The following is a 72,089-nucleotide window of genomic DNA, read 5'->3' as shown; positions in this document are numbered from 1 at the left end:
CACATATTCGAATTTTTTAAGCAACCTATTTACTATGATAAAGTACATGATCAAATTTTCTTTGATGCACTTGTACTCTTTCGTCAATTGTTTAATCACCAATTCGGAGTCCCCTTTAATTTCGACTCTGGTTGCCCCCAATTCTAACAAAGCTTCAAGTCCGGCTATTAACGCCTCGTATTCAGCTTCATTATTTGAACATAAAGGGCCTTCGATTTTATACTTAAGCTTTGTTGGAATTCCTTCAGGAGAAATTAGCAATATTCCAACGCCAGTTCCTTCTTTGTGAGTTGAACCGTCAAAGTATAACTTCCAAGGTGGCAACTCCACATATTGTTGAGAACTTTCCACCACTGCATGATCAACAATGAAATCTGCCACAATTTGCCCCTTCATAGCCTTAAGGGATTGAAATGTTAACGAGTACTCAGTTAGGGCCAAAGCCCACTTGCCAATTCGACTGTGTAATATTGGTTTTGATAACATGTGTTTAATAACATCACAATGGGACGAAACCTAAACATCAACTGGCTTTATATAATATTTGAGTTTAATACATGAGAAATATAAACAAAGGCAGAGTTTTTCTATTGCACTATACCTAGTCTCTGCATCATTGAGTACTCTACTTAGATAATAGATGGCTCTTTCGATGCCATTCTCATCCTCCTAAGCTAACATGCTACCTATTGTTTTATCCGAAGCTGAAATATACAAGCGCGTGTGCTTCTTTCCATTCGGAGGAGCCAATATTGGAGGATGCATCAAGTATTGCTTAATCTTTTCGAAAGCTTCTTGATGTTCAGCTAACCATTCAAACTTTCCTTCTTTGAGACGAAGCAAAGGTGAAAAGGCTTGTGTGCGTCCACTTAAATTGGAGATGAACCTTCTCAAAAATTTTATTTTCCCCAATAAGGACTGCAGTTGCTTCTTCGTGGAGGGAGGTTTTGTTTCCATAATGGCTTTCGTCTTATTCTGGTTGATTTCTATCCCCTTCTTGTGGACCAGAAACCCTAGGAAGTCTCCTGCCTGCACAAAGAAAGCACATTTAAGGGGGTTCATCTTCAAGCCATGTTTTCGCATTCTCTCGAATGATTGGCTCAGATGATCTAGATGATTGGAATCTGATACAGATTTCACCACAATATCATCTATGTATACCTGCATAAATGTTTCTATAAAATCATGAAATATAGAATTCATTGCTCTCTGATATGTTGCCCCAGCATTTTTTAGGCCGAAAGGCATTACTACCCATTCGTATGTACCTATTGCCCCTGGGCAACGAAAAGCTATTTTGGACACATCCTCTTCCGCAATGAAAATCTGGTTGTATCCAGAGTATCCGTCTAACATACTCAGATACTCGTATCCTGCTGCTGAATCTATCAGCATTTCTGCCACAGGCATAGGATACTCATCCTTAGGTGTTGCTGCATTCAAATCTCTAAAATCTATGCATACTCTTAAAGAACCATTCTTTTTAATAACTGGCACAATATTAGCAATCCATTCAACATACCTCGTGGTCTGGATGAATTTACAGCGCAAGAGTCTTTCTACCTCTGCTTTAATCTTCGAATGGATTTCAGGTGCGAACCTTTTGGGTGTCTGCTTAATAGGCTTTTTCCCTTCTTTGATTGGTAATTTTAATTCGACTAGATCTCGTCCCAAACCAGGCATTTCATCGTAATCCCACGCAAAACAATCTTTGTTTTCTTTCAGCAACGTAATGACTTTAGATTTTAGAGTTGGTTCCAGCTTTGCACTGACATACGTTATCCTCTTCCGATCTCCTTCCCCAAGATTTACTTCTTCAAGTGGGTCTTGGGCTAATATTTTAATATTTGAAGCCATAGGATCTTTTTCGAATCCCAGAGGCTCTTCGTCATAAATTGCATCCAATTTTTGGGTAACTTCTTCCTCCGTGGTGTTTGCCATTCGAACTGGATCTTCAAAGGATTGGGAGGACGCATGTAACTTTGAATCTGATATCGCTTCGTTTTCTGAAACCGACTTCAGCGTTATGTTTGATAACTCGGCTTCGAGAGCCGTGTTTCTTTTATTCTCGGCTATATAAGCCGAAATCTTCTCGAAGAAAGAGGACTCAGACATTATCAACATCGTCGTCCCAGCCTGTTGGCCGTACCGCTGGATAATTCTCTGTTGATGTGCCCTCTTCTGGACCGTCCATTATCTCCCTGTTCCATTGGAAGCCATTTGGATGCAACGATAGATAATACAATGCGTTCTTGTTTGGGGTGTATATATCTTCTGCAGCATGACAAGGTCCTATATTTCCCAAGTTCCTATCGAAACTAGTCTTATTGACTTGATTAACTTCAGCCATATAATAACTCTGGTCTCCTTCGATGTTCTCCACTATGCCATCTTGTCTCCAAATGGTTAGTCTTTGGTGCATAGTTGAAGGCACCGCAGCGACTCCGTGGATCCACTCTCTTCCTAACAAGAGGTTATAGTTTGCTTTTGCTGGTATTACCATAAACATAGTTGGTCTGGTAACGGAACCCACTGTTATATTTACTTGAACAACTCCCAGAGTCTGCCCAATTTTACCTTCGTAGTTTGATAAAACCATGTTATGAGGCCTTATATCTGTGTCGAACATCCCAATTCTCTTCAACATGTATTGGGGCATTAGATTCACTGCTGCCCCTCCATCCACCAGGACTTTGTTAATGCCAACGTTCTCAATCTTAGCCCTTATATAGAGTGGTTTCAGATGATTTCGCATACCTTTGTCAGGCCTTTCGAAGAAAGCATTCTGCTCCTCAACTGCTCCGTTGTTTAACACATAGTAACACACAGGTCTGTGTTTTGCCATCTCTTCGACGTCAGATTCTTCACACTCCTCAACTTCAGTTTCTTGATTAAACTCGTGAGGGAGAATTGACACTACGTTGCATATCAAGTTGAGGGATGATACTCCATCCGAATCGAAATCATTTGTCATTCTATCTTCTTCCTTCCAGGAATTGGACCGCATCTTTTCTTCTTCTTCTAAAATGTTTTCAGCTTCGAAGAGTCTGCGTTCTACCGGAGGTTTGCTTATCTTTGTCCCCTGGTGTTGGACTTGGTTGCTTCTAGACTCTCCAATCTCCCTTGGCTTGTATTCTCTTTGGGCCTTCTTCATTCTCTGGTGCCTCCTCCATTGGGATCTGGACATAGGATTTCTGCCTTTGTAATTCTCGAGCCTATGCATCTCTCGATTTGAGGTCTGGAATTGCTTCCTATAAGCCATTGCAGTTCTTCCTCCTTGTTCCCAACTTCGCCATTTATTGGTTCTTGCGCCAGCTTGCACCCATCTGTCCCTAGGTGTATCTGCAGGGACTTTGAATGTGACCCTTCGTGCTTTAGGGTGAGGACTGTCAGGCCTCTTATACGTAGTTCAATTGTCGAACATATATAAATTAGGACGGAGACCTTGGGTTTCCCGATTCATGATAAAATAACTCCTCTCGAGGGAACGCGCTAGGAGTTCATCATATACAGCTCCACATTTGGGACATAACACCACTTCCGTATTTGCTTTATGGCATCTGACCAAGAAACTCACCAAACTTTCCGCAGTTCTTGGGTATATCCTTAGCAGTAAGTTTCCACCTCTCCAAGGCTGTTCCAATCTCTCTTCTAAGGTCCTCTCGAAGTCAGCTTGGTTTCTCTGATTCAGCATTATAGAACATCTTGGGCACATCAGCATTTTTCCTCCATTCTTCTCGTGGCAGTTCCAAAGGTAATCTTTCAAGGTTTCCCCCTTTGGCGAAATATCCACATTTCCCTGTTGCCTTGTCAACCATTCCTCCAACTCTTCGATTTCAGACAAAGGTCGTCTGGCATTTACCATGTTGACAACTGCTGGAGGGGCCTCAGAAATTTGAATCTGCTGGAGTTTCATCCTGAGGTCTTCAGTGGCCTCATTAGTTTTTTCTTCCGGATTGTCGATCATTTCTTGATTGAGGGACCTTTCAACTTCAGTATTGAAAGTCGCGTCATCATTTAGGCTATCAGTAGCCTGCTTTCCCTTTGACCTTGTTTCTGGTTCAGCAAATTCGACTTCAGATACTTCCACCATGTTGATGTCATATGGCTCACACAGGTTGGTATCAGCGATGTTCAAAGGGTTGGTATCGACCTTCATGTGGCTCTTAGCCTTGTCAGCGAACTTCAAACGACCATCCTTGAGAGCATTCTGAATTAGATCCCTGAAAAGAAAACATTGTGAGGTCTTATGGCCTAAAAAACCATGATATTTACAAAAACCTCGCTTCTTCCGTTGTTCTAACGGAGGAATTTTAGAGTTAGGAGGTACTATCATTTGGCCATCTTTTACTAACAAATCGAATATTTCGTCACACTTGGTGACATCAAATGTATAAGTTTTCTTAGGGAATCTATCGCTTTTATCATTTTCTATTGGATTCTTCCCGTTAGCAGGGGTAAGTAATTTGCAAGCATAAGGCGGCGCTTCTTTTAATTCAGCTAGGTCTATCTCGACCTCCTCTATGCCATATGGGTCACCAAAGTTTTCGCTATCAGTGTCTTCGACTTCAACGTAGGATATTCTTTCTTTTTTGTAACTTTTGTTCACTTTAGCCTTCTCTGCTTTCAGTCGTTCGACCTGTCGAACCCTATCTGCCAATTGGGCCATGTCTCTTAAATATTGGGTATCTAATTTCTTTCTAATCGAATAGTCTAAACCACCAGCGGCTATTTCGACTAATTCGTGTTCTGGGACGACTGTGAAACATCTCGATTTCAGCAAACGGAACCTGTTTAGGTAATCATCAATAGGCTCTGTAAACTTCCTTTTAATACTAGCCAATTCTTTCAAACTTATCTTTGTTTGGCCCATGTAAAATTGTTCGGGGAACAATCTTTCTAGTTGTGTCCATGTATCTATGGAATTTGGGGGTAAGGTAGTAAACCAGACGAAAGCGTTCTTGGTTAATGAACTAGGGAAATACTTGATCCTTAGATCCTCGTTTCCTGCTAACGTTCCTGCCTCCGTCAAATATCTGGCTATATGCTCCACCGTTGATTCATTAGTATCCCCTGCAAACTTGGTGAATTTGGGCACCTTAATGCCCCTTGACAACTCACTTTGCATGATGTATTCAGGTATGGGAGATGTATAATTTGGACGTCGAAACCCAGTATTTAAACCGTTATTAGCCATTATTCTTTCTATCATGGCAGTAAGATTATTTTCTGTTGCCAAATCATTTCTCCTGACTCTGTGGATAACTGCGTCAGGATGTTCGTCTCTCCCTACCATAACTACTCTAGGCTGTTGTCGAGGGATAGCCTGTTGGCCAGTCTCCGTTGTTTCGATTTGAGTTCCCATTTCGACCATTGGGTTCTGTCCCATTGGATTTGGCCTTGGTGGGGGTTCTATATTTCGAATTTGTCGGACAATTGGATCTTCTTCTTGGTGGGTTGATTGGTTATTCCTTCGTCTTTCTTGTGGGACTCCCAAAAAATCCGCCATTCGTCCCAATTGTGATGATAACCTTTGGTATGTTTCTGCGCTATCCTGGCTAGATCTAGTAATGCTCGTTACTATTGGATCGAAGATGGTTCCTAATTCTCTAGCAAGGAGTCCTACCATGTCCTGGTTACTTGCATCCATTTCTTGTCGGAATGCTGCTTGAGTACTCGTGGTCATAGGGGGAATCTAAGTCGACGCACCAATATTGTGTGCGCTTCGACCTACTGAACCCACGTTCGGTGAAAGCGCCGCTGGGTTGGTTGTAGTGTATGTAGGTCTTGCTCCTCGTAGTCCTGCCATATACGAATATGGCATCCCGTATTGCATATTTGGTCTCCAACCATCTACAGTGAATGAAGGCCCTGGGGTGGAAAAATGATTTGCAGCGTTCGTCGATACGGGTGGTATCTCGCTTGCACTTACAGACAGATGAGCGGTAGTCGATACTGAAATGGGGATAGTCCCAGTTGATGTGGAAGTATTTCCGACCATGGTTTGCGAACTACCCGCTGGCTCAGATCCTGTCGAAACCGGTATGGCCTGCGCTCCTTGAGTGGATGTCGAAACATTCGTCGCGTTTGACGCTGCTGTTCTTGATCCTTGTGGGGGATTTTCTTCGCCCCCTGCACTGGTCGTTACGACCATTTTCTTGTTGTACCTTCGTTTAGGAACTGGTTTTGCACTGTTGGTTAATTTACCGTTCCTAAGGTTCATACAAGGTCTTGACAATTTCTAGACAAAACAAAACAATCAATTAATAACACTTAGTTTGACACAGTCCCACTGGGCGTGCCAATTTGTTTACGGTGATTTCCGGTAAACAACCGCTAGTCTTCCAAACTATAATAAATGTGATTTGGTTACTCGCAGGATCGACTAGATTGGTCCTAGGACATAGTCAAACAAAAGGTTTATTGATGTGATTTGGTTCATACCTGTTTGTTTTGATTTCAAGAAACTTATGTTCAAATGGTTAATCGTTCGATACAACGCTAATTGCATAAGTTAGTGTAATTTCGAAACATCAATCGTAATAAGAGAAAACATGTAAATTGCGAAATTGTAAATTGCAAGAAAATTAAAGTACATGGAAATTAAATGACTTTGAAAGTAAAGGCATAAACAGGGAAAGAGAAGTAAAGAAATTAAAAGACATTTGATAAAAGTAAATACACATGTATTCAAATTGATGGTGTCATACGTACATTTCTCAGCGAACTCTTTCTCTTAACACTTGATACTTGAGCGATATGTGAGTAATTTGTACAAAATGAACACACGAAATCCTATCATTAAGACTCATATTTATACTAAATTCGACCCTAACGGTCGTACAATAATCTAATTCCACGTTATCCACGAGAACCCTGAGGACGCCATCTGTCGATGTGCAGTTGATGGAAACCGTTTCGCAATTCAAATATTCCCGCTCGAGTTCTTTTCGACGCGTGGCAGTATAGCTATATTCGAAATTGATGCGGAAATACACTAAGCTTCAGTACTTCATGCAATTTTCCGCGAATTGTCTAAGTCTCGGCAAAAAGTGCCTTTTGTGCTAGCATTAACACTCCTCTCTTTCGTTCCAACTTAGACATTTCTCTTAAAACATGGCCGTCAGTAGCCATTCTTAAATCTTCAAAGATGGTCTTCAGTAACCATCATTCTTTGAACTCAAGCTTTCGAAGGTTAATCTTCCCAAACGAAATCTCCAGCCAACAGGAAGTTGCAGAAAACTCCATCGCAGGGGTGTTTCGGAAGTTCATTTCCAAAAACACCTCCATCCCAGTTTTCGGAAATGAACTTCCGAATTGTATCAGAAGTTCAAATTTTTTAGTTTTTTATTTTGTCTCGCATATTAATCGATTTCAATTGTTTACAGGAACATGTCAGGCAACCAACCAGCATGCATCAGACAGGGTAGGGAGACCCAAACTGCGTCGGCTAGACGCGAGCGGGCGGCAGCGCAGCTGGCGTCGACCCAGGGACGGGGGCATGGTCGGGGACGCCGTGTGCGAGTTCCCGTGGGCGAGGGAGAGGGTACATCTGCTTCAGGATCTAGGAGTCGGCTGGCTCGGGCATCTTCTTCCCGCCAGCGAGAGGAGGAGGAGGAGGAGGAGGTGGCGGCAGTGACTTACCACGAGCCAGAGGGGGTACCGGAGGTTGACCCTCCAGCCGGGGAGGATGATGAGCAGGAGGACGGCTATCCGGGAGGGCCCTTTGACACCTCCGTGCTGATTAGCTACCACGATCACGTCGCTCGGTGTATCTGGGAGGGAGAGGTATTTTTTATAATTTAACCGTTTAATTGTCACCATTTTTTATAATTTAACCGTTTATTTGTCGCTTATTTAATATATGTTGCTTATTTGTTTTTTTTGTAACAGGAGCGAGAGCCGTTGAAAATGGTGAACCACGCCCGGAAGATTTTCAGTCTGTTTAAACCAGCAGCTGAGTGGTTTAACGACCATGTGCGAGGTTCAAGGCTTAGCGGGCTCTGCATGACGGGGTATACCACCATTAGCACCGGCATGCAGGGGGCATTTGTGGAGCGCTGGCACAAGGAGACGTCCTCTTTCCACTTGCTGGTTGAGGAGATGACGATCACCTTGCATGACGTGCAGTGTCTTCTCCACCTGCCGATTAGGGGGCCGCTGTTGACCCACTCCAAGATCCAGAGGGTCGAGGCCATTGAGTGGATGACGCTCTATTTGGGCATGGAGCACGAGGTTGCTCACTTTGAGTGCGCCACGACATCTGGGCCTCATGTCCGGTTCACCACACTGAGCTGCTATTTTGAGCACCACCTGGACGCGGCTGCTGAGGCTGAGGGTGAGGGTGACGAGTTATCCACACAGTATCACCGCGGCTTGTGAAGTCAAGTTTCTCCAACATTGTGTTTTGATGAAGACAACTTTAAATCTCTCAAGATCATGTACATGTATCAAAAAGATGGAAAAAGATGCATGACTTTGTTCAAGCTTTATGATCAAACTTTTAAGGTATATGAAAATTCTTGTCATATACAATCTTAGTGCTCAAAATAAATTAATCATGCATATTAAAACTTAGTAAAATATAATTTTTTTCAAAGTTTCACTTTTTGAAAATTATGTTGAAAAATAATTTCTTATTTCTTTAATAGATTATTTTGTGAGACAATTTATTATTTTAAGTCTATATAAGAAAAAGCATGTTAAACCAGTAGATTAGCATTGTGAAACAATAGACTGCATGGTTAAATCAATTTATTGACTTTTTGAAACAATTGGTTGGTTAGTACGTCTGCTGTTAGAAAGAAAGTTTTTTTTTAATTTTAAAAAGGGACATTAAATTGGCTTTGCTTCTCAATCAATTGATAATGTTTTTTTAAAAAATATTATATTCGTTGTAGCCAACCGATTGGCCTTTTGAAACAATTAATTGTTGCTCACCACGTTTGAAAATTCCTGAAGCAATGTATCTTTTTGAATAGAACTTTTTTTTATAATTTATTTTCATAAATATCTCTTGCTTGCATTTGTTCAAATTCAACGTATATCTTTTTTTTACAAAATTTATTCTAACCATTGCCATGCATTTTGAAGCGTTGCATGCATTCTATAAATTGACTTCAATTTTTTTTAAAACACCTTTTTTCAATCAATTAAATAAAAAACTCTCTGCATATTTTTACCAAATAGAAATTTCACCAAGTGATACTTTTGAGTCATATTTTTCATATCATATTCATAGAGTATCTTGAGCACTTAAGAGAGTATATTGTTCTTGAAATTCATATTTGAAAGAGAAGAAGTCCTTCATAGGATTTATATACTACAAATTTATTTATTCAAAAATTCTTGTTTGTATCACATCTTATTTTTCCAGGATTGTTGGAATTAAGATTGTGTGAAGTGTATTCCTTGTTTTCAGGATTGTTGGAAACAAGAAGTTGAAAGTGATAAGATTGTTCTTATTTCAACTTGATAAATCCAAGAGGATTGTTCTTGGTGGTTTGGGTGTTAGAAGATTGTAGGATAAGTCTTGGGATTAGGCTTGTACAAATATCTAACAATAGTGAAATCTCTTTCGTGTTGAAAGGGGACTGGAGTACTCTCGGATTGTGAGGGGAACCAGTATACATCATTGTGTTCTTTACTTTTCCGCATTTACCGCTTTCACAAATCATAACCAGAAAAGAAAGTAATATATTTCTAAACTCTTGCACCAAACCAGAAAAATAACAATAACTTGTTTCTAAAAACCGATAAACTTTCAAAGTCCTAATTCACCCCCCCTCTTAGGCGCACTCTTAAACTTACAATTGGCATCAGAGCAGGTTATAGGTAACCTGTTCCTAAAGATCCAGAATGGCTTCCGCAAATCAAAATCCAGTTTTTAGAGATGGTGGTAGTAACAACAAGCCTCCATTATTTTGTGGTGAATACTTTGACTTTTGGAAAATCCGAATGAAGGCTCACTTAGAAGCACAAGGAGAAGAAGTATGGGAAGCAGTCCAAAATGGTCCATTTGTTCCTACAACTGTTGTCGATGGTGTTGAATCAACAAAGCTTAAAGTTTCATGGAATGATGATGATAGAAAGAAGGTTCTTGCTGACAAAAAGGCTATCAATCTTCTTCAAGGTGCTCTTAGTATGGATGAATTTTTTCGAGTATCGGCATGTACAACAGCAAAGGAAATATGGGATACTCTTGTAGAAACTCATGAAGGTACCACCGAAGTTAAAAGATCAAGATTGAATACCTTAAGTCAAGAATACGAACTGTTTAGAATGAAGCCCAGAGAAACTATTCTCGAATTGCAAAAACGATTCGTTCATTTGACAAATCACTTGAAGGCACTTGGTAAGACCCTCACTACCGAAGAACTAAATCTAAAGGTGCTTAGATCTTTAACAAGAGAATGGCAACCGAAAGTAACGGCGATATCCAAGAAAAAGAATCTATCAAAGATGACTTCTGCAACCTTGTTCGGTAAACTTCAAGAATATGAAACAGAACTCGGAAGACTTGAAACGCATGAAATTCAAATAAAAGATTCAAAAGATATTGCCTTGAAGACAAGAGTCAAGCATCATGATAGCAATCAAGAGGATGAATCCACTAGTGAAGAAGATAATGAGTTTATCAAAAAGTTTGAAAATTTTCGAAGAAAAGAAAGGAAAAAGGAGATCATTAAAGATGAAGCACCAACAAGGAAGATTAAATGCTTTGAATGTGGAGAAAGAGGACATGTCAAAAGTGAATGCCCTAAACTTGAAAAGAAGAACAAATACTTCAAGAAAAATAAGGATAAAAAATCAAAGAAAGCATATGTAGCATGGGATGACAATGAAATAAGTTCATCTTCAGATAAAGAACATGCGAATCTTGCATTCGTAGCAACACACCATTCTGATGATGAAGACAATGAGGTTAGTAATGAATTTTCCCTTTTTGATAATGATGTTCAAGATGCTATAGATGAATTATTGAATGAATGCAAAATCTTGTATAAAACCGTATCAACTCAAAAGAAACAAATCAAAACTCTTGAAGAGAAAATGGATACCATGCAGAAAGATTTTGATGTTGAAAAGAAACAATATGTTGATAAAATAGAACAAAAATATACATGTAATAAATGTAAATCACTTTCTTTTCAAATTGTTCAATTAAAGAGAGTACTTGAAAGGTATGAAAAAGGACAAATTGGGTTGGAAGGTGTCCTTAGGCAACAAAGATTCTCTAATGATAAAAGTGGTCTTGGATATGCAAAGTCTAACAAACCAAGTACTAGTAAAACTATTTTTGTAAAGGCAAGTGAACAATTCAACAAATTGGATAAAGCACAAAAGGTTCATCATCATCCTAACAGGTTTCCTAAAAAGAAACCATATGTTCCTAGATATAAAAGTAATTTTGTTCCTACTTGTTTTTATTGTGGTATTGTTGGTCATACACCTAATGCTTGCTATGTAAGAAATTTCAGTGTGGCAAGTGGTCATTATGTGTGGGTTAAGAAAGGAACTAACTATGATGGACCCAAAGCACATTGGGTACCAAATCAAACTTAATTTGTTTTGTAGGATTGCTTGAGGACCACTTAAAATCTATGGTGTTTTTTGACAAGTGGTGGTTCTAAGCATTTGATGGAAGATTTAAACTAACTTTCAAATCTAGTTCTAAAAGTCCAAGGGTGATTTCACATATGGAAAATACCTTAAAGGAAGAATTCTTGGCATTGGTAAAGTTGGAGTACTAACTTTTACATGTATTTGAAGATGTACTTGATGTTGAAAGACTAAAGCAAAATCTTCTAAGCAAAAGTCAACTTTGTGACAAAGGCTTCGAAATCATATTCACCAAAGATGAATGTTTGATGAAGTCATTCATGAGGTAAAACTCATAGGTAAAGAAGTAATATTTTTCATGATTTATTTGGATAATTTATCTTTTTCCCATCCTTTTTGATAATGACAAAGGGGGAGAAGATATATATGTATATGTGTATGCTTGTCTCTAACTTTTGCAGCCACAGAGAAGTCAAATTCTCTATGAATCAAGGGAGAGCTTTGATCAAGGGGGAGTTATCAAAGTTAGGGGGAGCATTCACACAAGAACTTCTTATTTATTCTAAGAGATTCAAGCATTTCAAATTTCAATGGTTGTCATCATCAAAAAGGGGGAGATTGTGAAGTCAAGCTTCTCCAACATTGTGTTTTGATGAAGACAACTTTAAATCTCTCAAGATCATGTACATGTATCAAAAAGATGGAAAAAGATGCATGACTTTGTTCAAGCTTTATGATCAAACTTTTAAGGTATATGAAAATTCTTGTCATATACAATCTTAGTGCTCAAAATAAATTAATCATGCATATTAAAACTTAGTAAAATATAATTTTTTTCAAAGTTTCACTTTTTGAAAATTATGTTGAAAAATAATTTCTTATTTCTTTAATAGATTATTTTGTGATACAATTTATTATTTTAAGTCTATATAAGAAAAAGCATGTTAAACCAATAGATTAGCATTGTGAAACAATAGACTGCATGGTTAAATCAATTTATTGACTTTTTGAAACAATTGGTTGGTTAGTACGTCTGCTGTTAGAAAGAAAGTTTTTTTTATTTTAAAAAGGGACATTAAATTGGCTTTGCTTCTCAATCAATTGATAATGTTTTTTTAAAAAATATTATATTCGTTGTAGCCAACCGATTGGCCTTTTGAAACAATTAATTGTTGCTCACCACGTTTGAAAATTTCTGAAGCAATGTATCTTTTTGAATAGAACTTTTTTTTATAATTTATTTTCATAAATATCTCTTGCTTGCATTTGTTCAAATTCAACGTATATCTTTTTTTTACAAAATTTATTCTAACCATTTCCATGCATTTTGAAGCGTTGCATGCATTCTATAAATTGACTTCAATTTTTTTTAAAACACCTTTTTTCAATCAATTAAATAAAAAACGCTCTGCATATTTTTACCAAATAGAAATTTCACCAAGTGATACTTTTGAGTCATATTTTTCATATCATATTCATAGAGTATCTTGAGCACTTAAGAGAGTATATTGTTCTTGAGTTTCATATTTGAAAGAGAAGAAGTCCTTCATAGGATTTATATACTACAAACTTATTTATTCAAAAATTCTTGTTTGTATCACATCTTATTTTTCCAGGATTGTTGGAATTAAGATTGTGTGAAGTGTATTCCTTGTTTTCAGGATTGTTGGAAACAAGAAGTTGAAAGTGATAAGATTGTTCTTATTTCAACTTTATAAATCCAAGAGGATTGTTCTTGGTGGTTTGGGTGTTAGAAGATTGTAGGATAAGTCTTGGGATTAGGCTTGTACAAATATCTAACAATAGTGAAATCTCTTTCGTGTTGAAAGGGGACTGGAGTACTCTCGGATTGTGAGGGGAACCAGTATACATCATTGTGTTCTTTACTTTTCCGCATTTACCGCTTTCACAAATCATAACCAGAAAAGAAAGTAATACATTTCTAAACTCTTGCACCAAACCAGAAAAATAACAATAACTTGTTTCTAAAAACCGATAAACTTTCAAAGTCCTAATTCACCCCCCCTCTTAGGCGCACTCTTAAACTTACACGGCTGCACTCTCCGGTGCTGGTACATGTTTGTGGTAGGCGCTGCAGTCTTTGTGGACAAGAGTGCAAGGTACGTTGACGTGACCTACCTTCGCTACTTCATGGACCTGGATACCGTTCACCAGCGGAACTGGGGGGCAGCTACTCTGGCATACCTCTACCAGAAGCTGAATGAGGCCTCCAACTGGAGGACGAGGCAGTTAGTCTGATCCTGCACACTACTTACGGTACGTTTTATTTTAACACATTATCGTATTTATTTATTTATTTATGTTTCATATTTATTTTTAATACATTATCGTGTTTGTGTTTCAGAGCTGGATCATCTCCTACTTCTCCCGCATCCACGGCTTCCGCTACGATCCTGCATACGTGGACGCCATGCCCAAGGCCGCCAGATACGCTCTCCAGAGGGGGAACGATGCGGTGGGACCATACCGTTTGTACTTGGACCGCACGATGCACGACGACGTCACCTGGAGGCCGTTCGTCGACTACGCTCAGATTGTCCCCTTAGACGACATTGCTCTATATTCAGGCTGGTTGGCATGCGGGACCGCCATCATGGTCCGGTATCTCCCTGAGCGGTGCATGCGTCAGTTCGGATTCGTGCAGCGGATACCCAGGTCACCCTTTGAGCTGCTCCCGACACAGTGACCCGAGTGCAGCTCACTGCCATATGGGAGGACTGGCAGCATCATGTGGTACCGCAGGAGTACCGTCTCACTCGGGTCACACAGGACTGGCACAATGAGGAGGGGTACGTCACATGGTTCTACCGGGTGTCCCATCCTCTGCTGAAACCCGATGTTCCCGGCGCTCCTAGGTCAGCACATTAGGAGATCCTGGAGAACCAGCAGGCCGAGGATGACCACGCCATTGATCTCATGCCGATCTGCCAGCGGATAGAGATGCTTGGGCGGGATGCGTTGGATCGAGGTATCGTTGATCAGGGCGGTCCAGAGGCAGTCGCCGTGATGGAGATGATCGTCACTGATGCGGGCTGTGCGGCGGGGTATAGGCGGCAGAGGAGGGCCCAGGGTGAGAGGGTTAGGCACACCCAATAGTGGTTGGGTTTATTTATTTTTTTATTTCGGATTGTATCTTTCGCACAGTATTATTATTATTTTCGGTTTGTATATATTATTTGGATTGGATTTATCATATTAGTATTTTCAGTTTATCTGTTGCTTATTTTATTTGGCGTTTGCGTTTAATTAAAATGCGAGACTGTTTAAGAAAAAGCATAAAAAAAACACAGTTTCTGCATTATTCGGAAGTTCATTTCCGAATTCACCCCCATGAGGTGTTTTCGGAAGTTCATCTCCGAAGACACCCCCCATGAGGTGTTTTCGGAGATGCACTTCCGAATTGTGGAAATTTTTTTTAAAAAAAGCGCTTCGGAAGTTCATTTCCGAAGCAGGGGTATTTTGGGATTTTCGCTGGGGGTGACCCCCATAGGGAGGTGGCTAAAGAAATTTTCTTTTTTTAAGGCTAAATACCATTTTTGGTCCCATAAGTAGGGGTGTTCAAAACCAAACCGGACCAATAGAAAATGCAAAACCGAACCAAATCAAACCGAAACCACAAAAAACCGCATTTGGTTCGGATGTGTTTGGGTCATTTTTAAACAAACTGCACGGCTCAATTCGGTTTGCGGTTTGTATTTTACAAACCAAATCAAACCAAACTGAACCGCATTATGTTACAACCCCCCAAACTTCAATTAACTTATATCCAACCCAAACTCAAACCTATTATGCTTTAGCCTTACGATTACAATGATTTTCTCTTCCTCACACTTAAGGTTTCAATTTATGTCTTCTCAAATCTCTCCTAGTGGTATTGCATATTCTTCTCATCTTCTTTTCCAAATATATATCACATATTCTTTTTTAGTCTTTCATCTCTTACGTTCGTTCTTTTTCATCTTATTATTTTTATTCTACTGTTCTCTCTTTCAATTACGTTTTTAATGTTCCTCTTCTTATCTAATCGTATCTCTTATGTTCTTTCTTTTTCATCTTCTCTAATATTTCATCTTTTTTTTCTTTCTATTTCATTATAATGTTTTTGATATTATTTTATGCTGCTATTTTATGTTTTTTATTCCACTTTTATCTAATATTATTTGTGTAAATTAAATAAAAAGTTGTTATCCAAATATGATGAGTTTGTTGTTATTTGATAACTCGTAAATGACTAAATACAAAGTTATGTTGTCATCAATATGTGTATATTTGGCTCGATAAATTTTTGTAAAAAAAATAATCGAACCAACCGAATCAATCCAAATCGCATTGGTTTGGTTTGGTTCAGTTTTATTTCTAAAAGCAAACCGAACCGCACACTTTTTTCTCTTGCGGTTCGGATGATTTTTTATGTCAAAACCGCTCAAACCGCACCGCGAACACCCCTACCCATAAGTATACGTTTGGTTCCATTTTGGTCCCTCAATTTTAAAAAGTTCCAAAATGATCCTTTAATTGTTCAAAAAGGTACACGTTTGTCCTTTCCGTCCAAACCGTTAGTCAAAGTCAATGGTTTTATCCAGGTGGCATGCACTTGTTATTTTTGTTTAATTAAATTGTGATATGGAATATTGAATGTTGTCCACCAGGGATATAACTTCAAAACATATTTGAGATTGAAAATTAGTAACACAAAATTAGGAAAAGGGGATAGAAAGAATGTTCCAGCAACTTGACAAAACCCAACAGTTGGTAAAAATCTAATGGAAGAGGAAGTCATGAAAATAGCACAGGAAGCTAATGCATCTAATGTTGTTTGCAAGTTGTTGTATTTAGTTCACTCGAAATGCCTCCGGCTGATTGGCGGGTCATATTTGTTGTTCTTTCCACACTATGTAATGGTTATTATGAAAACTATCTACTTACAACTTTAAAACTAGATCTATTTTTACTAGGTATGAATCTAAATATATATCTCTAGCCATTGATTTATTTCGATAAAACTTTTGAGATATAATTAACTGTTTAATTTACCAGATACTCTTTGTATTCCACAAATGACCAAAAACATTATTTCTATTTCTCAACTTTAAAATTAAAATAATTATGCTATTGTTTTTTTACCCCATTATCTTCATGTTATGTGTCTCAAAACATGCAGGATTCTTCTTAATGGACCTTGCAGAGACGACTTGTACGTGTGGCCCTCCTTTCCTACAATTTTGTCTTCGTCCGGCAACTCCAGCCCACTATGGCACCACGCCTTAGGTCATCCATCTACTGCTACATTTAAAATAATTCAACAACAACTTCAGATGAGCTCCATAACTTTTGAGCAATCTGATTGCACCTCTTGTCAATTAAATAAGAGTCATAAGCTCCCATTTTACAATTCCAGTCTTTGTTCAAATTATTTTCTAGAAGTTATTTTCTCTGATGTATGGACCTCTCCAATATTTTCGTATGATGGGTTCAAATGTTATGTAGTTTTTGTTTATCACTTTACACTGTATTCTTGGATTTATCCCCTCAAACGCAAATTTGATGTCCAAAACACTTTTATTAAATTTCGATCACTTGTCAAGAATTACTTTAAAACAAAAATCAAAATCTTTTATTTTGATTATGGCAGCGAGTTTATTGCTCTCCAAAATTTCCTAAGTCAAAACGAAATAAGTCCATTTACTTCACCACCTCATACTCCCGAACACAACAATATATCCGAACGTAAACACCGTCACATAGTCGAAACTGGTCTGGCCCTACTAACAACTTTGGTATGCCACTTGAGTTTTGGCCTCATGCCCTTCTCACCGTGGTATATCTCATCAACCGTCTTCCCACCCCAACCCTTCAAAACCGATCACCTTTTTCTCTTATTTTTCAACAAGATGCAGATTATCTGATTATGCTAAGTTAAAAAATTTTGGTTGTTTGTGTTTTTGTAGGTTACTCCACCACTCAACATGCCTACTATTGTATGGACCAGAAAACCCGACGAATGTACACCTCAAGGAACATAAAATTTGTTGAAACATAAATCCTGTTTTGGAAACAACCAAAAACCCCACAAAATTCAGTCCACTATACAAATTGGACCACCATATCACTACCCATCCTAACACCTCCCATGCCACCTCCCTCTCCTTCCCAATCAGCCTCATCATGTCCTAGTTATCCACCTACCCTAACTCCAGGCCCAATAAACTCCACATAACTCTCCATCTCAAACAAATCGACCCATATTTCCACCATCCCCTATGTCTAGTCCCTTAGCCGCCACTACCTCTACCTTTCAATCATCATTCTAAGAACCAAAATCCACACCACCACCAACTCCAATCATCCTGGATCATGGCATTGTCACTCAATCCAAAATAACATCATCAAACCACTCCACAAGATGAACCTCTCTGCCACTCCCCATCCACCCATTGAAGCGCAAACTATCACGCAAGCTCTTAAGGATCGAGCATGGCGGGAAGCAATTCAAAAGGAATATGATGCCCTCTGCGCTAACAATACTTAGACTCTATTGAGAATCAAGTGTGAGGAAGAAGTCTCACATTGGTCAGAAAAGGAAAGAATGAACATTTTATAAGTGAGAGAACCCACACACCTATTACCTTAAGGTTTTAGGTGGACAAGTGGTGTGTCTCACACAAAGTGTGTCCCAAGTGTAAAATGTTCCCTCGTTGACCCCCTCGAACTCCCCCCAATAAATGGTATCAGAGTCTATCGATCGAACAATGGGCCACCCACCGCTAATATCCACGCACCAAGCCCAAAAAGAGTGTTGAGCGTGAGGGGGTGTATTAGAAAGATCATAAAGTCCTGCATTGGTTGGAGATAGAGCATTGAAATATATAGAGTGACACTCCTCACCTTACCAACCGGTTTTGTAAGGATGAGTTAGGTCAAACTCTAATATGGTATCAAAGCCTTTGGTTTCGAGATAGGGACCGGCTCACTTGTATCAAAACACTTTCCGCAAGTGATGGGTAGAAGGTGCTCCGTTGAGTGTCAACGGTGGTAAAAGTGTATGTGGAAGAGAGAGCTTCCACATGAGGGAGAGCATTGTGTAAGACTCACACTTGAATATGAGTGTGAGGAAGAAGTCCCACATTGGTTAGAAAAAAGAAAGAATGAACACTTTATAAGTTAGAGAACCCACACACCTATCACCTTAAGGTTTTAGGTGGACAAGTGGTGTGTCTCTCACAAAGTGTGTCCCAGGTATAAAATGTTCCTTCGTTGTCCCCCTCGAACTCCCCCCAACAGACTCTAGTTCCACCCCACCCCACACAAAACTTGGTTGGTAGCAAAATGGGTATTTCGAACAAAATATCTTCCAGATGGTTCATTTGATCATCTAAAGGCAAGGCTTGTAGTAAAGGCCTTCCATCAACGACCCGGGTGGGATTTTCATGAGACGTTCAACCTCGTCGTCAAACCAGATACCATTAGAGGCATTCTCACGTTGGTTGTCTCCAAGGGTTGGCGCTTGCGTCAACTCGACATCAACAATGCTTTCTTGCAATGTTCACTTTCTGAGCAGTCGTGCGTATGCCAACCACCAGGCTTCACCGATCCATCTCATCCCAACCACGTATTTCGGCTCAACAAGGCCCTATATGGTCTTCGACAAGCACCGAGAGTGTGGTGCATTGAACTCCACTCCTTTCTACTCCAAATTGGTTTTGTCACCTCTGTTGTAGATGCGCCAGATGACATTATCGTCACTGGAATCACCGACACAATTGGCACCCAACTTGTTCAACGCCTTACTTCTCGCTTCTCTCTCAAGAATCTAGGTACACTTTCATATTTCTTGGGTGTTGAAGTCATCACACATCATTATGGCAACTTGCTTTTGTCCTAAAGAAAATATATCAATGATATACTCATCAAAGTTGGCATGGAAGATGTCAAACCAGTCACAACTCCACTCTATGCGTCAACTCCCCTACTCACAACAAATGCCTCTGGAGAATGTGCGTAACCCTTGTATCCATAGGCGATCAATCCATAAGCGATCAACTCGTCAATATTTTGACAAAGCCTGTCCACCATCCATAGTTTGAGTACATAATCAACAAGCTTGAATTTTATGTTGATATGTTCTTGTTAGACGCTGGCCTGAGGATCTAGAGGGGGGGTGAATAGATCTCACAGAGTTTTTCGGAATTATTTCGAACTAAAGCGAAAGCGGTTCTGAATCGACTTGCGTCTATTCCGGACCGTTATTGCAAGGGTTGTATATGTGACAAAACCACAAGATAATTGAGATTAACGATGAAGTGATATGTTATCGAATCAATACGTTTCACAGCTGAAAATCAATTAACTTCTAAATTGACAAACTTTGGTTTGCAATGCAGTAATAATGGAATAAGCAAAAAGACAAACACTTGGTGATAATGTTCAAATTGATGATGATTCAAGATGTGGTGAATTGTGATGTTTATGCAGAACCTTAATTCACAATTTTAACACTTGAATCGTTAATCAATTTTGCAATTATGACCAAATATGAACAGAACGTAAATGAAAAGATAAAAGCGACAAGAACATGATATTTGTTCAGGCAGTTCATCGATCGTCCTCGCTACGACTACGTCTGCCCCCAATTCCAAATTGAAATTGGGAAATCTTCCATTAATGTTGAAAGCAGTTTATACAAAGAAGAAAACAAAGCGATAAACAATAAACCGAATTTGTCGATCCTTTGAATCTTCTTCCCCCTTAATCTTGAGCCAGATCAAGGTGATCCAAGAGCTTCACTTGATCCCTTTTCTGCAGTGTCTTGAATTGCCTTGAACCCTTGTTCTTCAATCTTCACACTCAGATGGATCCTCGATGAAACCTCTTGATAAAAACCCCCAAGAAACACCTATCTTGGAGGACAAAACCCTCGGATTTTATTCACCAAAAACCCCACAAATCTTCACCCACTAGGAATCTTCAATTCCGTTCCATGGACGTTATCGAACTCGATCACTAACCCTCAACGCAAGAATGATTATGTGTAATTGTGTTGGAGATGACGAAGAACGAAGATGAGAAGACTTTGTGTATCTTTCAGTCGTTGGTGTTCTATGCAATAATTGAACCTTGGACAATATATATGAGAGCTTATCAGTTGGAGCAGAGAAAACCAGAAATTTTGGCATTTTTGATCATATAGGTCGACCTCTTGTGGTGCTTAGGTCGACCTAACATAGCTGCATATCCTTTGAATGTCTTTTGTTCCCAGTTAGGTCGACCTGTTAACGAAGTAGGTCGACCAGAATCCACTTCAGATGCGTTTTGGGGACCTTTCCTCAGATTAGGTCGACCTAGTTGTTGTGTAGGTCGACCTAGCAGAATGATGTGTAAATTTCTTCATTTTAGGTCGACCTGTGTTGGGAGTAGGTCGACCTGACTGCTGTTTTTCTGAGTTCCTCTTATTTTGCTTGTGTTGAGTCGACCTGTATGCATAGTAGGTCGACCTGCTCTGTTATGAGTGAGCAATGCTTGCTCTTCTTTGAGTTCTTCTGCTTGTACCTTGTTGCTTGTATGCTTGTTGAGTTTGCCATGAATCAAAAACATCTTTGTGAGTGTGATCTTGTATTCACATACTCCCCCTTTTTGATGATGGCAAACCGGTAGTAGAAGCTTTGGCAATAAGTGGTAAAAGCTCCCCCGTACACTCAGCATCTATTCACTCAGCTGAGCTCCCCCGTACACTCAGCATCTATTCACTCAGCTGAGCTCCCCCGTACACTCAGCATCTATCTCCCCCTTTGACAACATCAAAAGAGATACAAGAAAAACAGAAGAATAACGAGAGAAACATAGATAAAAATACCAGCATTCATAGTAATAAATAAAATGTAGATAGTGAAACCATGAGAACCAAACATGTTTTAATGCTACACTTCAACATACATGATAATCCAAGAGATTAACAAAAAAAAGCACAGTACGACAATATGTAAGAACATAACATAAGGATAATGAAATGAAATGCAATAATATGATGATATGATGGAGAATGCATCCTAACGCCTGCCCCTTCTTCCTCTTCCTCTTTGAAATGTATGAGGACGATCCTCTTCAACTTGTTCCAACAAATCAAGCACAGATAGATTGAGAGTGTTGAAGCTTTGGCTTATGTTGGCATGACGATGCAATGCCGTTTCCTCAAACTGATTCTGTCTTAGAGTTGTGTTGGAGGCAAAAGTCTCAAAATCGCTTTTGTGGTCTTGAACCAAGCTGTACAACGATTGATATTGTCGTTGTTGTTCGTCATAGCGATCTTGTTGGAGCTGTTGCATTTGTTGGAATTGGAGCTGTTGTGTGTCGAAGTGTTGTTGTTGTAGGAGTTGCATATTCTCTAACATGGAAATGATGTTGGTTTGATCCGGCGGAGGCGGAGCTGTGTATCCCCAAGGGATATCCTCTTGTTGTGGAGGAACATATCTCCAATTTGCATCCGTATCTTGTGCAACATCTCAAAATTTTCCCTACAATCAGGATGAACAAGAGCACTTACCGGTTGAGATGATGAACCAGAGGCAATTTCCTTTCCCTTTCTTGATTTTGGAGGCATGGTTGTTGAGTAGTAGAGTGAGAGAGATGATTTGTGACAGATTTTGTGCTTGAGGAATTAGGGTTGGCCGTACAAGTGATATGAGAATGAGTGGGAATGGAAAGAGGAAAGATTGGTTATGTATGGGGATGGGTCGGGTCGACCAACAAACCCAATTTTGGGAATTTTTACAGCAGTGGGTCGACCTAAATGAAGGCTGGGTCGACCTGACAGAAGCAGTGAGAAAAAGGATCAATTTAGGTCGACCTAAAATATGGGTAGGTCGACGTAACTGAGCATTTTTGGTTTCTGCTGAAAGTTTTCTTCTGTAGGTCGACTCAGATGCAAGGTAGGTCGATCTAAGTTGCTTCAAATGTTTGATATGCCTTAGGGATGTTACTATATGATGCATTTATGCTTAGTTACTTGCTTGTATGCCCAAAACATGATATGTTATGAATGGAGATGATAGACACATATATGTAATTGAGATATATGGATAAACATACATGAAGTCACTATAAACATGTTAATTGATAGCATATTATAGTATCAATAAAATTTTTGGAAGTGAACAATAAACATGTTACCGCTTTCTCAATGTGTAGGTGTTTTGTCATCATTATGTGGGATCTTCTTGTCAGTGTGCCACAATCCTAGATTTGATGATGAATTTGTCTTGATAGAATGTTTCATGTCTTGGTTGCTTGATTTTGCGAAAAACTCATCTAGTATCGATTACTTGATGTTCTCCCGGATGTGGGGCAGGGTCCCAAACATTATTCTGCTTAGAATAGGTTTAAATTTCCTTGCAATGCAATTTGCCAATTGCTCATCAAGTAATGCGTCCTTTGTGTTTTTCGGGTTAACTTGTATTTGTGATGTATCTTATACATTAGTGGTGGCCAGGTCACCTACATTTCCTTTGCCAAGTATAGTTCTTCGATTGTTGTCTTCATAGATGATATACCAAGAGTGATATGTCTTCCTTTATGTGTCTTGAGCATCAGCTATCAAGGGATCATCACCTTTCGACGATGTCAAGACATTTTTCCTGCAAAATTAATTTAGAGTGGAAGGTCCCCAATCTTCATTGGGTCCTAGGTGGTGAGTACATAAATTGTTGCACTTAGGCAACCATTGAAATACTCCTTTAGGAACTAAAATCCTCCTAAATTTGCTTTTTTCAATGGTATGACCCTTTTTGCAACAATAATGACAGGTAATATGATGAGAATATGCTGTTTTGCTAGTTGATACTTTTGGTACAAAAGTGTATTTACTATATAAAGGAGTATACGATCTTTTGAACTTATTTGGATCAACCGCAAAAGTCACTTTTGGTTGTAGAGCCTTGTCTAACTTGGCTTTTAGATCTCTTACTTCTTTTTGCCAAATGTGACATGTCTCACAACCAAACCATGATGTAGGATCTATTTCAACTTTATCCTTTTGAATGTCTAGCATAGATTGTTTTAAAGCTTCCATATCCTTTTCGGTTTTCTCAACTTTTGATTCAAGATATGAAAAGATTTTCTTATTTGAGGCCAAAAGTTTGAAAGCTTTAATTGCATCTCTATGTAATTCTTCAAAAGCAAGTTTTAGTTGAGAATGAGATACCTTATCTACGAGTTCAGGTTTAAGATGACTTACAACTTTCTTTTTCTTGTGTTGATGAGCCATAAAACATAGGTTTGCTGATTTTTCTTCATTGCTTGATGAGCTTTCACTAGATGAATCACTTTCCCATGCTATGTAGGCTCTCTTAGATTTGTTATGACCTTTGCTTTGGTTCTTCTCTTTTTCCTTCTTAAGGTATGGACAATCCGGTTTGTAGTGACCGGCTTTCCCACAATTAAAGCAAGGGCCTTTGATTTTTCATTTGTTGTTGTCATCTTGTTTGAACTTGTTTGATTGCTTTCTATAGTTGATCAAGCCTTTGTCAGAATGTTTTGCTCCATTTTTCTTTAGATATTTGTTGTATCTTCGCACAAACAGTCTCATTTCCTCATCATCGGAGTCTTCGTCATCACTTGTATCACTATCCTCTAGCTCTTGTCTTGAGGTCTTGGAGCTTGAAGCCTTTAGAGCTATTGACTTCTTCTCTACCTCTTTCTCCATGTTCTTTTCTTTCTTTGCCCTTTTCTCATGCATGTCAAGGCATTTAAGGTGTTGTTCATGTTCCTCTAGTTTACCAAAGAGAGTGGTAATGTCTAGGGTGTTTAGATCATTTGCTTCCTTTATTGCTGTAACCTTGGGTTGCCATTCCCTGTTCAAGCATCTTAAGATTTTGTTAGTAGCAACTGCATTGGAAACGGGTCTATCAAGACAATTTAACCGATTTTTCAGGTGAACGAATCTCTTCTGCATGTTTTCGATGGATTCACCATCTTCCATGTGGAACAGTTCGAACTCTTGAGTTAACGTATTGATCCTAGCTAGTTTGACATCATCTGTTCCCTCGTGGGCAACTTGCAATGTGTCCCACATAGCTTTAGCGGATCTACAATGGGAAACGCGATAGTATTCATCAACTCCTAGAGCTGAGATTAGAATGTTTCTCGCTTTCCAATCGTATGCATATCTCTTTTCATCTTCAGCATCCCAAGTATTTTCTGGTTTTGGAACAACTGCACCAGCTGCATTTGTCATGGTGATCTGAAAGGGACCATTGACAATAGCTGTCCAGATGTTCCTATCAATTGCATTGATGTGGACACACATACAATCCTTCCAATAGCCATAGTTTTCACCGTTGAAAACTGGAGCTCTATTGTGAGCCATCTTTCCAATAAGTGTTTCACGTAGCACGAAATAAACCAGAGCTCTTGATGCCACTTGTTAGACGCTGGCCTGAGGATCTAGAGGGGGGTGAATAGATCTCACAGAGTTTTTCGGAATTATTTCGAACTAAAGCGAAAGCGGTTCTGAATCGACTTGCGTCTATTCCGGACCGTTATTGCAAGGGTTGTATATGTGACAAAACCACAAGATAATTGAGATTAACGATGAAGTGATATGTTATCGAATCAATACGTTTCACAACTGAAAATCAATTAACTTCTAAATTGACAAACTTTGGTTTGCAATGCAGTAATAATGGAATAAGCAAAAAGACAAACACTTGGTGATAATGTTCAAATTGATGATGATTCAACATGTGGTGAATTGTGATGTTTATGCAGAACCTTAATTCACAATTTTAACACTTGAATCGTTAATCAATTTTGCAATTATGACCAAATATGAACAGAACGTAAATAAAAAGATAAAAGCGACAAGAACACGATATTTGTTCAGGCAGTTCGTCGATCGTCCTCGCTACGACTACGTTTGCCCCCAATTCCAAATTGAAATTGAGAAATCTACCATTAATGTTGAAAGCAGTTTATACAAAGAAGAAAACAAAGCGATAAACAATAAACCGAATTTGTCGATCCTTTGAATCTTCTTCCCCCTTAATCTTGAGCCAGATCAAGGTGATCCAAGAGCTTCACTTGATCCCTTTTCTGCAGTGTCTTGAATTGCCTTGAACCCTTGTTCTTCAATCTTCACACTCAGATAGATCCTCGATGAAACCTCTTGATAAAAACCCCCAAGAAACACCTATATTGGAGGACAAAACCCTCGGATTTTATTCACCAAAAACACCACAAATCTTCACCCACTAGGAATCTTCAATTCCGTTCCATGGACGTTATCGAACTCGATCACTAACCCTCAACGCAAGAATGATTATGTGTAATTGTGTTGGAGATGACGAAGAACGAAGATGAGAAGACTTTGTGTATCTTTCAGTCGTTGGTGTTCTATGCAATAATTGAACCTTGGACAATATATATGAGAGCTTATCAGTTGGAGCAGAGAAAACCAAAAAATTTGGCATTTTTGATCAGATAGGTCGACCTCTTGTGGTGCTTAGGTCGACCTAACAGAGCTGCATATCCTTTAAATGTCTTTTATTCCCAGTTAGGTCGACCTGTTAACGAAGTAGGTCGACCAGAATCCACTTCAGATGCGTTTTGGGGTGTAAGTTATGTTAGTAGCGATATATGGAGAAATGCATAATAGGAAATCTCAATTAATAAAATAACTTACAATATTTCATTTCTTTTTTATTGGTATTTTTTATAAACATAAAATTACTTTTATTTACAAATTGATTTTGACTTTTCTTTTCATCTTTAACAAATACTAAGCAGATGTTAAAATTATTAATTTCATGTAAATTTTTTTAAATTAAATTTATTTTTTCATATAATATTTTATGTGATGTTGTGTGTATTCATTCATATTTCTTTCATAATCTTTTGTATCTAATTTGAAAAAGTTCCTATAAAACCATTATTACCCTTCCAATTCATAATCATCAATAAGTTAAATACTACTGATATTTTATTTAATTAATTTTTTTTTGATACATACTTAATTAGTTTGAACATATTAATATGTTTTTTAACTACTATTTGTCACATGTGTAAAAAGGAAAATCAGACACAAGAGTGTCCGCTTAAACCAAATCATCAATCATAAACTTTCAAAAGATACTAAATTTTAATTTCACAATTTTAAATTAAAAAAAAATCAATTCTCGTGAAAAGAATCAACTCCATTTAAGTATTAGCACAAAAATCAGACACGTTAAATATATAATAAAAAATGTCAGAAATAGCTTTCTAGACTAGCAGTATGCATCAAATAATATGCTCAGCGCCCAGTGCTTATTCATCATTCAATTAAACAAACAGAAAAAAAACATTATAAAAATAAAAAAGAAAACAATAAAAAAAATAGAATATTGATTTGGATCCTCAGTGATTATGCTTATAGTTGACATCAAATTAATCATTCAGGTCTCAAAGATTTCATGCCATCATTGGATCCATCACATTTCATCAAAAACAGATTAAACCAAGCGTAACCTAAGATAAAGAAAATTGGGGGAAATGGTGATTTAGCAGTCTGTTTATTCACTGCACCGGTGGAAATCACGACGGCGAAGCGACTCAACACGGCTGCGAAAATATATGCCTCTTATTATCATAGAAGATGAGATAAACCATGAATCACTGGAAAATGATTCAAAGACATCTCAAGAGGCAATTGAAAATATCTGAAACCAAATTACAATAACACAACGATATTAATAAAAAAAAACGATGAATTTAAACAACGAAGAGAAAGAGAGGTTTGGGGATATTTCAGCTACAGCTACAATATGTGGTTAGGAGGAGGCGTTCTTCTGAGATTTATAGCGAGAATACTTGAATTAGGGTTTTCTTTTGCTTTGTGGAAAGGACTGTAAGAACCTCCGTTTATTTTTCTATTACGAGTTTGCCCTTACTTTCTTTAAAAAAATTGTTGGTCAATGAACTAGAGATCCGAAGGGCCTCCAAACAAAAGGCCCAGTTTGAACGCTTCAAAAAAGAATACTTCGTATCCCCACAATTTTCACAAATTCAAATTTTCTCCATACAAATTTTTATTTTAAGATTATATGAGTCCTCTCCAATTTCGAAAAAATTCAGAATTGAAATTTATTATTAAAAATATATTCTACCAAATTAAAAAAGATTTTTAAAAATGTTAATTTGTTCCCTTTTTTTTCCCATAGGCTAGGCTTAAAAACCAAAAATAGTTGAAATTGTCTTATCAAACATATATTTTTATTGGCACCAATGAAGATAGTTTATGTAAAAGTGAGAAAGGCCAACAAGAGGACAAGGAGCGAGGCGACTGGTTGTCCGAAATGGGCCATAAAGATGCCCAAATCTTAATAACCACCCGCCTGATTGGACTTAGTATATCCGAACTATTTTTCACTTGTCTAGTAGACGTGGGAGATGACATATCTCATTATAACAAACTGGAAGAACTGGTCAAAGGAGAAATAACTCATTCCTCCCCGTGATTTATTAATGCAGGAGGAATAACTTCCCTTAACACTAGACCCATATGCCTTTATAAATACATCAACCTTGGGGATGAGGAGGACATATCACAATCTATACATAATAACTCAATAAACACAAATATTTCCTCCTCGGATGAGCTTGATATCTCCATAGCCAAAACTCCACCTAAGGTATTTATTTATCCCCTACCAATGTAGGAATACCACACATTATATACTTTTTTACTTGCAGGCGCCCAGTAGGCCAACATAACTATCCGCGATTATATCATGTGTGTACATTTAAGCCTAGGTAGTGGACTTATCTCTCAATGAAACTCATCCCACAAAGAGAATATACATTATATAATGAATATATAAATGCAATAAAAGCGATCAATAAAGCAAGTAAAGCAATAAAGATGAACACCCAACACACACAAGGAAACAAACAAAATTGGGCTTGACTCGCTTAGGAAGTCCCCAAGAGAGTCGTCGGCTGTCGTGCCGCGAAAAAATACAGAGTCGCCACAACACTTTATTTAGCCCAAAGGGAAAGGGAAACATCGAGAAAACCCCTAAAAGTGAAAGAAAATGGTCTCGCAACCAAATTCGAGTTCGGGAGTACCTTTCACATTTGTTGTACTCAATGGGAACCGTTTTACTTATTTTGCGTGTAAGGGTGTTGTTGTCTAAAGGTTACTTGCTATATGGTTATTGGATTTAATTAAGGGGGAAATAAGTTTCAAATTAATGAGCTCGCCAAGATTTCTTGAATCATGTGCCTACATATCCTCAATGTGCTCTGATACTTTGAATTCCTCAAGAATTCATCTTTTTCGCTTTGATATTGCACACTATTTAGAATTTGAGAACTTTCTGAGTGAAGTAGTGGTAACATATGCTCTGATACATTGCATGTTTGCTATGATTCAACGAATGTTTTAGAAGTTATGAACTCTATGAAAAATATGGTTAAATCAAGATCTGATACCCCACATTGTTTAGAAGTTGAGAATTGTCTAAAAGTAAGGTAATTGAGTGTTGATAAATAATAAATGTTATTAAGATTTGATGTGTGATCAAGTTTCTGAAAGAACCAATGTTATAAGTTCTGATGTTTGATGTGAGGCATCAAGATAGTTGCTAAACAAGGTTTTGATACTCATAGTGTTTTGATAGCAAACCAGGTTTTGTCATACTCTGATGAGACGTTAATGAGGAAGTATTCCTTTTATATGTTACTTTTTGTACTGTAATTTTTTTTTGTGAGTCTTGGGTTCAGGGGGGACTCTGAACAAGCATAAACGAATTTTGGGTATTAACATATATTCAAGGGGAGCTGGTTAGCTTTTATGAATTTTGAGTTCTAATGGTGATTGATATGTATGAATTGTTCAATCAAAATACATGGTTTTGTCATCATCAAAAAGGGGGAGATTGTAAGAACAAAGTTGGTTATGCCACTGGCCTTAAGTTTTGATGATAACTTAACATGTTATCTGAAAGAACAATTGTGTACTAATGGTTTCGTTCTAGTGTGTATCTTTTGCTAAACAGGTAGTAAGAAGGTGTGTAACATCATCAGATTCTGAATTCAACACTCTGGAAGAATACCTACGTGTGTTACAAAGGAAGACAAGATTCTGAATGCTACTTCTGCAACGGTTCTAAGGAACATTAGTACAATAGATTTTGATCGTGTCTTTAGCAAGGAAGCTTTGGAGGCCTTCTGAAGCTTTGCTTATGTGTTGCATGTTCTGAAGATACTGAAGACAAGGTTATGTTGAACAAGTTTTAAAGATCTGAAGACATTACTTCGATGTCCTGTGTTTTGAAGATGCTGAAGACAAGGTTCTACTGAACAAGTTCCGGAGATATGAAGACATCTCTTCTAAAAACCAAGTGTTGAAGACTTTGAAGACAAGGTTCTGCTGAACAGGTTCTAAAGGCTCAAGTTCTGATGATTCTATAACATGCTTCAATTAACATACAATCAGAAGTCTCTGAAGACTTGGAAGATAAAAAATGGCTCGCATATGATGATGAGCATAAAAGTACTAACGTAAATTGTGGCCTTTACTCTTATAGGATGGCGTAAGAACAATCTTATTTGTATGTGTTATCTACCATTCCCACCATGATCGTTAAGGACTTTATAACTATATTTGTATTACCTATTCTACCCTCTAACAGATCTATCCTTCTCTATAAAGGAATTCATTGGAAGAATTTGAATGCAACTAATCAGTTCTACAAAACTATACCAGAGCGGTGCAAAAACTCTGTTAGAGATATTATTTGTATAATTTTGTATTTTTAGCGAAAAATTTTTATTCATATCTTGCTTTCAACACTTTCATGTTGCTTAAAGCATCTTTGTATGTATAATTTTGTAATCAACCAGTGTTTTAAAATTCGGACCGGTGATTGACCCGGTCAATGCACTGGGTTAATGGGTCACTGGTCGGACCAACGGGTCATTAATTAACCCGCATGGTTGTTGACCCGGTCCTATAAAAAATATAAAAACATTATATATATATATATATATATAATATATATATATATATAATATAATATATATATATATATATATATATATATATATATATATATATATATATATATATTATGTGCATACAAAAATTTAGTTATATCAAATTAAATTAAAATTAAATTTATTTCAATAAAAAGTGGTGTAATTAATCTATTATAATTTAATTAGATGTTCTAAATTTGAATCCAACTTTAAAAATACTTATTAGTTTATGCTAAAAAAATAATAACAAACTAATATCCTACTTTATCACTATACACAAACATCTCAGCGTACTATAATTATTATATATTTATTTAATACATTAAATTATAATAAGTATTTATTTTAATTTAAAATATGAATATATATATATATATATATATATATATATATATATATATATATATATATATATATATATATATATATATATATATTAAATTAATAATTACAAGAAACATAAAATACTGTTTATACATTTCTAAAATAGATTTCTATAAGATATAGATAGATTACATAGAATTTAGCTCCAATTCAATATAGAAACGCTAACGCTATAGCGGTTAATCCAATGGAGCCATGTATTGTTAGTCTCCAGTCATAACTAGTCATACCGGTCCACCGTAAATAGCGACAAGTGACTCGAATATCGTCTTCAATAAACTTCTATCCCCTAATCTCAATTAACATATGATAGTTCTTTTTATTATTATTATTATTATTATTATTATTATTATTATTATTATTATTCTGATTAAAAGGTATATAAGTCTTATTATTATTAATAAAAATTTGTTTAATTTTATTAATATTTTAACTAATTAAGTGGAGTTGACCGAAGTCAACAATTCAAGTAGGGTTTTCTTTGACCCACTCTTCATCATCTTCAACCCAACGGCGCCGCCCATTGTAACACCCTGGATTTCCGCTTACCCCGCAGGGCTTCCGGCCTACCAAGCATGTCACCAGCTTAATCAATAATCCCCCTAGGTCCGCTTATCGGCTGCCCAGGAAATATTGTTTTTGCCTTCCGCAAGAATCGAACCACGTACCTAGGGGTTAAGTACATATTCATAGCAATTCCTGCTACCACTCGACACAACGCTTACTCATACCGACTATTATTATAAGTCTTATTTATACTACTTATTAATAGAAACATATACTACATTCTACTCAACAACTTATACTTAATTGTCCACCAACTTACATCATCGGTCCTTATACTACTACCAAATTGTTCATACCAAGGTTGTAACAACTCTGCAGCTATCAACTTAATATTCGCTATCAACATCTACCACTAAGGCACCAACAACTTAATTATTATTATTTGTTAATTATCAACAACTCCGTTACTTGAATTACCGCTATATAAGCCATCATTATTGCTACAGTTACTTTTATCGCATTATAATTAGGCTACCGATTCAGCCTGCTACTTTATACTTCTGCCATTGCTCCTTCGTGTTATTTTCCACTTTCTGCAACTTATACCACATGCCAACTATTTCTAATAATAAGCATTACTACCAATTCATTTGATTGAATTTCTACAACTTAATTCAAGAACACAACATTTATAACAGCAACATAACAATTTTCCACCACTAAAACACAATACAACAGCAACCTACAAATCATCCCCAAATCAACACGGAGCAACCAATTATGAATAACAACCAAGGACTCAGAATCAACCACATAATCAAACACCGACACTGAGGCAAATTCATAAACCCCATCCCACATATGTGTTCATCATAACCCCGGTTATAGAGTAAGAACCCCACCCTTACCTTTGGATTGGAGATTCCTCTACTCTCCCGGTTGCCATAGCTTATGCCGCCGCTTCCAACTTTTCTCCGAAAATCTTTTCTAACAACGTGCAGAGACGCACCAAAAACCTGTTCAGAAATCGTTTTTTCAGATGGACTTAAAATCATCAAAACGAAAATCGCTCCGGTCAGAAGTTACCTCTACGAGTCTGGAACGCTGTGTCCAAGAACCGCGACGATCCAACGGTTGGATCGGGAGAAACGTTTGTTTTTCTAAGGTGTCTCACCACAGAAACTTGCTGCGAAAATTGGACTTCCCCTGGCTTTTCTCTTCCGCCATGGCTCTCTTCTTCACCTCTCCTCCAAACCCTTATTTTCTTCGTACAGTACAACAAAAACCTATTTCTTTTCTTTTTCTTTATTTTCCAAATAATCCAAATAACTCCTATAACTCTTTTTGGACCAATCATTCACACTTCCTCATTGCTATTTACCACACACTAATCCAACCCAATTCACTTAAATCAATTAGTCCAATAAATAAATCATATTATTCTTACTATTATCCTCCAATTAAACCGACTAAATAAATCCGACTTAAACTTAATATCTTCGATCAGCATAACAATCCAATTTCAGCTAAATCCAATAAATAATTCCTTCCATAATTTAATTAACTAATTAATTAAATTTGGGGCGTTACAACTCTCCCCCAAATAATAATTAAGTTGTTGGTGCCTCAGTGGTAGATGTTGATAGCGATATTAAGTTGATAGCTGCAGAGTTGTTACAACCTTGGTATGAATAATTTGGTAGTAGTATAAGGACCGATGATGTAAGTTGGTGGACAATTAAGTATAAGTTGTTGAGTAGAATGTAGTATATGTTTCTATTAATAAGTAGTATAAATAAGACTTATAATAATAGTCGGTATGAGTAAGCGTTGTGTCGAGTTGTTGTTGTTATGTTGTTTCTAGTATGTTATTATTGAACATGATATAGTTGAATATGTTGTTAGTAAGTTGTTGGGAATATGTTGTCGTTGTTGAACAAGTTGTTATTACTATGTTGAAATGTTGTTGTTATACGTTGCTGTTGAATTGTCGTTGATTACGTTGATGATGTTGTAGGCCTATGGCCAATGTTGAATAAGTTGAAAATTAATTATGTTGTTCAGCGTTGTTATTGTCCTGACTTGTGGGCATGTTTAAGTTGTAGGTCGTATGACCAATGTTGGATAAAGTTGATGCATCTGTTGCATGTTCAAGTTGTTGTTTACGTTGTTGTTGTCGTTGTTGTTGTTGTTTCGTTGTTGTTGTTATGACGTTGTGGTTGTTGTCGCATGCATACATTTGCATTGTTTACGTTGGCCTAGATGGCACCTGATTACGTTGGCCTTGATGGCACCCTGTTTACGTTGTTGAAATGCCTCGATAACCTGGCATATGTTTACGTTGGGAGTTTTACTCCAAATGGTACCACATGCATTTGCATAGTTGAGTCACATTCGATTTGTATGTCTGAGCTGTTGTTGATGTTTAAGTTGTTACCATTGTTGTTGTTGATGTTTAAGTTGTTACTGTTGTTGTTGTTGTCGATGTTTAAGTTGTTATCGTGTTGTTGTTGTTGTTGCTATCTGATAAATTGTCGTTTGATATAAGTTGATGTGGTTATAAGTTGCTTTTGTGATTAAGTTATTGTTGGTTATAAGTTATGATTGCCATTAAGTTGTTATTGCTGTTAAGTTGTCATTACTGTTAAGTTGTTGTTGTGATCAAGTCGTTGTTACTAAGTTGTTGTTATTAAGTTGTTGTTATTAAGTTGTTGTTACTAAGTTGTTGTGATCAAGTCGTTGTTACTAAGTTGTTGTTATTAAGTTGTTGTTATTAAGTTGTTGTTACTAAGTTGTTGTTGCTAGTAAGTTGTATTGATTTAAGTCGCTTACTCGTTGATGTATAATTGCTATGTAAAGTGGTAGAATTTGTATAATCCTAATCTAATATACTGTTTATCACACACCTGTTTATATTGTATGATATCTCACCCCTTCTGTAATGATGTTACCTATTATGGGTAATTGAGCAGGTACTCAAGAATAGCTGTGGAAGCGAAGTAACTTTATGAAGTCTTTAGTTGTTGTTAGTCGATTGGTGTCTTGCTCTGATAAGTAGCACTCGGGATGGGATTATGATTGTTTATGTCGGTCATGTTGTTGTTATTATAAGACGATGAATAGTTGTTATTATTTGTTGTTGAAATTGTTTCTAATTGTTGTTATTACAATAATTCTTGAATAATTATAAATTGAAGTTTTGATTTTAGTTGGATAAAGTTGTATATGATTTATAAGTTGTGAACGCCGAATGCTATGTGTCATAATAAAAGCAAATATAGGTTGGTTGTTTGTTGGAATAAGTTGAGAATGTAATGCCTCATGTTTAATGTTTGAAATTTCCGCATTCTGATTTAAATATAACGTTGGGTAGATTTGGGGTGTTACATTAGTGGATATCCGCTGCACGCATCAACCGTGTCGGCCAACCGAGCATGTTACCGGCTTAATCAATACTCCCCCTAGGTCCGCTTATCGGCTGCCTAGGAAATATTGTTTTTGCCTTCCGCAGGAATCGAACCATGTACCTAGGGGTTAAGTACATATGGTCAATTGATGTAACACCCTGGATTTCCGCTTACCCCGCAGGGCTTCCGGCCTACCAAGCATGTCACCAGCTTAATCAATAATCCCCCCTAGGTCCGCTTATCGGCTGCCCAGGAAATATTGTTTTTGCCTCCCGCAGGAATCGAACCATGTACCTAGGGGTTAAGTACATATTCATAGCAATTCCTGCTACCAATTGAGCTAGTAGCTCAAGTGGTAGCAGGCTATGAATATGTACTTAACCCCTAGGTACATGGTTCGATTCCTGCGGGAGGCAAAAACAATATTTCCTGGGCAGCCAATAAGCGGACCTAGGGGGATTATTGATTAAGCTGGTGACATGCTTGGTAGGCCGGAAGCCCTGCGGGGTAAGTGGAAATCCAGGGTGTTACACCCATCTCATCACCACCACCTCAACCTAATTAAGTTTATCTAATTAAGTTTTAATGGGGTTTACGCAAATTTTTTAGTCGATTCGATTATGCCTAGTAATCGCGTTGATAAAAAAATATATTTTTTCTAACAAAAATATATTAGGATTAATTCTTATTAAAACATTTACATCAAGGTTTACTTCGCTAATTGTTTTAATCGAATCAATCGATTACAATAATTAGCGACAAAATGATTTTTGTCAAAGCTAATTAAAATTTTCTATACAAATCAAGGTGCAACGTACTAATTGTTTTAATCGAATCGATCGGTTATAATAGTTAGTAATAAGATTAACATTTTATTTCATGGATTAATTTGTTAATTATGTTGATCAAATTGATTGATCAACGCGATCAACGAAACATTAAAACAATATTAAATAGGGTTGTATGCCATATAATAAATCTTTAATTTTTTCATAAACTACAAATTACACAAAACTGCGATCGATTGCAAAACTGCGTATAGGGATGGCAAGCAGACCCAAATCCGCGGGCCCAACCCGCACCCGAACCCGAGTCAACGGGTGAAAACCCGAGTTGACTGGGTTTGGGTTCGGTGCCACTCGATATTTCGGGTGCGGGTTTGGGTAGTATGAAACCCGCACCTGAAACCCGAAATCACACCCGCTTATATATATATATATACATAATGAGAAAAGGGGTGATGCACTGACAGTGTAAAATAATTTTACAGTGTCAACCAATCACACTCATGTATCCAATTACACAACACTTTTATTTTAAAAAAGTTTTAATGACATGGCAGATTACTTGTTTTCTATTGGATGATAGTGTAAAACTATTTTACACTGTCAGTGCATATCCATTAAACTCTTATATTATATATATATATATATATATATATATATATATATATATATATATAGATAAATAAATATAGTGTAAAACTATTTTACACTGTCTGTGCATATCCATTAAACTCTTATATTATATATATATATATATATATATATATATATATATATATATATATTGTTTAAAATTGTAGAAAAAAGTATTTTATGTATTTTTGTTGCGGGTTTCGGGTTTGGGTGAAAAAACCTGAACCCAACGGGTGTGAGCGTGGGTGCTATTTTGTCATCCGAACAATGTTTGGGTTCGGGTTCGGGTGTTGATTTCGGGTGCGGGTTTGGGTAGTGCAAAACCCGCACCGACCCAACCCGTTGCCATCCCTAACTGCGTACTGCAATTGATATAAAACGCACCTTCAACATATAAATCACAAAGGCATATAACCTCTAAAAAACACCAACATATCCCGAACTACGTAGACTCTGATCCTCCCTAAGGAGGTAGGTAGGCACTTGGATAACCAAGGCGAGTCCCCTTCCCCAAAACTTCAATAGGTTTAAGGTTTACCCTATTAACTTTCTCTCATCTTTCTTTACATAGCCACAAACCTTACCTTAATACTCTTAAACCATAAACTTTTGCCTTAAATAAAACCTTAGGAAAGGGTTAAGGGTGTCTAACACCTTCCCTTGACCTGATTATAATAACTTACCCAGATCTTTAAACTTCGCAAGGTTTCCTATTCACCCTGGCATAATAAGTGGCGACTCTAAAATCTAAAATTTTTAGGGCAGGTTGCTACAACAGTGAGCCAAGATAAAAATAATTGTGTTCATTTATTTGTTTAAGGTTTAGGGTATATGGCTAAGGCGAATTAATATGCTCCTAGGTTTGGTTTAAGGTTTAGGGTATATGGCTAATTATTAAGGTTTGGCTAACTTTTAGGGTTAGGATTTTGGGTTTAGGTTTAGGTTTTTTGCATTGATATTTAATATTCGTTTTTTATTTATTTACAGTAATTTGAATAAATATCTGTTTAATTGTATTTAAGTGAATATTTGTTTTTATTGCATTTTTGGGAAATATAAAATTGTTGTTAAAAGTAAGTGTGGGAATTAACTTTAAGACCAGAGGAGACTTGCATCGCCTACGAATCTTAATGATAATTCCACTCAGAGTGGGTTAAGTATCCAGAAATGTCCAAAACAAGGCTTGACTTTGTTGAGGCCAGGACTTGGTATTTAGCTGATCTCTCGGGGAACCTACCCCTAAAACTCGAACCTCATGGGTAAATGAGTTGTTATAAAATCCAAAGAGACAAAAAGTCTCGGAGGCTACGAACGACCCCATGAAACCTTTTAGAACATACCAATGGGAGGGGTAGGCTCCTTGGTGTGAGGTCAGGAAAGCTCTTGGGATTCATTGTGAGCCAGCTAGGCATAGAAGTAGATCCCGACAAGGTGAAGGCTATACAAGAAATGCCTGTTCCAAGGACAGAAAAAGAGGTTCGTGGGTTCTTGGGTAGGTTGAATTACATCTCAAGGTTCATTTCACATCTAACAGCCATGTGTGAGCCTATATTCAAGTTAATAAGGAAAGATCAGCCGATCAAGTTGAATGACGATTGTCAAGTAGCCTTCGAAGCTATAAAGAGATACTTACAAAAGCCACCGTTTCTCATACCTCCCGTGCCAGGGAGACCACTAATCATGTATCTCACAGTTCTCGAAAGGTCTATGGGATCTGTACTGGGGCAACAGGATGAAACAGACAGAAAGGAGCACACTATTTACTATCTTAGCAAGAAATTCAAGGATTGCGAATCTCGATATTCACCATTGGAAGAGACATGTTGTGCCCTAGCATGGGCCTCAAAACGTCTACGGCAATATATGCTGACACATTCCACATGGTTGATATCAAGGATGGATCCTATGAAATACGTGTTCGAAAAGCAAGCTCTCACAGGTAGAATCGCAAGGTGGCAAATGTTACTGTCAGAATACGACATACAATAGTCACTCAGAAAGTAATAAAAGGGAGTGTATTGGCAGAACATCTTGCCCACCAACCCCTCGAAAAATACCAATCTATGAAATTCGACTTTCCTGACGAGGACATCATGGTGATAAGGGACTACGAAATACCAGGACCCGACGAAGGGCCTGAACCAGGGGCAATATGGACACTTATGTTCGATGGGGCCTCAAATGCTCTAGGACATGGTATAGGGGCAGTCTTGACATCTCCTGACAATCGTCACTTACCTTTCACTGCGAGATTATGCTTCGACTGCACCAACAATATTGCATAATACGAAGCATGCATATTGGGGTTAGAAGCTGCGATTGATTTAAGGATTAAACTGCTTGAGGTATATGGGTCTTCGGTATTGGTGATCCACCAAGTCAATAAAGAATGGGATACTCGAGATGCAAAGCTAATCCCATACCGGGACCTCATACTAGAGTTAATGGTTGAATTTGAAACAATCACTTTCACTCACATCCCAAGAGAAGAGAATCAAATGGCTGACGCACTGTCAATACTTTCCTTCATGTTCAAAGTAAATTGGTCGAACCATGAACCAAAAATAACGGTTAGACACTTCGATGAGCCTGCCTATTGTCTCACAATCGAGGGACAGCCTGATAACAAACCATAGTTCCATGATATCAAAAGGTACCCGGAGAAACAAGAATACCCGGAGAATGCCTCAACGATTGACAGAAAGACACTAAGGAAATTGGCAGTCAAATTCTTCCTGAGTGGAGATATCCTATACAAGCGAAATTATGACTCGGTATTACTGAGGTGTGTGGATAAAAATGAGGCCAAGGAGATTGTCAAAGAAGTACATGAAGGAACCTTCGGAACCCATGCAAATGGACATTCAATGGCGAGAAAAATACTACGAGCAGGATATTACTGGCTGACAATGGAAGCTGACTGTTTCCAATACGCAAGAACATGTCACAAATGCCAATTCTACGCTGACAAAATACATATGCCGCCTAATCTGTTGAACGTCCTGAGTTCACCGTGGCCGTTTGCAATGTGGGGAATTGACATGATAGGGATGATCGAACCAAAAGCTTCTAATGGACACCGATTCTTATTGGTTGCCATAGACTACTTCACCAAATGGGTTGAAGTCGCTTCTTACACCAACGTGACAAGACAAGTAGTCACCCGGTTCATTAAGCATAATATCATCTGCCGGTATGGGGTTCCAAACAGGATTATCACCGACAACGGGTCGAATCTAAATAACAACATGATGAAGGAGCTGTGCGAAGATTTCAAGATTGAACATCACAATTCTTCACCATGCAGGCCTAAAATGAATGGCGCTGTCGAAGCTGTGAATAAGAACATTAAAAAGATAATACAAAAGATGGTGAAAACATACAAGGACTGACACGAAATGCTTCCCTTCGCCCTACACGGTTACAAAGCCTCGGTATGCACATCCATAGGAGCAACACCATTTTCCTTGGTTTACGGTATGGAAGCAGTCCTCCCTGTCGAAGTGGAGATTCCTTCATTACGAGTCCTGGCTGACACAAAGCTAGAAGAATCGGAACGGGTAAAAACCCGTTTTGATCAGCTTAATCTTATTGAAGAAAAGCGACTGACGGCTTTATGTCACGGGTAACTCTATCAAAAAAGGATGAAGAAGGTGTTCTATAAAAAAGGTCTGTCCTCGAACTTTCAAGGAAGGAGATGTCGTTCTCAAGAAGATTCTACTACCTCGACTTGATGCCTGTGGAAAATGGACACCTAACTACGAAGGTCCATATGTCATAAAAACGTTATTCTCAGGAGGAGCACTTGTCCTCACAACAATGGACGGGGATGAGCTACCACACCCAATCAATTCTGATGCGGTCAAGAAATATTACGCCTAACAAAGGCAGGATCATAGGCTATGAGCCGAAGACGAACTATAAAGGATAAGGATTCGTGCAATCATTCACTTCTAAAGGCAAAGGATTTCTGGGACCCTCTAGAACAAAGGAGCAACGATAGTATTAATATCATTTCTATTTGTCATTTTCTTTTCACACCTTGTACATCCGCCGATTCAAGGCAATGTCAATAAAAGGTTTTCTTTCCTTCATACCGCGCTTTCTCGTTATTTCAATACCATTTGCAAAGGACAAAATTTTCATAAACTTTATACTGAATTTATTATGGGGAACTTACAAAACAAAAATTTCAACACAAAAGCAACGAAACGAAACTGCGAAAAATCTTCGGAAGATAACATACTCCCTACGCCGCGATCACTTTGATACATCACGATCCTTTTACAAAGGATATTTTACAATCACAAAAGACATTATCAACGGATCATTCAAATACAATCCAAACTAGGATTTATTCTAAATAACATCCCACACATCTCAAAACGTATAGACAATTCAAAAAGTCAAAGGGTACCAGGGGATTGATCCAGGACCTAATGGTCTAGAAGGAGGCTGAAACCCGAAGTTCCGCTCAGAAACATTCTACGCATAAACATTACGAACCGGCATAAGCAAAGCCGTGGCACAAGGCCAAGTAGGGTTAAACAAATTCAATGGGTCATGAGGAGATAAACTTTGGGATCATCATACATACATACGCATTAGCATACATGCAACATTTACACTCGACATCCAGACATCATGCACCTGCAATGATTATACATGCGTACAAACATCATACTATCAGGCATTACTCACATACAAACGGTTCATACATCCACATTGTACAAACAACAGGATCACATGCATGCACATGGTTCATACGCATTTACAATACAAGTTACTTACAATCATACAACACGACTTCGTACATACAATGTATACAGCGCCAGGTTACTGGCTCCTATGCTTTTGATTTCTACGGATGTGTCAAGAAATCTATGCGGATAAACTCGCCAGCACTATAGCAGGTGAATCTGTCTATGCAAGTAAGCTTGCTAGCACTATAGCAAGTGAATCTTTTTACACAAGTGATCTTGCTAGCACTATAGCAAGTGAATCTTTTTACACAGATGATCTTGCTAGCACTATAGCAAGAGTCCTGTTTACGCAGGTAAGCTTGCTAGAACCATGGCAGGTGATCTCTTTACCCTATTTATTTTAATATATCGATTTTATTTTGAGGGGTATATTCAAAAGTAGGGGTGTTATTTGGCTTAACATTTTGATTGTTAAGCCCATTCCCTTATAAACTTTTAAAAAAAAATAAACTTGAGGTGTATTTAGCATTTGTTTGGCCCCATGTCAAGTACTTGACCCATTTATTTTTGTTATTCATCTACATCTAAAAATAATAATATATAGTTCTTTATTAACTCATGTTAAAACTTTGTTATTTAATTTCTATTTTTATACATATAAACTAATTTTACATCCATATATATAGTAAATATTATGTTTTAATTTTAAATTAATCCTTTATTAAAATAGTAAATATTATGTTTTAATTTTAAATTAATCCTTTATTAAAATATATTATTTATTGTTTGTTATCATACTATTAATCTAGTTATTAGTCATTTATATTTATATATTAATCTCAATTAACATATGATAGTTCTTATTATTATTATTATTATTATTATTATTATTATTATTATTATTATTATTATTATTATTATTATTATTCTGATTAAAAGGTATATAAGTCTTATTATTATTATTAAAAATTTGTTTAATTTTATTAATATTTTAATTAATTAAGTGGAGTTGACCGAAGTCAACAATTCAAGTAGGGTTTTCTTTGACCCACTGTTCATCATCATCAACCCAACGGCGCCGCCCAGCTCATCACCACCACCTCAACCTAATGTAAACCCTAGATCTGAAAACGAATGCCCAGGCCCATAGATTGAAAACGAATCAAAACAAAAAAAAAGCAAGGAAAAGAACAAAATTTATTAACCTTAATATACAATCGAATCAAATCAGAACCTAAAACTAAACAAAATCTACAATTAATTTGTGAATCAAAAACTTAAAATCTATTTCCTAAATCAAATCAGACCTAAGGCTATAAAACAAAAAATTTGAGATGAAGAGTGGGGACCCTGGAAGCTTGCCGCGTCGATTCCCATACCTTCACACCAAAGCTCTTCATCCAAAGAGAATTAGGGTTCATCATTAGAACCCTAAATTCCCAGAGCTCAGCCCCCTGTGCGTCGTTACCTGCAAAAAGGAGGGAAAGAGAGAAATCAGAAAGCAAATCGGGACAAGCAAAGGAGGATTAAAGCGAAAGAGGTATAGATCGATCCACTTAGCTTAAATGTGTATACAATTTTGTTGTTTTTGTTTGAATCTGGGTGCGATTTTGGGGTTAGGGTTTTTGAATTGATAGGGTTAGGGTTAGAGTTCATCAAATTTCTGGGTTTTATGGTGGTTTTTGGGCGATTATGGGGGAGCCACCGGCCAAGGCGATTTCCGACCGGTGGTGGATGGTGGTCGTTTTTGGTTTGAGAGAGATAAAAAGATAGAGATGGGGAACCGAAGAGAGAGAGAAAGAGAGAAGAAAAATGAAATGAAAATTTGAGAGATTGGGAGATAATCTCTCCCTTAGTCGTCCGATGGGTGCCATGTGGCCTTCTGATGGCCACATGGTTTGCATACTGAACGTGATTCAGTGCATTTCCCTTAGCGTAGTCTCTCATCCAAAACGCATGCAGACCTAGGGATCATCCTATTCCATATCCATGCTCCAGATCGTTATTCTGAGAGCCATTGGATCTGGATCAACGATCCTGATCACTGCATTCCACAATAATGTCGTACACATGCCCACATAGAGTCAAAACGGACCTCTGGGTCTACTGGGCTGGGCTTCACGCTATTAACACCCCCTGAGTTAATAGAAAACTAAAAACACACCCCCTACGCCAGAAAATAAAATCAATTTATTTATTAACCCTTAATTGTTCTAATTGGTTCTTAGGTAATTGTTAATCGATCTGATTATAATCAATAATCACGTTGAGTAACGATCATATTTTTTTAAAGAATAATAATGATTAATTTATTTATCTAATTAAGTTTTAATTAATTTGTTTAATGGGGTTTACGCAAATTTTTTAATCGATTCGATTATGCCTAATAATCGCGTTGATAAAAAAAATCATATTTTTTCTAACAAAAATATATTAAAATTAATTCTTATTAAAACGTTTACATCAAGGTTTACTTCGCTAATTGTTTTAATTGAATCAATCGATTACAATAATTAACGACAAAAATGATTTTTGTCAAAGCTAATTAAAATTTTCTATACAAATCAAGGTGCAACTTACTAATTGTTTTAATCGAATCGATCACTTATAATAGTTAGTAATAAGATTAACATTTTATTTCATGGATTAATTTGTTAATTATGTTGATCAAATCGATTGATCAACGCGATTAATGAAACATTAAAACAATATTAAATAGGGTTGTATGCCATATAATAAATCTTTAATCTTTTCATAAACTACGAATTACACAAAACTGCGATCGATTGCAAAACTGCGTACTGCAATTGATATAAAACCCACCTTCAACATATAAATCACAAAGGCATACAACCTCTAAAAAACACCAACATATCCCGAACTACGTAGACTCTGATCCTCCTTAAGGAGGTACGTAGGCACTTGGATAACCAAGGCGAGTCCCCTTCCCCAAAACTTCAATAGGTTTAAGGTTTACCCTATTAACTTTCTGTCATCTTTCTTTACATAGCCACAAACCTTACCTTAATACTCTTAAGCCATAAACTTTTGCCTTAAATAAAACCTTAGGAAAGGGTTAAGGGTGCCTAACACCTTCCCTTGACCTGATTATAATAACTTACCCAGATCTTTAAACTTCGTAGGGTTTCCTATTCGCTCTGGCAGAATAGGTGGCGACTCTAAAATCTAAAATTTTTAGGGCAGGTTGCTACAACAGTGAGCCAAGATAAAAATAATTGTGTTCATTTATTTGTATTCACTTGTTAAGCTTTGTGTTTTGAGTTGCGAAAAGATTATATTGGTGCAACCTAATTCAAGCCCCAATTTCTCGTGTTTCTGGCACCGTCATCATGAACCAAAGGTATCAGTCTTGATATGATGCTGTCAATAGGCGTTTGTTATCTCTTGTACGATGGACTTAGGGGGTACCTGCATAGTTAACACTTCAATGCCCAAGTCAGTTTAGATTCTAGATAGTTGTAATAAAAGTAAAGATTAGAGATTGTTTATTCGAAAACCCTTTACGAATGTATTTATACCTTGGGTCTAACGAGGCAGGTTGAATAATGGGTCTCGTGTTATTGGACCTTTGACCAATGCAAAAGAGTAGATCCCGGATCTTTGGCCTGCACGAAACATAAATTAACAAGATTCACACCTCAAATACATATTAAAACTATTTTGTATTAATACTAGAAGAAATTTCGTTAAAAAAGAAGAAGTAAACATTATTTATAAAAAAGCAGATGAAAACTAACCAAGAGAACTTGAAACATGAAAAAGGATAACTATAGTCATCGGTTCAGTTTATTGGTTTAACAGATCTCAAAAACTAAAATTGAACCAAAAAATAAATCTTTTTTGTTTAGTTTAATTTGGTTTGAATAATTTTTTTAATTGATTTTATCTGACTCACTAATACTCCTACTAACAAGTCTATTTTACATATTATTTATACTCCCTTTGTTTCACATTAACTGTCGTTTTAGTTAATAAATCAAAATGAATGTCTGATCTAGAGGGTGATCGGAATCTGAAAGTTGGCCATAGACGTCTGTACGAAGCTGATGAAGAGGAGAAGGGGGTGTACTTACAAGGCCCTCTGACGAGCAAGTAAGTAGGAGCAGAGATACGTGAAAATGCTTCAAGGGTTTGAAATTGTGTTATCTGACCCTCTCAAATGAGAGGATTTTTATATTGTCCCCCAGTGCTTAGCCATTGGTCCATGTTTTGGGTTGGATTGTGGATTCAGACCCTAAATACGTGACTGCTAGAATTTTAGGAGTATGTTTAGGAACCTTGAGAGGCTGCCCGAAACTAGTCGTTGATCGGGCAAGACGACATCTCTGGTCGACAGAGATATTTAACGAGCATGGGTGGTTTCGCTCTTCGACTGAGAGCAGAACGCATGTCTCGTTGCTGGCGTGTAGCTATCCTCGACATGAGCGAGGAAATGAGCCCGACAGTAGGGCATGGGAGGTCATGTTCTCACTGCCTTTGGATGAATGGGTCAAGGTTATTGGGTCGTCCTGGGAGCAGGAGCGGATTGGACCAGAATAATGTCATTTTCACTTTTATTAACGTAGAAATAATTGCTATTTTTTCAATTGTGTCATTCTATTATTATTTTATACACTACATTCAATACATTAATAAGGTTAATTTAATAAAAAAACAATGTCTAATGACAATATATCCGATGTTTTTTTAGTACTTTTCAATGAATAATACGTGCCACTTATCTTTTTCATCCTTTTTTTATTGGACAAAAACAAAAAGTGTGTCCATTGATTCAATCAGTGACAAACATTATTATAACTTAAAAATAAAATATTAGAAGAAATAATTTTCACATCGAATGAATATATATATATATATATATATATATATATATATATATATATAAATGTGAGAAGAATAAGAACCATCAGATTAAAAAGAAACAGTTAAGATTAAACGTGCAATTATATGTCAAAAATCCAAATTACATGTGCAATCATGGAGGAAAGACAAAAAAATCATACTCTTTTAAGAGAAAAAAGAAATCATTAGATTTTAAAATAAATGGCGGAGATTATGTGTTATTGTTTTTTACTCTCTCCTCCATCATTTATTTTAATAATGGAGGAGAGAGAGAAAAATATTAACACATAATCTCTAATATTTATTTTAAAATCTAATTGTTCAGATTCATTCTCAAATTCTCATATAAAAATGTCATTCTCATAAGATACGTCCTCAATATATATATATATATATATATATATATATATATATATATATATATATATATATATATATATATATATATATATATATATATATATATATATATATATATATATATATATATATATATATATATATATATATATATATTGAGGACGTATCTTATGAGAATGACATTTTTAAATCAATATAGAAATGAGAACAATATATATGGGGACGACTCAAATGAGAACACTTGGTTATTATGAGAAATGAGAACAATGAATCACGACCATTAAATTTTAATTTTGTTGATTTTAATGGACTGGATTGGTTTCTCTTTCTATGATCCTCAATATTTATTTTAAATCAATATAGAAAGAGAAACCAATCCAGTCCATTAAAATCAACAAAATTAAAATTTAATGGTCGTGATTCATTGTTCTCATTTCTCATAATAACCAAGTGTTCTCACTTGAGTCGTCCCATATATATATATATATATATATATATATATATATATATATATATATATATATATACATATATATATATATATATATACACATACTAGTAAAAGAGGTTATTGTGAGAAAAAATTTCCTAATAAAACTTACAAATCATTCTTTTCCTAAACTCCCACTTCATAACATTTATTTCTCATTTTGTTAAAGTGAACATTGTATAATCATTTACACAACAACCATGACGAGTATTCTCGACGGTAGAACAAAATCACATCTCCAAAAGAAACAAGAGCTACGATGTCATGACATACGTAAGAAAAACACGTCCATTGTACTCTTGTCCTTCTCTTTTTGACAAAAATTGGTATTTCTATTGCTCCGCAAAGGCGAATGGTGGAATCGTTGAACGCTAGAAGATTTTTCCCTCCAAATGACATTAGGTCTCAATTGTGCAACAATAACTTCACAAAGATGCCGAAGTACACGGTGTTTTAAAAACTCCTTCTGTCAATAAGGATCCCTAACACTGAGTGTTCGTTATATTAGTAACTACGACCATCAAAAGTGTGGCACTAGGAATCTCATCCACATTGTCGCAATCTATAAATGCTAAGATAGGATTACATTTTTCCCGCCTGCTAGTCGTCGTCAACGACCTTAAAAAACCTTATGTCAAATGTTGTTTTGTTTAATTCCCCCTTGTTAGGTGATCCATTGTCAATTAGAGAAATTGTGAAGTAAGAAGATGATTTTAAGGTTGGTAAACCTATGGTGACTTCTATAGATGGATCAAGTGTTATTGTCTTATTTAGAGCGAGGCCGTTGTAACTATTCATGACTTCAGAACCAGAATGATCTGACTGGAAAAATTCGTGAGAATCTGAAGTTGATTCTCACTTGTGGTGCCAATGTTTCGTTTAGGAACCAAAAACATTTGATGATAGACAGAAATATGGTTCAGTTGCGGTGGAGTGTACTTCTCATGTGGCAAAACGAACTAGACCTACAAAGTTAGCACTTTGAAATTCAAATTAATGAATGAATGAGAAATAATTTGAATATATGAATGATTAGACTACCTAAATGATGTTGCTTATAGAGCTTTATATATTGAAGGCGGTTAGAACCACCCCAGATCGTCCGAAGTGGATTAAGTGGGACCTTTCGATTAAATCTAACGGTGAGCAATTAGCAACATAACCACTTGATCATTAGCAACTTAGCATTTGTGTTATTGGATTGAACCATCTTTTGATTGAATCCCTCCGTCTTTGAACATAAGGTCGACTCATAACATAAATAACACTAATAAAAAAAGGTTAAATAAGGCTTTTCGTTAACATAAATATGGTGGAAGAGTGTTTCCCAAGAAAAATATTATTATATTTTATTTTATTTTTTCAGCTAAAAAGTAAAATATTTAAAGAAATAATTTTATGTAGAATGAACTTTTTTATTTTTTAAATAAAAAAAGAAAAAAAAAAACTCCCCATCAAACTTCCAAATCATTTTCTTTTTGAATTTCTAAACTCCCAATATCTCGTGAGTGGTGTGACCCCCACTTCACCACATTTTCTCATATTTGTAAAGTGAACATTACATAGCAATTTACACAACAACCACGAGGAGTATTCTAGACGGTAGAACAGAATCACATCTCCGAAAGAAACAAGAGCAATGATGTCACGACATACGTAAGAACCCCAGCACATTCCTCCAAATTTCAACGTAGTCCAAAACCTTGCTGCCCAAGTCCCGTGATTCTGTCCGTATAGGAATCACTGCATGCCTCACAAATACTGCGTGGGCCCCCAAATTCCCGGAGCCCAAACCCACTCCACCCTATATATTCAACACACGTATATAGGAATAATTAAGTTATAACCATAACCAACCATAGTTCAAAAAACACAACCACAAAACTCACACAAACAAAAGCCAAACAAAAACCAAACACACAAAAAAAACATTATGTGTCCTTCTGGCCGTAACCTCCGTCTACAACCTCCCACATCCGATTTCCGTCCGGCGTTCGACGTTCTCGACACCGACTCCGACGGTAAAATAAGCCGAGAGGATCTCCGTTCATTCTACGCCACCAACAGCGGCGGTGTTAGCGGCGGCGATGACGCGATCGGTGCGATGATGTCGGTGGCGGACACGAACTTGAGCGGGTTCGTGGAGTACGAGGAATTCGAGAAGGTTGTTAGCGGTGAAGGAGAAAAGAGACCGTTAGGGTGTGGGGCGATGGAAGATGTGTTCAAGGTGATGGATAGAGACGGTGACGGTAAAGTTGGTTATGAGGATTTGAAGAATTATATGGCGTTGGCTGGGTTTGAGGCAAGCGATGAAGATATAAACGCTATGATTAGGTTGGGCGGTGGTGATGGAAACGGCGGTGTTAGCTTTGATGGTTTGATTCGTATATTAGCTTTTGATCATCTTGCTCTGGATAATTAATTGTTAATAGTATTTAATCGTGTTTTTATGTTGTTAAAAAAAGTTAGTGGCTAAATTGGTTTTGCGTTGGATTTTCTGGAACACTTCTAGGTTTCGGAAATGATAATTTTTTTAGGTGAATTGTATTTGTTAAGTGATGAGTGGGATGTGAGTTGTAATAATGATGAAAATTACTTAATAACCTCAATTATGATAGAATCTATGTTATTATAAAGGTATCGCTTACGAAGTGCATTCAGGATATTTTTTTTAATATATTAAATTAAAAAATATTTATAAAAATTAATATTTTAATTTCTAATTTATTGGATACACATATTTTTAATTTTTTATACCACTTTAATCACTTAAAGAGTGTCTCAAGGACACTGATTAACATTTCTCTTCTTTTAATAATCTCATTTGATCAAGAGTTTACTATTACCTCCGTTTTTTATTATAAGCCGTTTTGAAAAAAATTGTATTTAAATATAAATCGCTTTACAATTTCAATGAATAATTAATGTTATTTTTTCTATTATATTCTTAAATATTTATTATTCTCTCTCTTTTCAATTATATAAATTTATCTTTCACATGTCATTAATGAAGATAATTTTGTAAGAAAGTTTATAATTTCTCATTTTCTTACAACAATTATTATTTTTCTTAATATGTGTGAAAGGTTTAAAACGACTTATAATAAAAAACAGAGGGAGTATTTAAGTAGAAGATTTTTCAATGCACCCCACGACTCTCTCAGGCACTTGACAAATTTTTATTTATGCCGTCTACTTTCATAGATGTACATTCGGAAACACATTTTTTTCTTCAAAAAATTTGGTTTCTTCTTTAGATGCATAATTCTTCCGTAGGTATATCTACGAAACGTGTTCAAAAAGTCGTAATTTTACCTACGGAAGAATTGCTGATATATTTAAATAAATTATAGAATCGAGTTCACGGTGACACTTCGCTTCTAATGGTGTATTCATTTGCTTGAAACAGTTAAGAATCATGATTTTTCCATAGTATATCATAGTAGTGTAATGTAATGGTATATATAGTACACGAAAAGAAAACATCTTATAAAGCTTACAAATAGTGTCAAACATAGTAAAAAAAATATTACCTCAATCTAATAAAAATACAGACATAAAAAATGTCTCAAACTGAGATCGATAGTTCTAATCCATATTCAAACAAAATAAGCCCCCCCAAAAAGCCTAGATAACATCAACAGTAAAACATAACTTCGATAGTTCTAAGGTCCAAATTCAATGATTTTTATAAATATATCAACTATGGGGTTGAATGGAATATTCAATCCATTACACAAAACACCGAGTTTTTCACCATTCTTGTGTTGTGTGAGCTTGCTCTAACACCATAGCAACCCTAAAAACTTCTGACAGCCCTACATTATAAAGGAGTTGTCACGCATTGACCTAGAACACATCTGAACATTTCAAGGTTCTCTAGTTGATCTATTAGGTGAACGAGTACAAGTGAAAGGTCATAACGCTCGAAAAAATGTTTGGCTTAGAGGCAAAAACGAGAACTTTTAATGTAAAATATCTTGTGGTAGACGTCTTGTCCCCACACAACGTCATCCTGGGGCGGCCCTCCCTCAACTTGTTAGGGGGGTCCTTTCTACCATTTATTTAAGCACAAAGTATTTATTATCTGATGGGCGAGTTAAATTTGTTCAGTGGGATCAGGAGGTTGTTCGTGAATGCTATCAAAATACCTTGGAAATGAGAAGGAAATGCTTCGTCATAGATGATCCCCCAGCCAGAAGCACGAGAGGTAGATGTCGCAAGTTGGGGCCCTAAATTAGGGACAAAAAACGAGAGGCTCACTTCCACAAAGGACTTGAAGGAAGTCTGAATTTGGCCCTTTAACAATCAAGCCACCAAGCTAGGCACCTCTGTATCCTATTAAGGAACAACATATACTTGTTTTCCTAGTCACCACCCTTTAACATGTCATGAATAGATACCACCGCCTTGTCATTAATTCCACAAGGAAGCCAACATCTCAAAGGAAACACAAGGCATGCAATGAGAAGAGAAATGATGAAGAAGTTTACAAGGTGAGAAACGTCAACTTTATAATTAAGATAAAATACCCATATTAGGTGGCTAATGTAAAAAAAGGTTTCTCCGTAAATGCAGTTCCGAACTCATCTTAGTATTTTTTGCAATAAAATAGAGTGAGTCTAAAATTGCAGTTCGTGATTCACCCTCTCAAACACAACTTCTCACACATAACCTATTATGGGACCATGTTTTAATTTGAAACATAAAAATTTAGAAAAATGGAACAACCAGTATTTATATAATTAATATTGAATATACATTAAAATGTAGGCAAAATTCTCTTTTTGGTCCCTTAACTATACCCCAAGGTCCATTATGGTCCCTTATCTTTAAAACGTGTCAAAGTGCTCCTTTAATTGTTCAAAAAGGTCCACGTTAGTCCTTTCCATCCAATTTTTACTAACGGCGTCAACTTTTCCATGCTGGCATCTCACGTGGTGCTGAGTCATATTATTATTACTATTTTGATTGAATTAGTAATTTTGATGGAAAAAAAGGCCTCAGTATGTGTAACAATCAGATCCTTGATTAAAAATCTCACTGAAATCCGCTAAGATTTAACTATGTTATCATCATAAGCCTTATTAATTATCAAAATTATTAAATAATAAATAAAATATAACGTAAAAAATAGAAAATGGGAAAAATTAAGAGTGCTCAAACAGCCAAGGGTTTGTAATCAATTCGTGGGTGAAGATTCCCAAATCAGAAACTCTAGTCCACCATAGTATCATCACCGCACAATATTCAACATCAAATACACAAAAACAGAAGAAAAAAATCGAAAAGAAATCCTATTGAAATTAAGATACGGAACTCAAAAATCCTAACAAACACAAACCGAACCAGTATTTGACATGAACGAGTGAGTAAGGACGATGATGAGGTTGGAATATATTGGCAGTGAAGTGAGAATAAGTCGGCAGAACAGTGTGAGGTCTGAGGACGAAGAGAGGTTTTATGATTTTTCTCTCTAGACTTTTGATCTCTCATTTTCATCGGTTCATGTTGAGTTTCGAGTGGAGAATCGTGTTTAGAGGATGATTTCGAATTGGTTTGGTGTTGGAAGCTCTAGGTTTCATCTTGTTTTTGACAAGGTAGTGAGATTAGGGTTCCGTTTTGGGTAGTTTCGATCTGGAAATTTCTTGTTGCTTTCATTTAATTTGACTTGATATTCGTGTTTGGGATGCGATTTAAGTTGAGGCTGGTGTTTGTTCTTCTTGAATTTGAAGTGTTGTTTAGATTTCTGGGTAAGGGTGGTTCGTTAGTTGTAGAGAGAGAGAGAGAGTAATAATAACTAATAATAATAATAATATGACTCAGCGCCACGTCAGATGCCAGCATGGAAAAGTTGACGTCGTTAGCAAAAATTGGACGGAAAGGACTAACGTGGACCTTTTTGAACAATTAAAGGACCACTTTGACACTTTTTAAAGATAAGGGACCAAAATGGACCTTGGGGTATAGTTAAGGGACAAAAAAGAGTATTTTGCCTAAAATGTATCAAAATGTATCCAGATTATATCGTTGACAATATCAATTAACATTACATACAAAATCGAGTCACCACCTAAATAAATTGTTACATAAAACCTAAAATACATCAAAACATGGGTAACCATCTAAATCTAAATGTATGGGTGATTCTGCTTTTGACTTTTTCTGATTTAATTCTCTTTCAATCTCGCTCAATTTGGTGAATTCAACCATCCTTTCCATAAAGTTATCTGATCAAGGTTGTGCTTATTTTATGGAATGATTGGTCTACTACGGTTATGTCTGTGTTATAGGACACTTGCGTTTCAAAAAAACTTGAACAAAATATAGAGATTTTGAAAGCCACCCAATACACATAATGTGTCCCGTTGAATTTTGAGGTGGTCACTTTGAACAAAATATTTTCGAGAAACTATATCTTTTCAGATCAGTACACACTGTATATTATATGCACTTGCTATAAGATGTTCCATTTTAGAGAAGTGCATAGGTTTTTTCTTCGATATCGGACCGCTGACACAAGGAATAGGAGGTGCATGAATTGCATCAAAATGTTCTTTTTTCCTGTATAGAGTTGTGTATGATTTCTTATGCGCCTTCAACTCATTGAGAAGTTGTTGGCGAACAATTGTATGATTATTCTCTCCTATATTTAGCAAAGTTGAAACAACGTGATAACCACAATTACTGTAACTCTTAACATCTATAATTCGTTCAATGTATTTGTGCATAAAAAGCAAAATATCTTCAATGTGTGTGATTTTTGGTAAAGGTAGTGAATGATATGGTTTGCTAATGCGAGCACCTTTGAAAACACTATCTTGAGATTTTGAAGTTGGAGAATCCAGAAAATGTGTGTCAACATGTTCGAAATAGGAAGGAGACCACTTTATTGAATTGTCACTCGGTGTTGGTTTGAATTTCTTAGGAGCACCTTTTGTTTTTTACCAGTTCTGAGGGTGGTTTCAAATATGTGATTTATAGATAGACAATCTTCCTCAGCGACTCTTTGATGTGCAATTTCATGTTATTATCTGCTTTCAAAAATCTTTCGTGAATCATTTCCCATTCTGGTCTAGATAGATATATTCGATTTATCATCCTTCATCACACCATCATCATCATTAAACCGTAGTATTTTCCAGTGCGTGTAAATCTCATTCACACGTACGGGTCTATCAACTTTCGTCTTCTTTGAAATTAAACAAGTACACGGAAGACCATTCGTCTTCCTAAGTGTTCAACTACACTTTAAGCTATCTGAACCTATTTTCTCTGCTCGTTTGGCTTGTGATAAATAAAATTCAATCTCACCTAAGATATATTGCCCACTAACAGTGAATAAAGATTGTTGTCTCTAAATACTAGTTCTAATACTATATTACTACGACCAAGTGACGTCTGTATCTCGTTATGCTGATTTTGGATCATTGGGTTCATGTTGTGTTTAGCAACTTGATAGAATCAGGATGAGTCCAAAATATATCTCAAACGATCTCTTCATCCTCACATACTCTGTACCTAGATACATAATGATAATCATCCAAAAGATTTAATAGTTGTTGCGTTTCAGTTCTTGAACCGCTTATCGCCTTGTTGTTTCAGACATGAACATTGTATACTTGCTTGATATCTGAGACATATTAAGGTCTTTTTCATTTCAAAGTTGAAAGCATATTTTTGGGCTCCACCATGTTTGATGTCATGTCAAAAACAAGATCTTTCTCTTCAAGATTAAGGTGACATGCAATAGGATGATCGACTTACTCATAACACAAGTTATGATTATGCATACCACAAATCACATTAAATGTCCATGTATTATTCATCATAAGGTACCCGCAAAACTTAAAAGGACACTCACATTTGATGTGAAAAAATAGAAGAATGTTGTTTTGAAATACAAAACTTGATTGAGAATGAAAAGAGGTTTTGGTAGGATTTGAAGAAGAGTGGTGGTATGATCATGAATGAATAATACATGCAAGGTGGTGTTTATTCAATTTCCCGCTTGACAAATATGGAACCGCACTTCCAAATTATTCATTGAGCTGTAAAATAAACGTAATTAGTGTAGGGGTTAGTCCAAAGAAACACTTTCAAACTAGTTTTTGAAAAAAATGAGAGTGTCTCACTTACAATTTATTTCGGTGGGGCATTATGGACATCCGGATGTGTACTTTTGGAATGTTGGAAGGGCAATTTTGAGATTCATTAGGGTGATTCTTCACCACCTGGGTGAAAAAAGCAACCCCTAATCTTTTACAATTTACTATAATTCACGACTAAATTATGATGGATCACTATAATATATGGCCTACAAAAGACCTATTTTTGGAAACTCGTCCAAATAAAAATTACCACATTTCGATGCACATTTAAGATGGATTTAGGAAAGCTATAACTTGAAGCTTCATGGTAGATGCACATTTTTTTACAAAACTAACGTGAAATAAGTTTAATTCTGCAGAAAAAAATTGATTTTGAGTTAATTGATTCTGTAAAATTTATTCAGATTAAAAGTGAGTTAAATATAAAGTTATTTATGTTAAAATAGTTTTATGCAAAAATTAAATTAAACGGTAAATTTTAATATAAAAATCATATTTAAATTCAAAAATTATAATTTTTAATTTCAAATAGAATCAATTTTTAAAACATTTTAAAATTAATTCTACACCCAAAAATTGTTTCTGGCTCTTTAAAAAATTAAACCAAGGATAACATTAGTTTTGAATAGTCTATTTTGCTTCTGTGTCCTTCATTACACATTTCTTCTCCATCTTCTGCTCTATAAAGCCACTGCAACCTAATCCTAGCACTTCCACGCAAGGGAAACAAGTATTTGTACAAAAGCGAAGTAAGCATACAGTCCATAACGAAGAAACAACTTGAAATAAGTGTTGATCTTTCTTTTTCACATACACCCTCCATTATCTTTTATAAACAAATGGAGGGAGTAGTAATTAAACCCAACCATCTCAACGCTCACAAGAACAATCCCTTAACTTAGAAAGCTCGGACTCTAACACGAACACGAGACACGACATGGACACGAAGACACCGCTAATGTAAAAAATATAAGACACGAACACCATTATATATATTTTATATATTAATAAAATAATCCAATTTATAAGCATAATTTATAAAAAATATTTAAAATTAAAGTTAAAAACAAAAGTTTTTAAAATAAAGTTAAAGTTGTTTTGTTGTGATTATTTTTTAAATTTTAAAGTTATTTTTAATTTAAAAGTTGTTTCGTATTGATTAATTGTTGTATTGACATCTATAATTTAGTGTATAATATAAAAAATTAATAATATTATTATTGAAAATCATTATACAATAAAACAAGATATAATATACAAAATAAATAAAAAGTTGGACAATACTAGTATCTACAAAAATGATGATGTAAAGACAAGAAGAAAAAAAATAAATAAAACATAACTCTAGATGTTATGAACCGTAGAAAAAATTGAAAAATTGTCGTCTAGTGCTTTCATTGAGATTCGAACCGCGATCACATGTTTTAAGTTCCAAAAAAGTTGGTTTTAATGCCTTTTTTAAAAGCTCCTTTTATTCAATTTTTTTATCTTTAAAAATAAATTACTTTTTTTCACAAGAGTTTTAAAAAAAATGTGCTTGGCCCTCCATTTTTTTATAAGGAGAAGAAAAGTAAATAAAAAGTTGGGTCAAACAATACCTTTTTTTTTTTTTAAACTTCATATTTTCAATTAAAAAAATTAAATTGAGTCCTTTCAATTAAGAAAGATTGAATATCAAAAAGGAAAGAGTAGTATACCAGTGACGGTAACAGTTGAATATATGCATGCTGAGATGAAAACAAACGAATAAGATGAAAATAAATAGAGATGAAAAAACAAAAGGAGTACGAGTTGTTTTTTATAACGGGGAAATGAAATATAAAAGATAAGAAATGTTTTTTATTTTTTAAAATTATGAGAATTTGAGAAGACGTTGTGTCCGTTGTTTGAAATAGTGTGTTGTATCCGTTTCCGTTGTATTTTAATTTTTTCCTGTTGAACACTACAAAAACGTGTCAAATACGTGTCGCGTGTGTCCGATACATATCTGTGTCGCGTGTGTCCGATACATATCTGGTGTGGGAACACACTTTGTAATTGACGTGTTGGAACTTCATAGCCCTTAACTATTTTCTTCTTGATTTGTAACAATTTCCAACAGTAAACTCTGGATTTTGCTTGCAAGACATGAATCTAGAGTGCCCCCAAACAAATTTAGAATGGCATCATTTGAAGAAATAGAAACGTATTCTTTTTAGGGGGTTTTAGAGTAAGAATCTGATGTCTTTACCTTTTTGGTGGGGGAGTCCGGTTGGCAAGTAGAATAAGAGGTAGAAGGCTGTGGCTGACATGATGGTACAAGGTGACCGGCGGTGTGACCAACAAAGACGGTTGCTGTAGAGGATGGTGGACAGGGAAGAAAAGGGTAAATACTACAAGTCTTTTAGAGGGCAGGGCGTAACATAATACTGTTAGTCCTAAATTTATTAAACGAAGTTCAAACTTAGTCTTTTATTACAAGGAGCAAGCAAATTATTGTACACTTCTCTTCCATTTCTGTTGAAATAATATTATTATATATTGATTCAAATAATAAAAAGTTACAGCATATATCATTTAGATTTGACACAGAAATTTCAGAGATTTTTTTCCATTAAATTCATTACACTCTTCACAGTTCAGCTTGTGTTGGTGAAGTCTCATGATATTAACAATCATGTTTTCTAATGAATCATAAGCTTTTTATCAATAATGTTGATGTGAATGTTTTGTGTGACAGAATCCTTTCAAAGAGAGGATCGATGTTCAACCCAACAAGCCGCATACTAGCCAAACCAAGTGACTATTTGTTTAAATTATACAAAATATCAATAAGGTCTAATGCAAATATATGATTTTCAAAGGTCCTCTCCAACATGCTACGAATGTGACAAAATCCATACATCTGACTCTACTTTCACCTGAGGTGATGTATGATAACTGCTCGCTCTTCATCTAATACATAATTGGCCCTTGAAAACTGGTTGCTGTTGAAGAACGGCTTCAGATCATATATATCATGCTCTTGAGCCTACAGTGTTAAACAAAAGGGGAGTCAGCCACAATCATCCGAGTTAGAAAACAAACATAATTAAAGGACTGGTTTAAATTACCTTCATGAAGAGATCATCTACTTTGACTTCTACATGCGTCAGACTAGAAGTAGACCCAGCAACAATTTCTTCAAATTGAATAGCACTCTTTACAAGGTCTAGGAGAATATAAACGAGCATATCATTATAGTCCTTCTTGAAAGTGATATACTTTCTAAAGCTCTGCAATAACAAGAAAATTGTCTAAGAGAAGAGTTTCTGTCCATTACAAAACCATGAATGCCAATCAAAACACTGTAGCAATGTGATCAAATGTTAAGAAAAGTCAAAAGAAAAGGTAATTTGAAATAATGCAGAATATTTCTTGGCGCAGATATTTAAACACAGAACAAAGACACTGTAAACCCTATGAATTAATGTTTATTTAGTGCTTTTTGTCCTCAGAAGAAAAAATTAAAACACAGCAAAATTGTATATGTTAAGCTGTGTTTGAAAAATCTTCTTTCAATATTTTTACATACCTTTTGCAGTGCTTTCTGCACCCCAAACTTCTGGGTTGAAATGAACGAATCAAGTAGAACACGGATTGCCATGTCCACATCTTCTGGTGTGACATGCTGTCTGAGATGCATTCTTGCATGAGCTTCAGACATCCTTATCATTGATTCAATGTGCCTTACAGCAATGGGGACTCCTTGACCGTGCTAAACAAGAGAATAAGAGCAGCATGTTAGTAAAACCAATACAAACAATAACTACAAACAAAAGTTTGTTAGGTGAAAAGAGACAGGACATTACCGATGATTCCCTTCGGAGTTCTGCATACACATGAGTAAGTTTATCCAAATCAGCATCATTAAACCTTGGGAAAACATTCAACTTGGCATATGTAATGTATTTCTTCAACAGATCTTGAGGGAGTATCTGCAAACAAGCCAAAATTCCTTGAGACACAAAAGACACAATCAATATTACTTAAAGTGAGGTTACTGCAGCAGCAGGGTTTTAGTTAGGACCTCTGGGTCAATTGGCATGCCAGATGCATCCTGGGACTCACTAACAGACTTATCATCATTGTTAGCACCCTTGGGTTGTGACTTGAAGTGACTGTCAACAACAAACTTTGCAAGCATTTCATCAGTGACTGGATCAACCACATCCTGTAAATTCAAGAACTCCCTCAATCAATATATGAACAAGTAAGGAGTTTATAGAAGAATTTATGAATTTGACCAACCTTCACAACACAAAGGATGTCAAAACGAGAAATAATAGGATCTGTCAATTCAACATTCTGTGTAAACAATTTTGAGGAATCATATCTGCAAATCCAACAGAGTTCAATTTGCCAATTCATTAGTTAGAAGCTAGGAGAACATAAACCATAAATAAGTACTTCAATTGATTTTAATATGAATGACATGGGAGATGAAGGCTTAAATTGGACACTGATGAACAGTGCCAACCTGCTCTCAGATACATGTAACTTAACATAAAAGCTTATTCGTTTACCTTCCTCCAATTGGATTTGCAGCAGCAATGACAGAACAGCGTGCCTGCAGAGATGTGACAATTCCAGCTTTTGATATGCTTATGCTCTGCTGCTCCATGGCTTCATGAATACTTACTCTGATAATATATTTATCTTAATGGTCAGACATAACTGAAAAACATACAATAATCAGAAATAACATAAAAGATTACACTATCTATTTTCTTACCTATCCTGGTCATTCATCTTGTCAAATTCATCAATGAGACAAATCCCTCTGTCAGCTAGAACAAGAGCTCCCCCTTCAAGGGTCCATTCCCTCGTGACAGGATCCTTGTGAACTGCAGCAGTGAGACCCACAGCAGAAGCTCCTTTACCAGTGGTGTATACAGCTCTCTGGCCAGTTTTTTCAACATACCTATCAACAGAATTGTGTTAATCTAACAATCAATTGATTGCTATAACAAATTAAAATCCTATAAAATAACAAAGGATAAGTTCATACTTGAGAAATTGAGATTTTGCTGTTCCTGGATCGCCAAGAAGAAGAACATTAATGTCTCCTCGCAGACGATGCTTCCCTTCAACATTCTTTTCTTGACCTCCAAACATAGCTAAAGCTATTCCAGTTTTTATATCATCGTGACCATAAATTGATGGAGCAATAGACTTGACAATCTGAAATACAATTTATAGTTTAACAACAAATATTAAATGGTAAATATACCACCAGAAGTTATAAGGAACATACCCTTTCTCCAATTCGAGGGTCTTTGCCCAAATTTTCAATCTCTTCTTTGTCTTCCTGTGTAAGTTTGTAGGCAGAAAAGAGATCTTGCTTCTTTGTAACATAATTTGCCTCAACAACAGTGGAAAACACAGGAAAACCATTCTTTGTGTTAAGGGACAAGTCAAAGTTATTAGTATAAACACCCGTGACCTCCTGAAATTGTCAGAATAAAAACAACATAAGAAAATCATTCCACAACACACAAGACCAAAAAATAAAGCCAAAGTAGAGGACAATACAATCTCTTCTCCAGGTCGAGCACAGTCAATCAGATCATTCAATAGTATCACTTCCTTGTATCTTGGCAGTCGCCCAGCAGGAACTATTCCTGGGCTCTCTTGAAGAGTGAGCTTTTGAAAATTCCTGTAAATTGTCTATGGAATAGAAGTAAGAAACATGTTAATTTTTACAAAAATATTAGTTTCAAACTTCAAGCATTTGCAAGGGTAGTACCTGTTCAATATTGACAGTGAATGGTCCTTTTGATTGACACTCAGGACAGGAACCAACTTTCACCTCTGAATAGGAATTCTGAAAAAATGGCCCCAAAATGGCCCCACATTTGCTACAGTCATACTTCACCTGTTGCAACTGGGGGAAAACTCCAGAACGCCTAGTTACAACTCCCCCAATTCGGATCATTGTATTCAAATGAATCTGTCTGCTCCATAGAAGGCAACGATTAGTTTTTTATCCAATGGAAAAGACAAGAGGAAGGAGAATGGTGCAACATATCAGTTGAAATTTTCATGTTACCTAATATTTCGGATCTGATCATAAACTGGTAAGTTGGTAATGCGTACATAAATCTTTTGGTGTATATGTTTGTAATTTGGATGTAACTGAAAGACAACACTTTTAGCAACATCCTCCATCACTTCTAGAACAGAATGAGGTGCATCAGCCAGCCAAATGGCGATGTTGGGATGGACATAGATAAATTGCTTGTAATCTATCTCCAAACTGCACTTGTTAGCTACAACAAAAGACAAAAAATAAGTTGGCGAAAAAGAAGATACTGATGACTGTCACAACTACAAAGATTGAAGAAAATATATTACCCGACACCATTTCATTAATCAGACGCACATACTCAAAATCTCCATGTTCATTCTTCGGATTAACATAAGTGAGTAAGAAATCCTTGAATTTCCTGGCTATGAAGCGGCGCACTTCATCTCTTGTAACCCATTCTCTAAGGGTTCCTTGAACTCGGTACATCTCATACCCAGCTTCATCATCAAAATCATCCTATATTACATGACCAAGTAAATAAAATCAACAATGAGGCTTATAGAATATCTTTTTCAAAAGGAAAATAAATTCAAAGTTATCTTTTTCAAAAGGAAAATAAGTTCAAAGTTGAAAGTACCTCATACTGATCATCCTCATTTTGATCAGTGGTTGGATTATCCTCCCTTGAGTGTTGTCCTCGTTGTGACCTTCCAGGTGAACTATTCATCCCATCAAGATCATCATCACTTGGTGGTATAGAAGACCTGTGATCAGCTCTGGCCCTTTTAGAAGGCCTATAACTGTCATCATCAGTATCTGCAATAGATTACAGATTAACAATCAACGCCATAACCCTAATGCTCTAACAAAAAACTTAGCTACCAGTGACAACCTCCGGTATAAAGGGTATAAAGTAATCAGAAGATCCCAAACAGCATACCAATCCATGCACAGAGTAACCCGAAGAGACCAAACATCATAGAATTCATGCTCAAACTAACCCAAAGAGACCAAACATCATATAAACTTTTAGCAATAATGATTAATTAGTCAGAGTAAATCATGAGATATCCTAATTCATGCTCATTCTAAAAAAATCACCAAGAATAACTGTCACAAACAATACACCTAAATCCTACAATTAATACCAATTCATTCAGTAGTTATAATTCAACACCCGCTAAGTTGAGATTGCCTAAAACAATTAGTTACAATCAGCCAATTTTGATCAATTAAAATTGCAAACCCTAAATCAATTCCTAATTTAATAAATACAATAATGAATAAAAGAAATCGTAATTAAGCATGGATAAGGCTGCGAAATGAAAGAAAAAGAAATGGCTACCCTGGTCGTGAAGAAGCTGAGGAAGTTTAGTCCTATTGGAAGTACGGCCATCGCGAGTGTCAAGCTCAACTTCAGCAGCCCTGCGATCCTCCATGATCTGATCAAAATCTCTCTCGTCTTCAACAGAATCATCCAATCCAACAGATTCGAACTGGTCAGCTTCATCCATTCTCCGATAATCCCTGTTCAACGACAATTCATTCCATCAACAACATAACTAAACTACACAAAATACAAAAGGAGCATAGAATTAAAGAAAATAGCAGAAATGAAAAAAGTACTGACTCGAGAAAGTTATCGTTGTAGAGATCTTCTCCGTCTTCGTCTTCCTCTGGCTCTGGCTCGTCACGAATGATGTCGGGATCGACGGAAGCTTCATCGTCGGAGGCTCGACTAGTGTGAGTATGAGGAAGTTGATCGGTGTTGAAACCGATGGATGGAGATGTAGGCGAATCGGGAGTTGAAGGGGGGATTCCTGGCTCCATTGTTGTCTTCTGAACTCTAGCACTTTCACTCTCGCTCTCTCTCGATTTGATTTTGGTTTTCTCTGGTTAGGGTTGTAACTTCTGAGGGTTATCAATCGGTGGAGTTCCCGTTTTTTGGCGGGAAAATGTTGGCGCCAATTCTCTTACTTGTTGGGCCGTTGCTCTCTTCCTATACCCGGCCCAGGTTGGGTCCATGTTCCGTTGGGCATTTTTATATGAGATTGTGTTATTGGGCTTTTTTGGTCCCTTCTTCTCCAATATCGCATTTTACAATTTGATATAAATTGAAAAAATGTATAAATAAAAGAAAGATTACAATTTTTTATTTAATTATTGTGTGATTGAATTTGATCTATTCAATAAAAAAATTAATTTGACATCAATTAATAAAATTTATAATTAATAAGGTTTATTTATTAAGCAAAGTAAATTATCTCATAATCTCATAATTATTTTTGACGTCGAAGTACCCCCGCTTATTAATTATTGATACATTTCGATTAATTAATAAGTTGTAAACTTTGCATGTAATGTTATTAATTTTATAGTACAATTGAAAATTGAAAATGGGTGGTTGGATAGTTTAACTATTACTATGTGTTATGCTAGTTGAGTTAAATAAATATAAATTATTGATTTAAAATTGAACATCCGACCTTAATATTTAGTTATATTTATTTATTATATATATAAATAGTTGATATTTATTGATCAATAATTTTAAAAAAATTAAAATTGAAAAAGTGAGATGTTTTTACAACAAATATGATGAATATTGTCGGATGGTGAAGTAGTTTAGATTTTGCTTACTAGATATGGATTTACTACCATTAGATTTTCAAATAATCTTATAGTCAAGACACTATGAGCCGTCTAATATTTTCCGATGAGTCAAAATAATTGATTTTATTTTTAATTTAAAAATATAAATACTATTTTTTAAATTAAGACCGTCTAATTTTAATCGAACAATCACAATGCATGACTACATAATTGCAAAGTTTTAGTGACTACAAATACGAGAAAATATGAGTTTTGTGCGCATAAAGTGAGGAGAAGGGGAGGCTACAGGGAAAATTATATATTTTTCTAAAGTAATATAACAATTTTTTATTAGGGACTAGGATTTATTTTTATTGCATCCAACAAAATTCCTCCAGTCACAAAGTCACCTTTTTATATCCATCTAAATATCCATCTAATTGAGATCGAACGACCTTATTCAAGTTTAATATTTCTTTAATTATAAAATAAAAGGTAAATTATTTTCTTAGCCATATAATTAATATTGAATGGCTGATGCTGATATCATTAAGATAACATAAGTAAATTAAAACAAACTTACCACATATAATTCAATTGGATATAACAAAGTCATTTTAATAATATAATATTGAGTCTCTTTTAAAAAAAAAAGTGATTTTCATTTTTTTAAATAATTTTATAAGAAATATTTTATAAATATATTGCTTCCTGATTTCTAAAATAGTATTTTAATTTTATTTTTTATAACTTAAAAGAAAAATTTGACATTTAATAACTTCGATGTCAATTATTAAATATTTTAATATAGTAAAAATCATATAATTTAATAACTTAGCTTGCAGTATCCTGTTATGAACAAAAAAAGGAATCACCAATTCAAATTTTTGAACAGCTGTACAGAGCTTGAAGGATATGCTACAGGAGTGGAGAAAAGTTGGAAAGAGCCTATTTCAGGGAGGCCAATGTATACTCTTTGGCACAAATTAAAGAGACTACAAACAACCACAAGGGAAATTACTAAACCTCTAGCTGACTTGCCCAATAAGATTATGCAAGCTAGGGAAGATTTACTTGAAGCACAGAATAGCCTTGCAGCTGACAGATTGAATGTCCAAAAAATTGATAAAGTCAAGAGATGCACGGAGACTTTGATTAGATGGCATGAGGTAGAGGAACAAAACTTGCAGCAAAGATCAAAAATTGAGTGGCTTCGATTAGGGGATGGGAATAACACATATTTCCATGCCACAATAAAAGCTAGCTATAAACAACAAGCTATGAAGGGTTTATACAGAGATGATGGAACTCAGGTGCTAACAGATGAGGAAATCAAGGAGGAGGTTTTATCTTTTTACCAGACATTGATGGGCAGGGCTGATGATCATCTGAATGGTATTGATGTACATGCTATGAGAGAAGGTGCACAACTTACTTGGGAGCAAAGATAATACATGATACAGCCTGTGACTGAGGAGGAGATCTACAATGCCCTCAGGAGTCTTGGAAACCTGAAGTCTCCAAGGTTAGATGGATTTGGTGCCAAATTTTTTAAAACAAGTTGGTCAACTATAAGGCCATGAATATCAGAATATATAAGGCCATGAATTACACAGTGGTGACTCTCATTTCCCAAGAAGGAGGAAGCCAGAACTATAAGAGACTATAGACCTGTCTCATGTTGCTCTACACCCTACAAAATCATATCCAAAATTCTAACCTACAGATTGGGGAAAGTAATAGGCAGTATTGTGAGTAGCAACCAAGCAACGTTTGTACCAGGGCAAAATATCCACAACCACATCCTCCTGGCTTTTGAGCTTATTAAAGGATACTCTAGGAAAGAGGGGACTCCAAGATGTGTGATGCAGATAGACTTACAAAAAGCCTACAACACGATTGATTGGAGAGCTCTCGAATGCATTCTTAATGAAGTGGGCATCCCTAGACAATTCACTAATTGGATCATGACAACGGTTTCAACTGTATCCTATCGTTTTCAGGTCAATGGAGAGTTAATTTCTGCCATGCCAACTAAACATGGACTTAGACAGGGGGATCCCATTTCCCCTCTTCTCGTTGTTCTAGTTATGGATTATTTGAATAGATGTTTTCACAAAATGAAGAAAAATCTAGACTACAACTACCACTCCTAGTGTGAGAAGGTAAACATCACAAACCTTAGCTTTGCTGATGATTTACTCTTATTTGCTCGAGGAGACATTATTTCTGTGGATCTCATGATGAAGACTTTCCATAGTTTTTCAGCGGCTACTAGGTTAAAGATGAATGCTAGTAAATGTAAGATTTATTTTGGCAGTATGGATGAGAACACCAAGCAGGAGATAAAACTCTTAACAGGTTTTTCTGAAGGGCCACTCCCATTCAGATACTTAGGAGTCCCTATAACAACTAGGAAACTGAATTGTCATCATTATACAAGTTTGGTGGAGAAAATAGTTGGGAGGATAACCCATTGGAGTGCTCGACTATTAAGCTATGCAGGTAGAATTCAATTACTGAAGAGCATCACGTTTGCAGTCACCAACTATTGGATGCAATGCTTTCCCCTCCCTAAGCATGTGATCCACAAAATAGATGCGATTTGTCGTAGTTTTATGTGGATAGGTGGCAAGGAAATTAGCAGAAAATCACCAATCTCGCGGGATAAAGTCTGTAGGCCGAAATGTAATGGTGGAATGAATTTAATTTCTCTGCAAATATGGAATCAGGCTACATTATCTAAGCTGCTCTAGAACATAAGTTGTAAAGCCAACAGTCTTTGGATTCGTTGGGTTCATGCCTATTACATGAAGAAAGACAAAATTATGGATGTGAAGATTAGAATAAGCTGATCTTGGATCTTGAAAGCAATTCTAAAGTAGAGAGATAGTGTGAATAACATGCATGTTTGGCATATGATGCAGCAGAAGAAAGTATTCCACATGAAGACCATGTATATTGCCCTGTTGAATATTGAGCAAAAGGTTAGCTGGAGAAATCTGATGTATCACAATGATGCTAGGCCAAAGGCCATTGTTATCCTTTGGCTCACGTGTCACGAAAGGCTAGCGACTAAAGGAAGACTCCACAAGCTGGGTTTTATGGATAACAACATGTGCAACTTCTGCCCCAGTGCTGAAACAGTCCAACACCTGTTCTTTGAGTGTGACAAGATGAAGCAGATTTGGAGGAAAGTGCTCAGATGGCTGCAAGTTACCCATGAACCTGAAGATTGGAGTGGAAAGGTTAATTGGCTAATCCAGAATTGCAAAGGGAAGGGAAAAAAAGTCATTCTTTTAAGAATGGCGATTGCGGAAACACTATACGAATCCTGGCAACATAGAAACGACATTAGCTTTAGAAAGATTGTGAATAATACAAACATTAATGAGAAAATTATAAACACTATAGTCTATAGAGCCTGGAACAATTTCAAGCTAAGAGATTATGTAGCTAGATTAATGCTATAAGAGTTCTTGATTTAGATTTGTCTTTTTTGGGCTGGATCCAAGCGATCGCCTTGTATAACTTGTTTTTTGAATTAATAAAAGTCTCTTTTAATTCAAAAAAAAACCACATAATTTAATAAATAAATTCTCTAAAAAATAATATTTTTGAAGCAATTTTTCAAAATATATTTCTATTTTAATTATTATTTCAATTTAATTATTAAAAAAATGTTCCTTATAAATTAAACATTTAAACATATTTTTAATAAATTGATATAAATCTATTTCACAACTAAAATTAATAGGCAACCATTATTTAAATGAGGTTATCTTACAAGTATTAACGTTTTAACCACGATTTTTTTAATTATTGCTTTTAGGATAAGAAAACACTATGCTTCTAGAGTGTGATTTAAAACATCTACAATTTAAAAATTAATACATTAATTAATAAGTGTCTGTTATGCTATTCACACATTTTTATAAATGCAGCTTAAAGTGTTTAAGGGACAGATTTTATAAAAAAAAAACTAGTAAGATCCTCGTGCGATAAATTTATTTATATAATATAAAATATATTTAAAAATATATTTAAATTTAAAATAAATTAATTTTTATTAAATAAAAATTTATTATTATATAAATTTAATTGTATTAAATAAAATATTGTCTTTCAAATAAAAGAAATTGTTGATTAAAATAAAAATATATAAATTATATTGATAATGACCTATTGACCCATGAGATGATACAGTTTATTATCGTACTTATATAGAAATGTAATAGATTTAAGATAATTTAACTATATAAATTTAGATTTGTCTATAGTTATATTAAAGACAATTAGGGAAGATAAGTAGACCCAAACCCGCGGGCCTCACCTGCATCCGAACCCGAGTCAACGGATAAAAATCTGAATGAATTGGATTTGAGTTCGGATGTTATCCGATACTTCGAGTGCGGGTTTGGGTAGTATGAAACCCGCACCCGAAATTCAAAATCACACTCGCTTATATATATATATATATATATATATATATATATATATTTTGGAGAAAATTAATACTTTATTTCTAACCAAAAACAGGTAATACATGCCGATCCGAAGATCCAGGCTACAAGCTAAGATCAAAATAACATAACAACAACTCTAACAGATAATTACTTTATCAGCATGTGTTCCACATCCAAATGCTCAGCAAGTTTCCTTTTATGTTGCCCACGAATCATCACCATGATTTTTATTCTCTCATCTATATTCATGGTTTGATTAGTGTTCCCAAAAACTCTTTCATTTCTATGTTGCCATACATGATAAATGGTTTCAGCAACAACCATTTTTAGCAGACATCTCTTCCAGCCCTTCTTTGCAGTTTCTTCCATAATCCATTGCCACTCTCTACTCCAGTTCCGCCTCTGTATTTGATACCCGAGCCATGTGAGTACCTTGGTCCAAATCTGCTGTGTGAAGCTGCAGTCAAAAAACAGGTGAAGGACCGTCTCGGGCTGGTCGCACGCACTGCATTTTCCATCAGTGTGAATGCCAATACGCCCTAGTCTATCTTTTGTAGGGATTCTGCCCAGAACAGTAAGCCAAAGAATAAAACGAGCACGGGGACGAGCGTAATTTTGATAAAACAATTTCCTCCAATTCATGTCAGCCCTATCACCTCTCAGCTCTGTGTACATTTTCCGTGTGCTAAAACTATTGTCATTTAGACTTTTCATCCAATAGGGGCTGCATCGAATCATGTCTTTTTTCTTCATAATACTTTTGAAAATCCATGAACAATCTTGTTTCATTTGCCATTGCATTATGTCGACACCCTTCATATAATATGCATCAAGCCATCGAATCCAGAGTTTGTCCTCCTTCCTGTGAAGGTTTCAAAGTAACTTTGCGAACGTGGCTTTGTTCCAGCAATCCAACGCCGTAATGTTTAATCCTCCAGCATTATGAGGATCACAGACCTTGTCCCAGGCTACAAGCGCTCTCTTCCCAGTTGCTTTCCCCGACCATAAGAAATTTTTACACAAAGCTTCAACTCTATGAATTATTTTCTTAGGCAAAGGAAAAACTTGAGTCCAATAATTCGTAATAGCTAGCAACGTACTTTGAACCAGCTGAGTTCTACCTGCATAACTCAAGAACTTTGTGGACCAGTGTTGTATTTTCGCGAGCATTCTATCGATGAGAGGATGGCACTGATGTATCGTGAGTTTCCTGCTAGAGAGAGGTACACCCAGATATTTAAATGGTAGCTGTCCCAAACCGTAAGAAGTCACCTCATTAATATTTGTCTGGTCTGTTATCGATGTTCCACCAAAATAAATTCTACACTTTGACGGGTTTGCTTTGAGTCCTGTAGCTGCGGAGAAATCATTGAACTTCTGCATCAAGGCTTTCACGGATTCAACATCACCTCTTGAGAAAAGCAAAAGGTCGTCAGCAAAGCAAATATGTGTAATCTTCAGCTTTTTGCATTTTGGATGATAGTGAAACTCAGAGTTGTTGTTGAGTGTGCCAAGATATCTGTGGAGATACTCCATGACGAGTACAAAGAGAAGCGGCGAGATAGGGTCTCCCTGTCGGAGTCCTCGCTTTGCTTGCAAGATGCTACTCATGTTACCATTAATCATGTACCTATAGGATACACTTCTGACAGTCAGCATGACCCATTTAGTAAATTTTGCGGGGAAATTCATTTCGTTCATAATTTGTTCCAGAGCATTCCATTCAACCGTATCATACGCTTTTTGGAGGTCAATTTGCAGAGTACATCGGGGAGATAGATGCTTCCTATTATATCCTCGTAACAGTTCATAAGCCATAATTATATTGTCGTGGATGTTCTTGCCTGGAAGAAACGCGGATTGACTGTCTTCAACTAAATGGTTGATCACTCTATTGAGTCTGGCAGTAAGAATCCGTGAGATGATTTTGTAAATTGTTGTACAGCATGCGATAGGTCGCATATCTTTCATTCTCCTTGCATTACTAGTTTTGGGAATTAGGGTCACCAACGCACAATTCACAGCTTTATACAATTTGTTATGGATAAAGAAATCTTGGACAGCATTGACGACATCATGGTTGATCACACTCCAGCTAGCTTTAAAGAACTTTGCATTATACCCGTCCACACCCGGGGCCTTGTTATCTCCCATCCCCTGAATTGCTTTCCAAATCTCAGTCATGGTAACAGGTTTGATCAAGTTTTCCTGTTGCTCCCTATTCAATTGTGCACCTCTCCGAAGCACAGTAATATCCACATGCTGAAGGTTCCTGGCAGACTGTCCAATGAGCTGTTGGTAAAAATCCAACACCTCTTTCTCAATGTCCCTTTGCTCAGTCAAATGATTTCCACACTCATCTTCCAATTCTTTAATGTGAATCTGTTTGTTTTTCTGTTTGAGATTGGCATAGAAATACGCATTATTTCCGTCCCCCAAATTGATCCAATCACTCTTGGATTTCTGTTTCAGAACCTGTTCTTCAATCTCATTATACTTCATCACATCCTCAGTTAGGTTTTTAACCTCGAGACAAATGTTTGTATTTTGTTGATCCTTAGCCCACTTTTCATGGGCCTGCTCTAGTCTCTGCCTGCTATTTCTCAGATTACGGACACCTTCAGTCATCTGCCAGCTTAGTCCTTTCAGAGGGTATTGCAGTGTCTGTAAATTCTTCCACAGGCTATACATAGGAGAGTCATGTTGGTTTGGTGACCAGTTTGCTTTCACAATGTTGAGGAAATCAGGATGCTTTGCAATACAGTTTAGAAAAGCGAACCGTCTTCTATTCTTGTTCACGACCACACTAGAATCCTGTCTAACTCGCAGAGGGGAATGGTCCGATATATGTGGTGAAAGCACATCAATTTCAGAGTTTGGGAAAGCATGGAACCATTCAGCATTTGTGAGAGCTCTATCAATTCTGGAGCAAATCAAATTTGCTGTTTGCCTATTTGACCATGTAAAATGAGGTCCTATTGTTTCATGTTCAAATAAGCCAGTGTCATTCATCATTTGTTCCATATCATTATACTCTGCAGCCTGCACATCATGACCCCCAATCCGGTCTCCTATTTTCAGAATATTATTGAAATCACCTATTACAATCCAAGGCCCATGGATAGTGCTCCCAATTTGTATGAGATCGATCCACAATTTTCTTCTATTGGCAAGCTGATTTTGGGCATAGATAATAGTCAGGTAATGTGAGAAACCACCTCTTGTGTCATATACCTCACTATGTATCAATTGATCTGATTTATCACGGGCTATCACCTTCATCTCCACAGGGTTCCAAGCCAGCCAGATCCTCCCATTATTATGGTGTTCATAGTTGTCAATGAACTCCCATTGAAAACCTAATCTGTTACGGATAATGTCACAATTTTTATTTCGAACACGAGTCTCAAGGAGCGCAATGCAGTGTACCTGTAATTTTCTGAGGTGAGCTCCTACCTCAAGGCACCTAGCATGTTTATTGAGCCCACGAACGTTCCATACAATCATGTAACACCAGTAGAGTGAGAGCCCTCTCCCATAAGCAAGCCCCCAAATATGTTGTCGTTTTCTACATGTATGTCCTGTGGTGCTTTTCCTCTGCTTCGATTTCGAACCACTGTCCAAGGGACCTCTGTTTCCACTTGATTTTCAGTAGGTTTTGGTATTTCTGTTTCCACTTGATCAGGCTTTGGTTGTTCAGTGCCTTTAGGTGCAATCACAATAGGTTCTGCTGACTTTTCTGGAGGTTTCTTTTGTTCCCATGCTTGTTTCCCCTCCTTCTTTTTCCGTGCCTGAGCTTCTGTTTTCTTGCACACATGCCCAACTTTATTACACACAGTGCAATATGGCGGCGTCCATTCATACTCTACTTGTTGTAACATCTTTTCCCCCTGTGGATCGCGAATTGTGATGTGGGTTCTTAGTTGCTTTGTGACGTCCACTTCAATGAGTACCCTTGCATACGAAACTCTCAATTTCTTTGATGTACACTCATCCGTGAGCAACGGCTTTCCTATGGCGCTCGCAATTTTCCCTATGCTATGTTCCCCCCAGCAGTATAACGGCAATTGTGGGAATATCACCCAGATTGGGAGAACCCGCAGGACATCATCTTGCAACGTAAATTTGGGGGTCCATTCATGTAACAA

General features: G+C 36.4%; 2 protein-coding genes and 4 non-coding genes across 6 annotated transcripts; 1 reads left to right on the top strand and 5 right to left on the bottom strand.

The window, feature by feature from the left end:
• Positions 1–26,815: 26,815 nt before the first annotated feature.
• On the bottom strand, positions 26,816–26,892 carry LOC131645566 (small nucleolar RNA snoR118). Its single transcript, XR_009297168.1, has one exon. It is a non-coding gene; the product is annotated as a small nucleolar RNA snoR118 (small nucleolar RNA).
• A 71-nt stretch (positions 26,893–26,963) lies between these two features.
• On the bottom strand, positions 26,964–27,037 carry LOC131645457 (small nucleolar RNA R66). The gene has a single exon (XR_009297077.1). It is a non-coding gene; the product is annotated as a small nucleolar RNA R66 (small nucleolar RNA).
• A 21,511-nt stretch (positions 27,038–48,548) lies between these two features.
• Positions 48,549–49,379, top strand: LOC131602321 (calcium-binding protein CP1-like). Its single transcript, XM_058874409.1, has one exon. It carries the CDS (start codon positions 48,657–48,659, stop codon positions 49,143–49,145), a length of 489 nt encoding a protein of 162 aa, XP_058730392.1. The 5' UTR covers positions 48,549–48,656; the 3' UTR covers positions 49,146–49,379.
• A 2,342-nt stretch (positions 49,380–51,721) lies between these two features.
• Positions 51,722–51,808, bottom strand: LOC131645485 (small nucleolar RNA R11/Z151). The gene has a single exon (XR_009297103.1). It is a non-coding gene; the product is annotated as a small nucleolar RNA R11/Z151 (small nucleolar RNA).
• A 67-nt stretch (positions 51,809–51,875) lies between these two features.
• LOC131645480 (small nucleolar RNA Z157/R69/R10) lies at positions 51,876–51,972 on the bottom strand. The gene has a single exon (XR_009297099.1). It is a non-coding gene; the product is annotated as a small nucleolar RNA Z157/R69/R10 (small nucleolar RNA).
• A 5,374-nt stretch (positions 51,973–57,346) lies between these two features.
• On the bottom strand, positions 57,347–62,789 carry LOC131630768 (DNA replication licensing factor MCM2-like). Its single transcript, XM_058901515.1, has 17 exons — positions 62,514–62,789; positions 62,229–62,410; positions 61,521–61,699; positions 61,210–61,399; positions 60,905–61,124; positions 60,602–60,809; positions 60,388–60,522; positions 60,110–60,301; positions 59,864–60,036; positions 59,588–59,776; positions 59,379–59,495; positions 59,104–59,188; positions 58,883–59,026; positions 58,665–58,790; positions 58,388–58,570; positions 57,927–58,088; positions 57,347–57,844 (listed from the first exon to the last, which is right to left on the bottom strand). Exons 1-17 carry the CDS (start codon positions 62,711–62,713, stop codon positions 57,731–57,733), a joined length of 2,799 nt encoding a protein of 932 aa, XP_058757498.1. The 5' UTR covers positions 62,714–62,789; the 3' UTR covers positions 57,347–57,730.
• Between the last annotated feature and the right edge of the window lie 9,300 nt (positions 62,790–72,089).

Source organism: Vicia villosa, linkage group LG1 (assembly GCF_029867415.1).
Source record: "Vicia villosa cultivar HV-30 ecotype Madison, WI linkage group LG1, Vvil1.0, whole genome shotgun sequence".
Classification (NCBI taxonomy): Eukaryota; Viridiplantae; Streptophyta; class Magnoliopsida; order Fabales; family Fabaceae; genus Vicia; species Vicia villosa.
Note: the sequence above shows the minus strand (reverse complement) of the source record. Positions and strands in the feature narration are given on the sequence as shown.

Bases quoted from the DNA above. Each gene is read 5' to 3' on its own strand.
- LOC131602321 (XM_058874409.1), top strand. From the start codon at position 48,657: ATGTGTCCTTCTGGCCGTAACCTCCGTCTACAACCTCCCACATCCGAT.
- LOC131630768 (XM_058901515.1), bottom strand. From the start codon at position 62,713: ATGGAGCCAGGAATCCCCCCTTCAACTCCCGATTCGCCTACATCTCCA. The intron at 59,189-59,378 runs GTAAACGAATAA...TTGGATTTGCAG, and splicing joins GCAAATCCAATTGGAGGAAG to ATATGATTCCTCAAAATTGT. The intron at 58,089-58,387 runs GTATGTAAAAAT...TTGTTATTGCAG, and splicing joins TGCAGAAAGCACTGCAAAAG to AGCTTTAGAAAGTATATCAC.